We start from the raw sequence: 71,257 nt of genomic DNA on the forward strand, positions 1-71,257 counted from the left end.
CCAAAGACGACACTACAGTTAGATAAACATATTTGGACAATAGGAAACAAAACAATTGGGAAGAAGAGCTGTGCTCTAGTCTGGAGACAGTAAGTTGGTCACAACACACAGACAAAGACAGGAACAGGGGGAGAGACCTTGATTACTACACTGACCCTGTCTCGTCTATCCCCCCGTAGCCACAGCTGACATAGAAGAAGTTACTCTGACCCTGACACTTAGACTGGAAGAATACAAGAGTTAAACATTCTTACATACATATATATAAGACTATGAAAATTCCACGACACCGAGAACATTCAAACTCCACACACAGAAAGGTTCCTTTAAGGCTGGGGATTCAAACCAGGAACCTTCTCACAATGAGGCAACAACGCTAACCTATGGAGGAAAGAAGCAGTGACTTTATGGATGGACACCCCTGGCTTAGGGCTTCAAATACTAGCAAACAAGGAAAAACAAAACAAGCTATTCAAAGTTAAACCTCAAACTCTTCACCTGTGGAGTATCAGGTTGTGATAAAATGTTGTCAGTTTAATTTATGAAGTAAAACCACATTTTTGGACAGGTTCTACTAACTGTTAAACACTTGAAGATGGTCACATCTTCTAAAATGATCTATATATTACCACTCTAAGGTATTGATTATGACATAAGATGCACCCACTCATGCTCTCTTTATGTTAGACTTTAAAAATACAACTTAAAGAGCCTTTTGAGCATTAACAGTAAGTTTGATCAACCCTCCCTGACCCAGTAATCTGAGAAAGAGGACAACAAACCTGACTGTGGATGTTCTTCAGACCACCAGAGGGCACTGACTGTCTCTTCTGTTATTGTCTGTGGGCCTTCAGACTGCTGCACAGCAGGAGGCTCAGTGTGACTCAGAACATGCACCAGATGGTTCAGAGGTTTTATACAGCAGGAGTTTTGCTTAGTAACACATGTATAACACATTGTATAACATCAGAGACGGTCATATATGTATGTTTACGTTCATTTATCAGGCCTTCCTATGGGAATGGGATTTGGTTACAGATTTAGAGCCACTCAGTTCATGTTGAGCTGACTTTGTGTTTGCATCCTTGAATGAGATGCAGGTTTGATGTTTGGGGGGTAAGGGGGGGCATACATTTTTCTAGTCATATATTGTTTTTAAGTTATATTTTTGGGGCTTGAGGAGGAAACTTGAAGAAAGCAGGGGGTTTACACGTGGGAAAGAGGACGCAGACTGGACTGGAACCAGGGTCATCCACTATATGGGTGCACAACTTAACCATTAGGCCAAGCCTGTGCCCCACCATGTATTTTTGACCCCTGGTTGCTAGCTTTTCCACCTGTACTTGCATTCCTTTTTTTTTTCATTCAACAGAGAGAAAAGAGAAAGAGCTCAAATGTGAAAGAGGTGAACCAGGGACCACTCAACCACCCCCAAGCCCTGAAAAGCCCCAGAAACCCCCAGATCGAAGCAGGCCCCCCACCCCACCCTTTTCCTTTTCATTTTTAAATGTGTGTATTTCATATGCATACAGATCAACTGTCTCATGGGAGAACTGGTAGTGCGTGGACAGAATTAGCAAAAGACAGCTAAGGAAATGTCAGACGAAGCAGTTAAAACTAGTCAGTGGATCTGGTTGAGGAGGAATAACATCAGTTGAAGGCCGAAACAGAAATAGGAAAATACTCAGTAGGGGGGAGGTAGAGCACACTGCCTAACCAGGCAGGTATGAGTTCTAGCCTAGACCAGCTCCTCATCTTGGCTCTGTCTCCCCTGTCTTCTAACAACTGGCTACAGACGCCTCTTGTTGTGTGTTAGGTGGTGGGTGCTGCTCGGGGCCAGGTGGTGGAGTAGGTAGTATCAGTGGGTTGGGTTTTAGGGGTGTTCTGCTGGTGGATATGATGGACAGTGGGAGCTGGCATGGAGGGGGGTCGCTCTGGGACGTCAGAGTTAGTGAAGTGAGGAGCCCACTTGATAACCCTAGTGCTATGCTGGTTTTGCTCCCCATCTGACTTTCTATCTCAGGCTTTAGGGAACATCAGGAGCCATGGAGTAGGCAACTAGACATATCAGTAGAGGGCATAGTGGGGTGGGATTCTGCACTGAGCACTCTTCCCTTCTTTCTTTGTGTTTATATCACATATTTATTTGAATTTGCTCGTAAACACAACAACATTAAGCGAGGTCGAGCTTGCAGAAATAACTTATTGTCTGGTCCATTGTGTGAAGGAGTCGTGTGCACACATGATACACATTAGAAACCAGAATCAGGGTCTTATACATACATGTCTTGGTGTTTTTGGTGCGAATAAACGTAAAAAGGGAATAAGAAAAGGAAACAAATTACCAACAGGACTCCTACAGCTGAGAAACTTCAACAGAGTCAAATAAAAACTGAAGTTCTAAAAGTGGAATTTCTTAAATTGCCTTGTCTTATATTACACACTCATTTTAATCCTATGTGCAACAGATATTAACTTGTGAACATAAGTTAAAAGGTTGTGCACATTGTAGCTGTTTGTGGGCACAAGTTGCTACAGCTACAGAGTTCAATCACAACACTGGGGCCTGACTGTTGTATAGAACCCGGGTCACAGGGGCCTGACTGTTGTATAGAACCCGGGTCACAGGGGCATTGTTCAATGGGAGTGCATAAAACTGGAGATTGAATACAGCAGAGCTCATTTCAACTGAAATACACCAGAGAGAGAGAGAGAGAGAGAGATAGAGAGAGCGATAGAGAGAGAGAAATATACACAACTACGAGAGATAAAACCTGAATAGAGAGATCAGAGATCAGAGATAGAAGAAGAGACAGAAAACCAAAGTTACACCTGCTCATCTAAAACATGTCTGAACAGACACAGGTGAGTACTCGCTGCAGTCACTTCAGCTTGAAACTGTTTTTGAGTTCAAAGTTTAAAGAAAGAGATGTAGAGGTTTTAAGAGAAGGATGTCAATATGAAGCAGCAGGAGGGAGGAGGTTTAAGAGCAGGCTGGAGTCCAGACCTGATAAGTCTAGCTGAAGTGGTTTTGATCAGGACCTGGTTTCATCAACCCTGTCCTTCACAGCTCAATCAGAAGCTGTGAATCAGATTTGAACTTCAGAGTGGGTGTATTTATGTTTATTATTTACATGTTTGTTAATGAACTGTTGAGCCAGAGAGTAGACGAATAAGGACATGGAAGAATATTTGAATATCTAATGTTTGACTAATGAATCAAATCCCTCTCTGTTGTAACTGTATCACAATGAGTAGTTATTTAAACTCCATAAGAAGACTTTGAAAGTATTTCTCCTCCTCAGTAACTTAAACAATGTTTGTGGTTCCCCTGCAGATTTCTGATTTCAGTGAAAGGGATGAAAAACCAGAGAGCATGAAGGAAACCTTCATCCCTCCTGAGTTATCCACAAACCTAGCTGAGATAATTGAAGACCTGATGAACTGTGAGGATCTGTTCCAGGACAAAGACCTCACCTCCCGTCCCAGTTCTACTCTCAAAGACAAGAAGAGCTTATACTCTCTGTCTCAGAGTTCCCTGGACAAGGACCGCATGTCCATAGCCACCTCTGTGTGGTCATCTCCTGCCTCAGACATCTCTGAGAGGATCTCACATGACGTCCAATCAGAGGAGAGCAGGAGAGCGTCCTCCACCGGCATCAAGAAGGTGACTATAAGAGGCCGTCAGGACTGTGTCCCCTCAGCCTGCAGCACAGAGGGTTTAAACATCACTTTTTAAATATACTGTGATATATATGAGAGAAGTCAAATGTTTGGTTTTAAGGGTTAACACATGCATACCCACTGAAACAAGGAAATAAACATCTGAGATCAATTATAATTTACAATATTTCAGTTAATGTTAGAGCAAAGAATCAGAGCAGCCCTCCCCAAACTTAAAACACCTTACAAATCCATAACAGTAATACAAAATAAAATCCTGCATCTGCATCACTACTGAAGTGTTTCAGACCTGCAGGTGGAGAAAGTTTGAGAGCAAGTTGTAGAGAAGAGCTTTCATTACATTGTATCCTCTCTCTGATTCTCATAAATATAAGATCTCTAAGATGTTTGAGGTGTTTGACTGCATGTTACAAACTCCACAGGTTTTTCTTTAGTGTGTGATGATTGCAAAGATTTGAACCTTGCTCTAAATATTAAATGCAAATGTTTGTCTTTGTCCACCAGATGTCTGATTCCAGTCAAACTGAAGAAGAGGCAGACGATCTGATGAAGTGTGACGACCTCTTGGAAGATGAAGCCGCGGACTTGCGTCTTGATTTGTCTTCCATAAATGAGGAGCGCTCTCACACTCTGTCTTGGGGTTCCCTCAGCTGGGACAGCAGGACCATGGTGAGAGGTTTATATTCAAGATCCTCGGATGATGAACATCAATCACACCAGGAGGAAGCAGAGGCAGGAGAGGTCAAACAAACAGATCAAAGTGACCCTGCTCCTGCCAGCTCCAAGACCACCATCTCCACCAGGGGGAAGTTCTTCAGATGGATGAAGAAGAATAAAATCCACCCCGATGAAGTTGATGTCAGCACTGGACAGAACATAAAGAGCCCACACTGTCCACCAGAGACTTGCTCCTCTATTGAAGAGGTGCCAAGAAAAGTCAGCTATGAGACAAAAACAAAGAAGGGCAATCGTTTCACACGATTCTTCAGAAGCATCTTCTCAAAGGTAAGGATGCATTTATTAGCAGATTGTCTGGGGATCAATGAGGGCGATGGGCTGAAATGAGCCAGATGATATGAAGTGTGTTTTTTGATACAACTGTTCTAAATGTTTTTTATGTCTTCCCCATAAAGAACGAGAAGAAGCTGAAGCAGGATAAGATGGAGAATGGGCAGAAAAAGAAAGCCATCAAAGTTCCTGTTGAGGAACAAGCAGTACATCAAGAGGAGACAGAGGATGAGGTCCAATCTCCAAACTTTGGCAGATCAAGTCCCTTTTCACTTCAGGAGGATAAAATCCCCTCACCTCAGAGCCAAACAACGGCTGGATCTGTGGTCCAGATGGAGGTGAGAATTTTTTCTCCAAGACCCTCATATGATGAAGATTCATCACCCCAGGAGGAAGCAGAGGCAGGAGAGGTCAAACAACCAGAACAAAGTGACTCTGTGACCCCTGCCAGCTCCAAGACCACTATCTCCACCAGGGGGAGGCTCTTCAGATTGAAGACGGACAAAATCCACCCCGTTGAGGCTGATGTGGGCACTGGACAGAACATAAAGAACTCAGACTGTCCTCCAGAGACTTGCTCCTCTATTGAAGAGGATAGGAGAAGTCAGTGCTGAGACAAAGATGAAGACGGGCAATGGATTCATAGGATTCTTCAGACGCATCTTCTCAAAGGTAAAGATGCATTTATTAGCAGATTGTCTGGGGATCAATGAGGGCGATGGGCTGAAATGAGCCAGATGATATGAAGTGTGTTTTTTGATACAACTGTTCTAAACGTTTTTTATGTCTTCCCCATAAAGAAAAAGAAGAAGCTGAAGCAGGAGGAGAATGAGCAGAAAAAGACGCATGCAGAACAACATGTCATGCTGTCTTCATTCAGCTGGTGTGGAGCAGTGAGCTGAATCACATGAACCCACCCATAACCCCCCTCTTCCATTTCACTCCCTCCTCTCAACTCTCCTTTTTCCGGTCACCCCAACCCTCCATTCCTCTCAGACTGTCTCTTTCTGCATATATCAATAAAAATATTGATATCCAAGCTCTGAAGATTGCAGTTTTACACTTTCATGTACCAGGTTGTTACTAAAACAGTACAACACAATATCTGAGGTAAAACAGCCCACAGTGGGGTGTGTCGTTTCTTCTGAGCAAATCTCATGATTCCTGTCCAAGTTAGAGATGTTGTGGTGTCAGGAAAACATAAAGGCAAAGAGTTTATTATCACCAGAGGTCAAGAGGTCAAAGAAATGACAGTTTTCACCATCATTTCATCTTTATTCATGTGTTTCAAGTTTATTTCTCGGCTGCATTCTTTAGCTTTGCAGAGAAGGTGTTCTTTTTTTTAACACATCAATTTTATCTTGTTTTTTTCCTTTTACATAACAAAAGAAAGAAAACACAAACATCAACATCATTTATTTATTCATTTATGGTTTATTTGTTAGGGACAGATACATAGACAAACTGTGAACAGCCATCCCATGCAAGTATCATAATATTTGTAGCAAATGCTAATTTACAACACCGTCCCTAGAAGGGTTTAAGATAAGATAAGCTACTCCTTTATTCGTCCCCCAACAGGGAAAGTCATGGAGTTACAGCAGCAAACAAGAAGGTGTACAGTACAAGAATTTCAACAAGAATATATACAGAAAAGAAATGTCCATCAGAGACGACAGCTTGGCCACATTGGATTTTTAAGGGAGTAAAATATTAAAACAGTAATTTAAAATAAAAAAGAAAAGGTATTATAAGTACAGCATGATACAATAAAACACACATTTGGCAATGACAGAACATGCTGAAAAATTAGACATGAGTGCAGGTTTGTTGCTGAATGAACCAGGATTTGGTGACGGTCTTGAACCTGGTGAAGTTTGTAATGAGGTTTAAGTTATCAGGAAGAGAGTTCCAGGCTTTAACTCCTTTCACAGAGAGAGCTGTTTGAGAAAATGATGTTCTGCAGAATGAGACTTTACAGGCGCCACTTAAAGCTGCTCTGGTGGATCTGCTGCAGCCCTGTAGTCTCTTTATGTATTTGCAGAAAGGTTGAGGGGTAAGACCATTTAAACATTTGAACACAAACTTTGGATAATGCAAATCAATAAAATGACTAAAACATTGTATGTAATTAAAATGTGACTAGTGGTTGCTAGTCTTTGTAATCTTCACAGTTCTAGAGAACTTCCTCAGTCATAAGATGTGTGCAGCATGTGTGTAAACTTTAAGTTTGCCTCATTATCATAGAATACAATAAGATGGAGGTCAACAATGTTTTCAGCAGTAAGAAGGAGGGGAGCAGCCACCATTCACACCTTCTATTCTAAAAAATAGAGTTTCCATTTTCCCACCTTGTAATGTACAAATCTCTTCTTAATCTCAGCAGGAAAGTCATATTCAGACAATTCTGTCCCATGGGTGGATCTGCCTGGAACCATTTATGAGTGATTCCTTTTTTAGCAGCAACAACAAATATTTTCAAGAGATATTGAGTGTCTCCTGTTATGTCATCTGGTGGGTCACCCAAATAAAGAGAAACAAAAGTTAATAGAAATGACAATCCCAGAATCTGCTTCATGATACTCCAAAATATTTAACATTTAAAAATATGGTGGTGATCCACCCCATCACTCCCCAATTTCTCCTCCTGTAGGGCTCCTAGATACAGAATACCTTTCCAGTTTAGGAGTAATGAAATATCGGACAAGATTCTTCCAACCACATCACGCCAGTACATAGAACAAGAATGGAAAAGATGTTTTTGCACATTTTTTTTCTCATTGCTGTTCAGTTATTTTATCATTGGATTCTTTTTCCCATCTCTCTTTAATACAATGTGTGGTACTTCCTCTTCCCTCTCTAATCCCCTGGTGAGAAGGTGTTCTTTAAACATGTAAACAAGATAAGCTAAGATATTACTTTATTAGTCCCAAAACAGGGAAATTTAAAGTGTTACAGCAGCAGAGTAGACAGTGCAAAACAGTATAAAGTAAACAAGAGCATATATAGCAATTATTAAAAGTTATTAGCAATTCAAATTATAGAAGTAAAATAAGAATATCTCACAAACGTATATACACAACTAAATAATTAAATTTAAAAATATTTACAAAACCAGCGATGCAGTGAAAAATGTGCACAGACTTGTAAGGTTAAAAACAATATACAGAACTGAGAAGATGGGTTGAGAAAAAAGTACTGCACATGTAAGAAGAGAGGGATGAAGTAGTTATTGCACGTTAATAAATAGACAGGTGAAATTATTTATGGGTGGGCTCACTGGGCTGCTGGGCTCTCTGGGGAGATCATCTCCACAGGCTGCATGCTGCCTATCACAAATCGGACATGAAAAGTTGAGGAATAGTCTGGAATAGGTGAAGTTTGAACAAGATCACATTCAAAAAATGAGTCTGCATGCAATCAGAACTGTGGCTAGTTGACTAAAGTATAGAAAACAATAATATAATGATCTGAAAAATGGACCAACACTTAGAATTTTATTTTAACAGACAGTACAGCTCAACATAATGTACCTATTGACCATATATCTGCATAATATGTGCAGATGTTTTATTGTAACAGTTAATCAGTGTTTTATTAATTTAGCTACTGTATATAATGTGAAACTGTTGAAAGGACAATAAACCATAACAACTGACTGAAAAAAATGTAAAGCATACATATATAGCATATATTATTCAAGTTGTTAGATCAATGTCCTTCATGAACCAAATTGGACTGTGGGCACTAAAAAGGTGCATGTTTACACTTCAACTCTGGGGACCTGATTTGGGAGATTTCATTATAGGTTGAAATGATCAAAAACTCTGAAAATAGCAGATCTACATACTCAAAACACATCACATTGCAACATGTGAGTTGTAAGCTTGTAGATGTGCAACTTGGTGTGAAAGTATGAGACATCCTGGGCCTCTGTAGCCTCTCATAGGCCATTGAGCCAGGTATTCTTGACAGACAAGCCACTGGGCCAATCAATCATCAGGTCATCTCTCCGTTGCGTTTAGTCTGCAGCTGAGCACTGTGTTTATTTTGTTTGGCCTGCAACCTGCGTCTTGCCTTGGTAACTACAGTAACTCTCCTGGACAGGACACAGGCCCAGCACATTTCCCCGGGCCGTCCTGGGAGAGTTACCGTAGTCGTACGTGCTTGCTCTACGACTGCCCAATCATCTTCATCCTCCTGAACAATACAGTCAGTGCCCAGTTTAGGAAACAGTTGATAATTTACCCTCCATTGTGTGCAGTGAGGATCCTCGCTCAGCTGCTGCACTGTGAAACACCACCGGTCAGGTGTCTCCTTCAACCAAAGAATAGGTGTATAAATCACATTGGCTCACACCTTTTCTTTCTCTCAAAGACACACACTTGTGGTGCTGCTTTCGTTCAGCACCACTCTCTTTAACCTATGCATGGGGCTGCTTTCTGCAGCATCATGCTCCTGGAACTGAGAGTGAGGCATATTGTTGCCTCTCTCCCTGACCTGCAGGTCAGGATTGCCACTCTCGTTCTCCTGATTGTTGAGGTCAGTGTGTTTCGAATGGACACAACCTAATATTTGGTCAGAAATCATAAACATATATTTGTAAACTCAAAAATTTGACATACTGTGTGTACAAAAGTGTTTTCTTATATCTACAAAGAGCCCTGGTGGTGATATAGGGCTGTTTCTTTTTCCGCTGGCCTACTGACATGGCATGCATCAGTCTACCAGTGTGTGTGTGAGACCTGTGTGAAGCCATTGCAATTTAATTACCTGCAATTATCTTATTTATGATTTATTCAATCATTCATTTCCCCTGTCCTGCATGTGAAGGGCAGTTTAAAAAAATGACCAGAACATGGAGGAAGGATGAGGACAGATAAGATACCATTAGGGAGTCCTACAAGCTAGACTCCTAGAACAACCCTAACACACTCATAAATGATGTTCTAACTGTATCATCTTGGTTTCCTGTACTGGAATATCACTAACAGAAGGCACAGGTATGGCCTTTTTAAGTTACAGGGACCTACATTAATGTATCGTGGAGCTGGAGGAAGTTGTGGCTTGTTTAACTGCATATCAGTTGTTTTGCATTTCCATGTGAAACAGTATCAGATCCAGAGGTTTGAACCCCACATTTAAAATAGCAAGCTGTACTTGTAACATATACAGCATCAAGCAAATTGTGATTATACAATCATTTTTAATTGGTTAATCTGAGGACAAGAGAAATCCTCTCTGTCCCCAAAGGTCAACATGAAATCATGAGCAGCACCAAAGGCATAACATGAATCTGTAAATATTGTGGTTGCTTTGTCCTTGGTTTGAGTACAGGCCAGATAAGATCATACAACTCTGCTGCTTGAGCTGAGGTGCCAGTAGGCAGAGCTCAGGTCTCAATCAATTCTCAGTCATCACTCTCCAAGGCAAGGTGCAGCATAAATAAACAAATACTTAATATAAACAAATTTAAAAAACGGCCGTCCATCAGCCGGCCCAAAGATTGATCGGCCCACCGGGAAAACTCCTGGAACACCCGATGGCCAGTCCGCCCCTGTTGGGACACATATACACACTAAGATAGCAGAAAGACACTCGCAACCTTTTGGAACCCTGAGAGCTCTCTTCTCTGTCTCAGTGGAGGGGAATGCAGGACTGCAAGTTCCTGTGAGTCCACCTCTCGAATCATAGGGACTAAATAAGCTAAATAGCACACCCCTCAGCCTAGTGTATGGCATGCACCTATAAGCTTTATTACCACTAATTAGATGTGCTCTTTCTGGGAGAGGCTGTTGTCTAAGGCTAACATTTACCACTGAATTACAAGAACCCTCACCCATATTTAGCTCGTTACAGTAACCCACTCCCCTAAAGCATAGAGAAACATTCTGCAACTCATGAGTATAAACAGGTGGAATATAGTCAGAACAGTCTTGTGGAGGCGTTTTCTAATCAGAAATCATAACAGAACAATTGTACATGGAAGCTTTAACCATCTTAAATGGCAGTGTATCATACTACACAGAAACAGAAACTTGAGCCAAACTGGATTGGACCCTACAAGGTTGTTTCATCAGAGAACGAGGGACTCATCTATACTCTTTTAGACTTGAGACGCCCTCAAGCTGGATTCAAAGTTGTTCACTATGACCGATTAAAAGCTTGTAGATCTGCCTGGGACACAACTTCAGCACCAGTGAATTGAACAGTTCCCCCCTTGACTGTGGACACATACCCCAGGTATACATCTTTGTCTGGTTTATTTATTTATGTATTATTTAAAATGACCATGCATATTAATTAACATTTCTGTAATATGCCAGAGTTAGCCAAAAGGCTAGTTTACATCCGTAGTCCCTTGCCAGATGTTAAAAAGGCTCCCTGAAAAAATCATGGTTAAACAAAGATAAAATTGAGTAAAATAAAATCAAAGTAAGAAGGTAGAGGAGAAACCAAAAGAAAAACAAACAAACAAAAAAGAGAAGAAAAGAAAAGTACAAATAGCACCATACGATTAAAAATGACTAAAAGCTACATAAGGACATGATATGACAGTTCTTGAGAAAGAGTCCATGGACATAAAATACATGGAGCAAGACAATCGAATAGACAACACAAGCAAGCAACAGTATGTTAAGGAAAAAAAAAAACACAGGACAGATTCACAGATGGCCGACACAAGGTGGCAGCAGGAGGGGGAGATGTGTTTAGTGCTGACAGATTTGGTTGCTTATGAGCCGCTGCTTCAAATGAAAACTAAATGACCGGTATGTGTTGAGCTCTCTGATAGAGGTTGGTATGTTGTTCCATTCTCGTGATACTCTGTACCCCTGTGTACCGCCTGTTCACCCTAGGCGGTTTGATTCTTCTGTACTGCCTTGTGGGACACATGTTGGTGACCTACCACTCGCACTGGACGGATTGTTAGAAGACCACAGCATTTTTTGCTGTGAGTTATGGGCCATGGACTACTGATTGAAACAAGGACAAAAAAAGAAAAGAATAGAAAATAAAAAGTATATATATAGTGCCCAGTTTAGGAAACAGTCATTAATTTACCCTCCATTGTGCGCAGTGAGGATCCTCACTCAGCTGCTGCACTGTGAAACACCACCGGTCAGGTGTCTCCTTCAACCGAAGAATAGGTGTATAACTCACAATCATGTAGTCAAAGGAGGCTGGCCTCACAAACGTTTGTTTCAGATCCAGAACTCCTCATGTTTGCCTCCCCTTGGCATCGTATTTACGGTATGCCAGCCGACAATCATTCAGTCCACACCTGTGGGAAGGACACCGGACAGACACTGGGTTCACCTCTCTTTTGGCTCTGTAGAGAGGTGGAACAGAAACAGGTGGAACAGAAACAGAGTCACTAGTCACCTCCTTGTTATTCTTGTTGGGCTTTCTCCCTTTACCTTTCACATAGTCATGTTTTTTCACTTTTTTTCTTCTCATATCCAAACTGTGTGTTAGAAAGGTGTGTCTTACGTTACTTGTGGATTTAGGAATAGCCACTGCAGCTTCCTTCTCACTGTGGCTCACACCTTTTCTTTCTCTTAAAGACACACACTTGTGGGGCTGCTCTCCTTCAGCACCACTCTCTTTAAATTGTGCATGGGGCTGCTTTCTGTCAGCATCATGCTCCTGGAACTGAGTGTGGGGCACATCGGTGCCTCTCTCCCTGAACTGCAGGTCAGGATTGCCACTCTTGTTCTGTTGAACCCTCGGTCAGGATTCACCACCACGAGGAGGAGGAGGAATGTCAGCCCTCCTCAGAGGATCGAGCCCCCTCTCCTGAAAGTGCCAGCCAGCACCGGGACCCACTCTGCCCTACCCTCGATCTTCAGAGCAGTTCGGATGAGCAGTAACACCTGGAATGGACCTTTCCACCTGGAAGGAAAATCAGAACAGAGACCTTGTCCAAGGACTTGATTAGTACATAATCTCCACACAGAGAAGGATGAAAAGGGTTCAGGAAGCTGGTCAGATACCTGCAAATGAAACTTTAGTTGTTCAGTTACATGACGAACAAAATCAGACCCAAACACATCAGTCCATAACAGTGTTACTTTATGGGGTGTCAAAGGTTGACTTGTCCCTGTGGACATTGGTCCTCCCATCAAAATATTTTATGGACTTGAGGTCAGTGTGTTTCGAATGGACACAACCTAATATTTGGTCAGAAATCATAAACATATATTAGTAAACTCCAAAATTTTACAGAAGGCAAAATAAGAGTGATATACAGTCTAGAAGTTTGAAACAACACACTTTGATTAAAGAGGGAGGGATTAACCCTTTCAACTCCAATAATAGGTTTTATATGGATCAGAATTTCTTAATCATATATTATTATATGCAATATTATCATAACCTTTTTCGGTGTAGCATTAGCTTGAATTTCACAACATGAAGCGAACCAGATTTCATAAATCATAGATTTTTTACATTTGTTTTTACATTTTTTGTTTTGTTTTAGGGACTTTAAAACGCTTAGATAGGTGTCCAAACTGCTGAAACAAAAGAATTAATATGTAAAATCAGAGGCTCTGATAATTGTAAGATAAATATTTCATACCCAAGGTTGTTATGGTTTAAGTCTGAGCAGCTGATAAAGCCTGTCTCACAGAAAGCATTGTTTAACCAGTTCACTCACATGTTTGGGTTCAAACCAGCTGTAACAGCCAGAGTGATATTTAGAGGAGCCTCAGTGTCCCTAAAACTTTTTATTTATTTATTTTCAGACAGTTTGACTGCTAAAGCACACCCTTACAGACACACATACTGATTGCTCACATGTCAGCTGATAAATGCATCAGCAAGTTATTTACACTCCTCTGTTTGATTAATGCAACTATGCAACAGCAACACAGTACAGGCCTCATACAGACATCAATGAAACACACTAAAGATGATGATTCAGCAACTTTTGCACGTGTGCCATCTCAAATGTGTCAACATTAACTTGGGAAGGTCCAGTAATAAACACAACTTTTAACAAACTGCAAACATTGAACTGCTTGAAAGGCTCTCTCACAGTAATTCTTAAATAAAGCTCACTACAATGAATCAAAGCAAGTAATTCACACATAAATCTTTTCCCATCAAATTCCACAGCAACATTGTCTTCAGTGGAAACTGGCTCTGATATAGGAGTGCCTGAAACACCTACAGTGTGGATTATTTAGGATGTTCTTCTTATACATGGCCTCCCTTTGCTCAGTTTAGAGTGGCCCCTCCTAAAGAGGAGGGGGGGAAATATGGCACATTTTTTAAATGTATCAGCAAGTTATTTATGTATCGCTATGTTTGAAGATAAACTGACTAAGAAAGTCTTACTTTAGTCAAATGACTACAATTACGTGTGCATGTTCTTACATACTTCTCAGCTTTGTGATTCAGCCACTCATTCATAGGTATGGTCATGGGCCACTGCCCGTCTGGTGAATGTGGAAACTTGAAAATGCTCTCACACATTGGCCATTCAGCAGCATATGTGAGGCTCAAAAGCATCTCTACATCAGGCATTAAGCAGTGGTAATAGTGGCAGGTGCGTTTTAACCAAACTAAGAAGGCTTCAGGACTAGAGATTGGATTAGGGGCACCCTGTTTTATGTCTCTGACCTCAGATGGAGTCCAGGCCCTGAAAACTGCTACTCGTCCTATAGCGTTTATAGGAGTATCAAATCTAGATGTTTTGTATCTATCTGGTGGATTAGCTATGTTTCTAAGTCCATCTGTCTGATTGTGTCTCTCCTCAGGGAGCAGACTGTAGTCTGCTGCATTTTCATGTGTCTCTTGAGTACCAGTGATATGTGAGGCTTCAGTGAGTGCATACCTCTCTACTCTTACTTTATAACTTTTCATGATTATGACTGCTGCATGCAAAAGTATGGAATCAGCACTGTGTATAGATATCAACTCAGATTTGTCATGAAGGAAAGTCTTCAACTCATCCAACAACCCTTCACAACGCCTCTCTTCACCATTCTCTCCACACCTCTTACAGGCCACGTCAGACCACACTTTCACACAGATCTACACACATGTACTTGTAATCCCACTCTGGATCACCTCTCAGTGGTTTAATATTAGCAGTAGCTAACTCAATCTTCTTTGACTCAAATGACCTGAGATGTGGCCATCTTTGTTTTATCCATTTACCTAGGAGTGGTGAGAAAGTGACCACTCACTGCTCTTCTCACAATGCCCTCAGGCGTGTCTGTGAGGAATGATTGATCCTACTATGTTGTCGAGTCAATTGTATGTGAATTCAATGTAGTATTTGAGGTGGTTTTAACAGAAAGTCATGCACATTTATCAATAGCATGTGTGTGTTTATTCTTATCTTTATCATGTTGAGGTCTATTAGCTGTTGTGGACTGATGATTAGACATCTTGCAATAAACAATGAGCATATAACACAATAGCAACACAAACCAGGAAAAACACACAGCAAACACAAAACATTTAATAAACACTTCAACTGCATTCAGAGTCTCTTCTGAATTCAAGGCAATTTGAACCATTTCATTTGAGTTCAGATGCTGTTCATTTATGTGGCCGGTTATGTTTGATCCACTTTCTCTCTCTCTCTTAGTGTACGTATGTAACTTAATGTACTGTTCTTAGTAAGTAGTGTTTGGACTTATTTTTTATTTAGATAGGAGGGATTATACCAAAAATCGACCCCCTTTGGTGCTCTGAAGTTTGTGTCATTGCAAAGTCTTATTGTCCCCCCGGACACAGAATCACAACTGGTCTTGTCTTAACGAGATTAACCCTTTAATCATTCGATTCACCTCAGAACTTTTCCCAAGGGTTAAGATTCACAGATTGAATATTTTCTGTGTCGAGTCGCAGCCCGAAGCTGGCTCAGACCTCTTGACTACCCCCACAGGGTGCCCAATGCCCAACATCTAAACAAATTGTAGATCCCATTTTAACTTTATTCCATAACACCTTAACTTATAAATGTCAACATACAGCAATTACCAATTCACTACTGTCACTACGTGTCAAGTTTAGAATTCTAAAACCCTATTACAGTTTCTTTGAGATCTTGTCAGACTCAGACATGGTAATAGAAAATAAAAGTTTGCACAGGGGGAGAGACCTTGATTACTACACTGACACTGTCTCGTCTATCCCCTCCGTAGCCACAGCTGACATAGAAGAAGTTACTCTGACCCTGACACTTAGACTGGAAGAATACAAGAGTTAAACATTCTTACATACATATATGTAAGACTATGAAAATTCCACTACACCGAAAACATTCAAACTCCACGCAAAGAAAGGTTCCTTTAAGGCCGGGGATTCAAACCAGGAACCTTCTCACAATGAGGCAACAGCACTAACCTATGGAGGAAAGAAGCAGTGACTTTATGGATGGACACCCCTGGCTTAGGGCTTCAAATACTAGCAAACAAGGAAAAACAAAACAAGCTATTCAAAGTTAAACCTCAAACTCTTCACCTGTGGAGTATCAAGTTGTGATAAAATGTTGTCAGTTTAATTTATGAAGTAAAACCACATTTTTGGACAGGTTCTACTAACTGTTAAACACTTGAAAATGGTCACATCTTCTAAAATGATCTATATATTACCACTCTAAGGTATTGATTATGACATAAGATGCACCCACTCATGCTCTCCTTATGTTAGACTTTAAAAATACAACTTAAAGAGCCATTTGAGCATTAACAGTAAGTTTGATCAACCCTCCTCTACCCAGTAATCTGAGAAAGAGGACAACAAACCTGACTGTGGATGTTCTTCAAACCACCAGAGGGCACTGACTGTCTCTTCTGTTATTGTCTGTGGGCCTTCAGACTGCTGCACAGCAGGAGGCTCAGTGTGACTCAGAACATGCACCAGATGGTTCAGAGGTTTTATACAACGTGGATTTTGCTTAGTAACACATGTATAACACATTGTATAACATCAGAGACGGTCATATATGTATGTTTACGTTCATTTATCAGGCCTTCCTGTGGGAATGGGATTTGGTTACAGATTTAGATCCACTCAGTTCATGTTGAGGTGACTTTGTGTTTGCATCCTTGAATGAGATGCAGGTTTGATGTTTGGGGGGTAAGGGGGGGCATACACTTTTCTAGTCATATATTGTTTTTAAGTTATATTTTTGGGGCTTGAGGAGGAAACTTGAAGAAAGCAGGGGGTTTACACGTGGGAAAGAGGACGCAGACTGGACTGGAACCAGGGCCGTCCACTATATGGGTGCACAACTTAACCATTAGGCCAAGCCTGCGCCACACCATGTATTTCTGACCCCTGGTTGCTAGCTTTTCCACCTGTACTTGCATTCCTTTTTTTTTTCATTCAACAAAGAGAAAAGAGAAAGAGCTCAAATGTGAAAGAGGTGAACCAGGGACCACTCAACCACCCCCAGGCCCTGAAAAGCCCCAGAAACCCCCAGATCGAAGCAGGCCCCCCACCCCACCCTTTTCCTTTTCATTTTTAATTGTGTGTATTTCATATACATACAGATCAACTGTCTCATTACTGGGAGAACTGGGAGTGCGTGGACAGAATTAGCAAAAGACAGCTAAGGAAATGTCAGACGAAGCAGTTAAAACTAGTCAGTGGATCTGGTTGAGGAGGAATAACATCAGTTGAAGGCCAAAACAGAAATAGGAAAATACTCAGTAGGGGGGAGGTAGAGCACACTGCCTAACCAGGCAGGTATGAGTTCTAGCCTAGACCAGCTCCTCATCTTGGCTCTGTCCCCCCTGTCTTCTAACAGCTGGCTGCAGACGCCTCTTGTTGTGTGTTAGGTGGTGGGGGATGCTCGGGGCCAGGTGGTGGAGTAGGTAGTATCAGTGGGTTGGGTTTTAGGGGTGTTCTGCTTGTGGATATGATGGACAGTGGGAGCTGGCATGGAGGGGGGTCACTCTGGGAGATCAGAGTTAGTGAAGTGAGGAGCTCACTTGATAACCCCAGTGATATGCTAGTTTTGCTCCCCATCTGACTTTCTATCTCAGGCTTTAGAGGACATCAGGAGCCATGGAGTAGGCTACTAGACATATCAGTAGAGGGCATAGTGGGGTGGGATTCTGCACTGAGCACTCTTCCCTTCTTTCTTAGTGTTTAACTCACATTGTGTTTATATCACATATTTCTTTGAATTTGCTCGTCAGCACAACAACATTAAGCGAGGTTGAGCTTGCAGAAATAACTTATTGTCTGGTCCATTGTGTGAAGGAGTTGTGTGCACACATGATACACATTAGAAACCAGAATCAGGGTCTTATACATACATGTCTTGGTGTTTTTGGTGTGAATAAACATAAACAGGGAATAAGAAAAGGAAACAAATAACCAACAGGACTCCTACAGCTGAGAAACTTCAACAGACTCAAATAAAAACTGAAGTTCTAAAAGTGGAATTTCTTAAATTGCCTTGTCTTATATTACATACTCATTTTAATCCTATGTGCAAAAGATATTAACTTGTGAAAATAAGTTAAAAGGTTTTGCACATTGTAGCTGTGTGTGGGCACAAGTTGCTACAGCTACAGAGTTCAATCACAACACTGGGGCCTGACTGTTGTATAGAACCCGGGTCACAGGGGCCTGACTGTTGTATAGAACCCGGTGTCACAGGGGCATTGTTCATTGGGAGTGCATAAAACTGGAGATTGAATACAGCAGAGCTCATTTCAACTGAAATACCCCAGAGAGAGAGAGCGATAGAGAGATAGAGAGAGAGAGCGATAGAGAGAGAGAAATACACACAACTACGAGAGATAAAACCTGAAGCTAGAGAGATCAGAGATCAGAGATCGAAGAAGAGACAGAAAACGAAAGTTACACCTGCTCATCTAAAACATGTCTGAACAGACACAGGTGAGTACTCGCTGCAGTCACTTCAGCTTGAAACTGTTTTTGAGTTCAAAGTTTAAAGAAAGAGATGTAGAGGTTTTAAGAGAAGGATGTCAATATGAAGCAGCAGGAGGGAGGAGGTTTAAGAGCAGGCTGGAGTCCAGACCTGATAAGTCTAGGTGAAGTGGTTTTGATCAGGACCTGGTTTCATCAGCCCTGTCCTTCACAGCTCAATCAGAAGCTGTGAATCAGATTTGAACTTCAGAGTGGGTGTATTTATGTTTATTATTTACATGTTTGTTAATGAACTGTTGAGTCAGAGAGAAGACGAATAAGGACATGGAAGAATATTTGAATATCTAATGTTTGACTAATGAATCAAATCCCTCTCTGTTGTAACTGTTGCACAATGAGTAGTTATTTAAACTCCATAAGAAGACTTTGAAAGTATTTCTCCTCCTCAGTAACTTAAACAATGTTTGTGGTTCCCCTGCAGATTTCTGACTTCAGTGAAAGGGATAAAAAACCAGAGAGCATGAAGGAAACCTTCATCCCTCCTGAGTTATCCACAAACCTAGCTGAGATAATTGAAGAGCTGATGAACTGTGAGGATCTGTTCCAGGACAAAGACCTCACCTCCCGTCCCAGTTCTACTCTCAAAGACAAGAAGAGCTTATACTCTCTGTCTCAGAGTTCCCTGGACAAGGACCACATTTCCATAGCCACCTCTGTGTGGTCATCTCCTGCCTCAGACATCTCTGAGAGGATCTCACATGACATCCAATCAGAGGAGAGCAGGAGAGCGTCCTCCAGCGGCATCAAGAAGGTGACTATAAGAGGCCGTCAGGACTGTGTCCCCTCAGCCTGCAGCACAGAGGGTTTAAACATCACTTTTTAAATATACTGTGTGATATATATGAGAGAAGTCAAATGTTTGGTTTTAAGGGTTAACACATGCATACCCACTGAAACAAGGAAATAAACATCTGAGATCAATTATAATTTACAATATTTCAGTTAATGTTAGAGCAAAGAATCAGAGCAGCCCTCCCCAAACTCAAAACACCTTACAAATCCATAACAGTAATACAAAATAAAATCCTGCATCTGCATCACTACTGAAGTGTTTCAGACCTGCAGGTGGAGAAAGTTTGAGAGCAAGTTGTAGAGAAGAGCTTTCATTACATTGTATCCTCTCTCTGATTCTCATAAATATAAGATCTCTAAGATGTTTGAGGTGTTTGACTGCATGTTACAAACTCCACAGGTTTTTCTTTAGTGTGTGATGATTGCAAAGATTTGAACCTTGCTCTAAATATTAAATGAAAATGTTTGTCTTTGTCAACCAGATGTCTGATTCCAGTCAAATTGAAGAAGAGGCAGACGATCTGATGAAGTGTGATGACCTCATGGAAGATGAAGCCGCGGACTTGCGTCTTGATTTGTCTTCCATAAATGAGGAGCGCTCTCACACTCTATCTTGGGGTTCCCTCAGCTGGGACAGCAGGACCATGGTGAGAGGTTTATATTCAAGACCCTCGGATGATGAACATCCATCAAAACAGGAGGAAGCAGAGGCAGGAGAGGTCAAACAAACAGATCAAAGTGACCCTGCTCCAGCCAGCTCCAAGACCACCATCTCCACCAGGGGGAAGTTCTTCAGATGGATGAAGAAGAATAAAATCCACCCCGATGAAGTTGATGTCAGCACTGGACAGAACATAAAGAGCCCACACTGTCCACCAGAGACTTGCTCCTCTATTGAAGAGGTGCCAAGAAAAGTCAGCTATGAGACAAAAACAAAGAAGGGCAATCGTTTCACACGATTCATCAGAAGCATCTTCTCAAAGGTAAGGATACATTCATTAGCAAATTGTCTGGGGATCAATGAGGGCAATGGGCTGAAATGAGCCAGATGATATGAAGTGTGTTTTGATACAACTGTTCTAAATTTTTTTTATGTCTTCCCCATAAAGAACGAGAAGAAGTTGAAGCAGGATAAGATGGAGAATGGGCAGAAAAAGGCAGCCATCAAAGTTCCTGTTGAGGAACAGGAAGTCGATACAGAGGAGACAGAAGATGAGGTCCAATCTCCAAACATTGGCAGATCGAGTCCCTCTTCACTTCAGGAGGATAAAATCCCTTCACCTCAGAGCCAAACAACGGCTGGATCTGTGATCCAAGTGGAGGGTATAAGTTCTTCTCCAAGACCGTCATATGATGAAGATTCATCACCCCAGGAGGAAGCAGAGGCAGGAGAGGTCAAACAACCAGAACAAAGTGACTCAGTGACCCCTGCCAGCTCCAAGACCACCATCTCCACCAGGGGGAGGCTCTTCAGATTGAAGACGAACAAAATCCACCCCGTTGAGGCTGATGTGGGCACTGGACAGAACATAAAGAACTCAGACTGTCCACCAGAGACTTGCTCCTCTATCGAAGAGGACCATGTAGATGTCAGTGCTGAGACAAAGATGAAGAAGGGCAATGGATTCACAAGATTCTTCAGACGCATCTTCTCAAAGGTAAAGATGCATTTATTAGCAGATAGTCTGGGGATCAATGAGGGCGATGGGCTGAAATGAGCCAGATGATATGAAGTGTGTTTTTTGATACAACTGTTCTAAACGTTTTTTATGTCTTCCCCATAAAGAAAAAGAAGAAGCTGAAGCAAGATAAGATGGAGAATGGGCAGAAAAAGACGCATGCAGAGCAACATGTCACGCTGTCTTCATTCAGCTGGTGTGGAGCAGTGAGCTGAATCCCATGAACCCACCCATAACCCCCCTCTTCCATTTCACTCCCTCCTCCGCAACTCTCCTTTTTCCAGTCACCCCGACCCTCCATTCCTCTCAGACTGTCTCTTTCTGCATATATCAATAAAAATATTGATATCCAAGCTCTGAAGGTTGCAGTTTTACACTTTCATGTACCAGGTTGTTACTAAAACAGTACAACACAATGTCTGAGGTAAAACAGCCCACAGTGGGGTGTGTCCTTTCTTCTGAGCAAATCTCATGATTCCTGTCCAAGTTAGAGATGTTGTGGTGTCAGGAAAACATAAAGACAAAGAGTTTATTATCACCAGAGGTGAAGAGGTCAAAGAGATGACAGTTTTCACCATCATTTCATCTTTATTCATGTGTTTCAACTTTATTTCTCGGCTGCATTCTTTAGCTTTGCAGAGAAGGTGTTCTTTTTTTTAACACATCAATTTTATCTTGTTTTTTTTTACCTTTTACATAACAAAAGAAAGAAAACACAAACATCAACATCATTTCTTTATTCATTTATGGTTTATTTGTTAGGGACAGATACATAGACAAACTGTGAACAGCCATCCCATGCATGTATCATAATATTTGTAGCAAATGCTAATTTACAACACCGTCCCTAGAAGGGTTTAAGATAAGATAAGATACTCCTTTATTCCTTCCACAACGGGGAAATTCATGGATTTACAGCAGCAAACAAGAAGGTGTACAGTACAAGAATTTCAACAAGAATATATACAGAAAAGAAATGTCCATCAGAGACGACAGCTTGGCCACATTGGATTTTTAAGGAAGTAAAATATTAAAACAGTAATTTAAAATAAAAAAGAAAAGGTATTATAAGTACAGCATGATACAATAAAACACACATTTGGCAATGACAGAACATGCTGAAAAATTAGACATGAGTGCAGGTTTGTTGCTGAATGAACCAGGATTTGGTGGCAGTCTTGAACGTGGTGAAGTTTGTAATGAGGTTTAAGTTATCAGGAAGAGAGTTCCAGGCTTTAACTCCTTTCACAGAGAGAGCTGTTTGAGAAAATGATGTTCTGCAGAATGAGACTTTACAGGCGCCACTTAAAGCTGCTCTGGTGGATCTGCTGCAGCCCTGTAGTCTCTTTATGTATTTGCAGAAAGGTTGAGGGGTAAGACCATTTAAACATTTGAACACAAACTTTGGATAATGCAAATCAATAAAATGACTAAAACGTTGTATGTAATTAAAATGTGACTAGTGGTTGCTAGTCTTTGTAATCTTCACAGTTCTAGAGAACTTCCTCAGTCATAAGATGTGTGCAGCATGTGTGTAAACTTTAAGTTTGCCTCATTATCATAGAATACAATAAGATGGAGGTCAACAATGTTTTCAGCAGTAAGAAGGAGGGGAGCAGCCACCATTCACACCTTCTATTCCAAAAAATAGAGTTTCCATTTTCCCACCTTGTAATGTACAAATCTCTTCTTAATCTCAGCAGGAAAGTCATCTTCAGACAATTCTGTCCCATGGGTGGATCTGCCTGGAACCATTTATGAGTGATTCCTTTTTTAGCAGCAACAACAAATATTTTCAAGAGATATTGAGTGTCTCCTGTTATGTCATCTGGTGGGTCACCCAAATAAAGAGAAACATAAGTTAATAGAAATGACAATCCCAGAATCTGCTTCATGATACTCCAAAATATTTAACATTTAAAAATATGGTGGTGATCCGCCCCATCACTCCCCAATTTATCCTCCTGTAGGGCTCCTAGATACAGAGTACCTTTCCAGTTTAGGAGTAATGAAATGTCGTACAAGATTCTTCCAACCACATCACGCCAGTACATAGAACAAGAAGTGGAAAAGGTGTTTTTGCATATGTTTTCCCATTGCTGTTCAGTTATTTTATCATTGGATTCTTTTTCCCATCTCTCTTTAATACTGTGTGTGGTACTTCCTCTTCCCTCTCTAATCCCATGGTGAGAAGGTGTTCTTTAAACATGTAAACAAGATAAGATAAGATATTACAAGATATTACAAATATTTACAAAACCAGCGATGCAGTGAAAATTGTGCACAGACTTGTAAGGTTAAAAACAATATACAGAACTGAGAATATGGGTAGAGAAAAAAGAACTGCACATGTAAGAAGAGAGGGATGAAGTAGTTATTGCACGTTAATAAATAGACAGGTGAAATTATTTATGGTTGGGCTCACTGGGCAGCTGCGCTGTCTGGGGAGATCATCTCCACAGGCTGCATGCTGCCTATCACAAATCGGACATGAAAAGTAGAGGAATAGTCTGGAATAGGTGAAGTTTGAACAAGATTACATGCAAAACATGAGTCTGCATGCAATCAGAACTGTGGCTAGTTGACTAAAGTATAGAAAACAATAATATAATGATCTGAAAAATGGACCAACACTTAGAATTTTATTTTAACAGACAGTACAGCTCAACATAATGTACCTATTGACCATATATCTGCATAATATGTGCAGATGTTTTATTGTAACAGTTAATCAGTGTTTTATTAATTTAGCTACTGTATATAATGTGAAACTGTTGAAAGGACAATAAACCATAACAACTGACTGAAAAAAATGTAAAGCATACATATATAGCATATATTATTCAAGTTGTTAGATCAATGTCCTTCATGAATCAAATTGGACTATGGGCACTAAAAAGGTGCATGTTGACACTTAAACTCTGGGGACCTGATTTGGGAGATTTCATTATAGGTTGAAATGATCAAAAACTCTGAAAATAGCAGATCTACATACTCAAAACACATCACATTGCAACATGTGAGTTGTAAGCTTGTAGATGTGCAACTTTGTGTGAAAGTATATGAGATGAAAGTATAAAACAGGGCTTAAGTGGTTAATAAAATAGTATATGAATATGGTTATTGTTTTCAGATCCTTTAGATAACTAGATTTAGTTGTAACACCACAGTGTGCTATTTCTTATGTTAAGTAAAGTTCATAGACAGTTCTAACCGTTCTGAAGCATCTATTTGAGTTAATGTTTATTCACACCATGCTGGAAGGCACACCAGCTTACTTACCACAGTATCACCACCTCCTTCACATGTGAGGAGGAGAGTCTATTTTATCTGTGGGGGGCTAAAGCAGCCGTGTTGGTGCTGCTGGTCCCCACCAGGCCGGCTGCAGCAAACATTTCTGTCATTTGTTAAACTTTTGACAGCCTGTGCCTCTAGAGATTTTCTTTTCTTTTCTCTGAGCCTCTCAGCGTTGCCTTTTCGTTTTTTACTCATAGTCTCCATTTTTTTCTCTATCTCGCTCTGTCTCTCTATCGCCTGCTCATCAAGATGATTAGACGAGGAGGGCTAGGGGTGTGTGGACTCCTGGGCCTCGGTAGCCTCTCATAGGGCCATTGGGCCAGGTATTCTTCACAGACAGGGGAATGCAGGACTGCAAGTTCCTGTGAGTCCACCTCTCGAATCATAGGGACTAAATAAGCTAAATAGCACACTCCCCTCAGCCTAGTGTATGGCATGCACCTATAAGCTTTATTACCACAAATTAAATATACTCTTTCTGGGAGAGGCTGTTGTCTAAGGCTAACATTTACCACTGAATTACAAGAACCCTCACCCAAATTTAGCTCGTTACAGTAACCCACTCCCCTAAAGCATAGAGAAACATTCTGCAACTCGTAAGTATAAACGGGTGGAATATAGTCAGAACTGTCTCGTGGAGGCGTTTTCTCATCAGAAATCATAACAGAACAATTGTACATGGAAACTTTAACCATCTTAAATGACAGTGTATCATACTACACAGAGACAGAAACTTGAGACAAACTGGATTGGACCCTACAAGGTTGTTTCATCAGAGAACGAGGGACTCTTTTAGACTTGAGACGCCCTCAAGCTGGATTCAAAGTCGTTCACTATGACCGATTAAAAGCTTGTAGATCTGCCTGGGACACAACTTCAGCACCAGTTAATTGGACAGTTCCCCCCTTGACTGTGGACACATACCCCAGGTATACATCTTTGTCTGGTTTATTTATTTATGTATTATTTAAAATGACCATGCATATTAATTAACATTTCTGTAAATATGCCAGAGTTAGCCAAAAGGCTAGTTTACATCCGTAGTCCCTTGCCAGATGTTAAAAAGGCTCCCTAAAAAAATCATGGTTAAACGAAGATAAAATTAAGTAAAATAAAATCAAAGTAAGAAGGTAGAGGAGAAACCAAAACACAAACAAACAAACAAAAAAGAGAAGAAAAGAAAAGTACAAATAGCACCATACGATTAAAAATGACTAAAAGCTACATAAGGACATGATATGACAGTTTTTGAGAAAGTGTCCATGGACATGCAGCAATAAGGAAATGTTAAAGAAGACACGTGCAGACACAACAGGACAACATTTAACATTGCTGTACATATTTGCATCTGGCAGTGACTACCAATCATTAAACTAGCTGCATGCAGATCAAATGAGGCAACATATAGACTGAGCGACAGGTGAGCACAACGAATAGACAACACAAGCAAGCAACAGTATGTTAAGGAAAAAAAAAAAAAAACAGGACAAATTCACAGATGGCCAACACAAGGTGGCAGCAGGAGGGGGAGACAGATTTGGTTGCTTAGGAGCCGCTGCTTCAAATGAAAACTAAATGACCGGTATGTGTTGAGCTCTCTGATAGAGGTTGGTATGTTGTTCCATTCTCGTGATGCTCTGATGGAGAAGGCTGATTGACTAAAAGCACTTTTTCTAAGTGGAATAACACAGTCCCTTCTTGTGACTCCTGTCGTAGTGTGATGCGGATTAGTTTGGATGCTAACAAAATCGCTAAGTGGTGGGGGAGCTATGCCATGTGTGATTTTGTAAAGGAGATGGGCATTTATGTGCATTACCATGTTTTCCCAACTTAGGAGGTTGTATTTCTTTAAAATAGCGCAGTGGTGGAATGTCCTTGGTCGTTTGTCTAGAACCTTAAGTGTCTGTTTATACAGGGTCTTTAATGGTTTCACCGTGGCATGACTAGCTTGAGACCAGCTTGTTAAGCAGTAGGTCATGTGAGTGAAAATCATTGAATGCATGTACATCTTGGGTGCTTCAGTGGACATTGAGTTTCTGATGAATCTGAAGTTGGCAAGATTAAATTTGACCTGTTTACAGAATTTTTTTATATGCGCTCTGAAATTAAGGTTGGAGTCAAGAGTAAGGCCAAGGTATTTAAATTATTTTACAATTTGTAACTTTTCACCTGACACAAGAATATCGGGGTCTACTGAGTCACACGTTTTTGTAAAGAACATACCGACTGTTTTGGTTCACTCCCCTTGCACTCTAATACGGACTCTGGACAGTCATCTGCCCCTGCCTGCCCCTCTGTTCCAGTGCTTCGAAGGCCTTCTGGTCAGGTCTCCCCTGTTCACCAAAGGTGGTTTGATCCTCCTGTACTGCCTTGTGGGACACATGTTGGTGACCTACCACTCGCACTGGAAGGATTGTTAGGAGACCACAGCATTTTTTGCTGTGAGTTATGGGCCATGGACTACTGATTGAAACAAGGACAAAAAAAAGAAAAGAAAAGAAAAGAAAAATATATATATATGTATATATATATATATATAAAAAAAAAAAGAGTAAACGAATGAAAACTTTGATTTGATTTGATTTGGTTTTTGCAATTTTTCTCTACCATTGACTAAACAATGATACAGGTGTATTTTTTTTTTGAGGTATACCGTTACTTTGAACTTACAAGTTTGTGCTAAATCTTCATGTGAGTGATATACAAACAAGAGAGAAAAGAAAAAGGTACAAGTTTTGTGTTTGAAGAATTCATGCCATGTTTTGGTCTCTATGCATATTTGAATTAACGCATGTGCATTGCCTGGTTGTTCTTGACTGTTATTCTGTTTACAAGTCTGAATGGGTTTTACTGTTGGTTGAGATTTTATTTTTCATAACTTGTGAAATGAGGACATTTCATCTGAAGAGAGGAAAGTATGTAAGATGAGATTTTATTTTGGTCTAAGTATTTAGATCATTGAGTCTTTAATGAAGTTTGATAAACTTCTGTTTCATATATTGCACTGCCTGTTTAAGGTTGCTCAGGGTGATATTGTTTGAGTTTAAGTAAATGTGTCACGAATTCGATGTGCTGTTGTCCAATGTTGTTGAAAGGTCATTAAAGGCATCACGACGCAGAGCAGATGTTGTCCCGTGCTCTTTCTTCCCCACAGCCATGAAATATAATTAATTAAGTTTTAAGTTAACGCTGTTGCAGTTTAACAGGTCTGAAGAGATTAAACAAGGTACGGCGTTACACTTGGTACAGTTAGTCTGAACCAAAGTTAAATGCAGTTTATATTGAAGAGCTAACATTACGAAGGGTTGTACTGAATTTATGCACAACAAGTTTACATAATTTAGTTTAGTTTATTTATTATTCATTGTGTTGTGCACCATAACTGAAAGAGTTCCTTCCAACTGGCTTTACAGCCTCATAGTAGATTGTCGTGCGTGCTTGCTCTATGACTGCCCAATCATCTTCACCCTCCTGAACAATACAGTCAGTGCCCAGTTTAGGAAACAGTCTATAATTTACCCTCCATTGTGCGCAGTGAGGATCCTCGCTCAGCTGCTGCACTGTGAAACACCACCGGTCAGGTGTCTCCTTCAACAGAAGAATAGTATAACTCACAATCATGTAGTCAAAGGAGGCTGGCCTCACAAACGTTTGTTTCAGATGCAGAACTTCCTATGTTTGCCTCCCCTTTGCGTCGTATTTACGGTATGCCAGCCGACAATCATTCAGTCCACACCTGTGGGAAGGACACCGGACAAACACTGGGTTCACCTCTCTTTTGGCTCTGTAGAGAGGTGGAACAGAAACAGGTGGAACCCAAACAGGTGGAACAGAAACAGAGTCACTAGTCACCTCCTTGTTATTCTTGTTGGGCTTTCTCCCTTTACCTTTCACATAGTCATGTTTTTTCACTTTTTTTCTTCTCATATCCAAACTGTGTGTTAGAAAGGTGTGTCTTACGTTACTTGTGGATTTAGGAATAGCCACTACAGCTTCCTTCTCACTGTGGCTCACACCTTTTCTTTCTCTCAAAGACACACACTTGTGGTGCTGCTTTCCTTCAGCACCACTCTCTTTAACCTGTGCATGGGGCTGCTTTCTGTCAGCATCATGCTCCTGGAACTAAGTGTGGGACACATGGGTGCCTCTCTCCCTGACCTCCAGGTCAGGATTGCCACTCTCGTTCTGTTGAACCCTCGGTCAGGATTCACCACCATGAGGAGGAGGAGGAATGTCAGCCCTCCCCAGAGGATCGAGCCCCCTCTCCTGAAGGTGCCAGCCAGCACCAGGATGTGTGCATCCACTCTGCCCTGCCCTCGACCTTTAGAGCAGTTCGGGTGACCAGTAACACCTGGAATGGACCTTTCCACCTAGAAGGAAAATCAGAACAGAGACCTTGTCCAAGGACTTGATTAGTACATAATCTCCACACAGAGAAGGATGAAAAGGGTTCTGGAAGCTGGTCAGATACCTGCAAATGAAACTTTAGTTGTTCAGTTACATGATGAACAAAATCAGACCCAAAAACATCAGTCCATAACAGTGTTACTTTATGGGGTGTCAAAGGTTGACTTGTCCCTGTGGCCATTGGTCCTCCCATCAAAATATTTTAAGGACTTAGCGTGATTGTTGAGGTCAGTGTGTTTCGAATGGACACAAACTAATATTTGGTCAGAAATCATAAACATATATTTCTAGACTCCAAACGTTTACAGAAGGCAAAATAAGAGTGATATACAGTCTAGAAGTTTGAACCAACACAAATTGAATAGAGGGAGGGATTAACCCTTTCAACTCCAATAATAGGTTTTATGTGGATCAGAATTTCTTAATCATATATTATTATATGCAATATTATCATAACCTTTTTTTGGTTTAGCATTAGCTTGAATTTCACAATATGAGGGGAACCAGATGTCACAAATCATAGATTTTTTACATTTGTTTTTACATTTTTTGTTTTGTTATAGGGACTTCAAAACGCTTAGATAGGTGTCCAAACTATTGGAGAGGGTGGCTGCTGAAACAAAAGAATTCATATGTAAAATCAGAGGCTCTGATAATTGTAAAATAAATATTTCATCCCCAAGGTTGTTATGGTTTAAGTCTGAGCAGCTGATAAAGCCTGTCTCACAGAAAGCATTGTTGAACCAGTTCACTCACATGTTTGGGTTCAAACCAGCTGTAACAGCCAGAGTGATATTTAGAGGAGCCTCAGTGTCCCTAAAACTTTTTATTTTTTTATTTTCAGACAGTTTGACTGCTAAAGCACACCCTTACAGACACACATACTGATTGCTCACATGTCAGCTGATAAATGCATCAGCAAGTTATTTACACTCCTCTGTTTGATTAATGGCAACTATGCAACAGCAATACAGTACAGGCCTCATACAGACATCAATGAAACACACTAAAGATGATGATTCAGCAACTTTTGCACGTGTGCCATCTCAAATGTGTCAACATTAACTTGGGAAGGTCCAGTAATAAACACAACTTTTAACAAACTGCAAAAATTGAACTGCTTGAAAGGCTCTCTCACAGTAATTCTTAAATAAAGCTCACTACAATGAATCGAAGCAAGTAATTCACACAAAAATCTTTTCCCATCAAATTCCACAGCAACATTGTCTTCAGTGGAAACTGGCTCTGATATAGGAGAGCCTGAAACACCTACAGTGTGGATGATTTAGGATGCCGGGTGTTGGGGTACACTCTTGTAAATTTAAATCTTAACATCATCATCTTTAATTGACATAATTAATCTTTCAAAAGGACAAGTATAAAATCTTATTGTTAATATTTGCATTGACTGTGGATTTGATTCTTCTTCTACATGGCCTCCCTTTGCTCAGTTTAGAGAGGCCCCTCCTAAAGAGGAGGGGGGGAAATATGCCACATTTTTTATATGTATCAGCAAGTTATTTATGTATCGCTATGTTTGAAGATAAACTGACTAAGAAAGTATTACTTTAGGAAAATGACTACAGTTACGTGTGCATGTTCTTACATACTTCTCAGCTTTGTGATTCAGCCACTCATTCATAGGTATGGTCATGGGCCACTGCCCGTCTGGTGAATGTGGAAACTTGAAAATGCTCTCACACATTGGCCATTCAGCAGCATATGTGAGGCTCAAAAGCATCTCTACATCAGGTATTAAGCAGTGGTAATAGTGGCAGGTGCGTTTTAACCAAACTAAGAAGGCTTCAGGACTAGAGATTGGATTAGGGGCACACTGTTTTATGTCTCTGACCTCAGATGGAGTCCAGGCCCTGAAAACTGCTACCCGTCCTATAGAGTTCTTAGGAGTGTCAAATCTAGATGTTTTGTATCTATCTGGTGGATTAGCTATGTTTCTAAGTCCATCTGTCTGATTGTGTCTCTCCTCAGGGAGCAGACTGTAGTCTGCTGCATTTTCATGTGTCTCTTGAGTACCAGTGATATGTGAGGCCTCAGCGAGTGCATACCTCTCTACTCTTACTTTATAACTTTTCATGATTATGGCTACTGCATGTGAAAGTATGTAATCAGCACTGTGTATAGATATCAACTCAGATTTGTCATTAAGGAAAGTCTTCAACTCATCCAACAACCATTCACAACGCCTCTCTTCACCATTCTCTCCACACCTCTTACAGGCCACGTCAGACCACACTTTCACACAGATCTACACGCATGTACTTGTGATCCCACTCTGGATCACCTCTCAGTGGTTTAATATTAGCAGTACCTAACTCAATCTTCTTTGACTCAAATGATGATTTTCTTGTCATATATTGTTTTTAAGTTATATTTTTGGGGCTTGAGGAGGAAACTTGAAGAAAGCAGGGGGTTTACACGTGGGAAAGAGGACACAGACTGGACTGGAACCAGGGCCGTACACTATATGGTTGCACAACTTAACCATTAGGCCAAGCCTGCGCCCCACCATGTATTTTTGACCCCTGGTTGCTAGCTTTTCCACCTGTACTTGCATTCCATATTTTTTCATTCAACAGAGAGAAAAGAGAAAGAGCTCAAATGTGAAAGAGGTGAAGCAGGGACCACTCAGCCACCCCCAGGCCCTGAAAAGCCCCAGAAACCCCCAGATCGAAACAGGCCCCCCACCCCACCCTTTTCCTTTTGATTTTTAATTGTGTGTATTTCATATATATACAGGTCAACTGTCTCATTAATGGGAGAACAGACGCCTCTTGTTGTGTGTTAGGTGGTGGGGGCTGCTCGGGGCCAGGTGGTGGAGTAGGTAGTATCAGTGGGTTGGGTTTTAGGGGTGTTCTGCTGGTGGATATGATGGACAGTGGGAGCTGGCATGGAGGGGGGTCGCTCTGGGAGATCAGAGTTAGTGAAGTGAGGAGCTCACTTGATAACCCTAGTGCTATGCTGGTTTTGCTCCCCATCTGACTTTCTATCTCAGGCTTTAGGGGACATCAGGAGCCATGGAGTAGGCTACTAGACATATCAGTAGAGGGCATAGTGGGGTGGGATTCTGCACTGAGCACTCTTCCCTTCTTTCTTTGTGTTTAACTCACATTGTGTTTATATCACATATTTCTTTGAATTTGCTCTTTAACACAACAACATTAAGCGAGGTCGAGCTTGCAGAAATAACCTATTGTCTGGTCCATCGTGTGAAGGAGTCGTATGCACACATGATACACATTAGAAACCAGAATCAGGGTCTTATACATACATGTCTTGGTGTTTTTGGTGCGAATAAACGTAAACAGGGAATAAGAAAAGGAAACAGATTACCAACAGGACTCCTACAGCTGACAAACCTCAACAGTCAAATAAAAACTGAAGTTCTAAAAGTGGAATTTCTTAAATTGCCTTGTCTTATATTACACACTCATTTTAATCCTATGTGCAAAAGATATTAACTTGTGAACATAAGTTAAAAGTTTGTGCACATTGTAGCTGTTTGTGGGCACAAGTTGCTACAGCTACAGAGTTCAATCACAACACTGGGACCTGACTGTTGTATAGAACCCGGGTCACAGGGGCCTGACTGTTGTATAGAACCCGGGTCACAGGGGCATTGTTCATTGGGAGTGCATAAAACTGGAGATTGAATACAGCAGAGCTCATTTCAACTGAAATACACCAGAGAGAGAGAGAGAGAGAGAGAGAGAGAGAGAGAGCGATAGAGAGAGAGAAATATACACAACTACGAGAGATAAAACCTGAAGATAGAGAGATCAGAGATCAGAGATTGAAGAAGAGACAGAAAACGAAAGTTATACCTGCTCATCTAAAACATGTCTGAACAGACACAGGTGAGTACTCGTTGCAGTCACTTCAGCTTGAAACTGTTTTTGAGTTCAAAGTTTAAAGAAAGAGATGTAGAGGTTTTAAGAGAAGGATGTCAATATGAAGCAGCAGGAGGGAGGAGGTTTAAGAGCAGGCTGGAGTCCAGACCTGATAAGTCTAGGTGAAGTGGTTTTTGATCGGGACCTGGTTTCATCAACCCTGTCCTTCACAGCTCAATCAGAAGCTGTGAATCCGATTTGAACTTCAGAGTCGGTGTATTTATGTTTATTATTTACATGTTTGTTAATGAACTGTTGAGTCAGAGAGAAGACGAATAAGGACATGGAAGAATATTTGAATATCTAATGTTTGACTAATGAATCAAATCCCTCTCTGTTGTAACTGTTGCACAATGAGTAGTTATTTAAACTCCATAAGAAGACTTTGAAAGTATTTCTCCTCCTCAGTAACTTAAACAATGTTTGTGGTTCCCCTGCAGATTTCTGATTTCAGTGAAAGGGATGAAAAACCAGAGAGCATGAAGGAAACCTTCATCCCTCCTGAGTTATCCACAAGCCTAGCTGAGATAATTGAAGACCTGATGAACTGTGAGGATCTGTTCCAGGACAAAGACCTCACCTCCCATCCCAGTTCTACTCTCAAAGACAAGAAGAGCTTATACCCTCTGTCTCAGAGTTCCCTGGACAAGGACCGCGTGTCCATAGCCACCTCTGTGTGGTCATCTCCTGCCTCAGACATCTCTGAGAGGATCTCACATGACGTCCAATCAGAGGAGAGCAGGAGAGCGTCCTCCACCGTCATCAAGAAGGTGACTATAAGAGGCCGTCAGGACTGTGTCCCCTCAGCCTGCAGCACAGAGGGTTTAAACATCACTTTTTAAATATACTGTGTGATATATATGAGAGAAGTCAAATGTTTGGTTTTAAGGGTTAACACATGCATACCCACTGAAACAAGGAAATAAACATCTGAGATCAATTATAATTTACAATATTTCAGTTCATGTTAGAGCAAAGAATCAGAGCAGCCCTCCCCAAACTTAAAACACCTTACAAATCCATAACAGTAATACTAAATAAAATCTTGCATCTGCATCACGACTGAAGTGTTTCAGACCTGCAGGTGGAGAAAGTTTGAGAGCAAGTTGTAGAGAAGAGCTTTCATTACATTGTATCCTCTCTCTGATTCTCATAAATATAAGATCTCTAAGATGTGTGAGGTGTTTGACTGCATGTTACAAACTCCACAGGTTTTTCTTTAGTGTGTGATGATTGCAAAGATTTGAACCTTGCTCTAAATATTAAATGCAAATGTTTGTCTTTGTCCACCAGATGTCTGATTCCAGTCAAACTGAAGAAGAGGCAGACGATCTGATGAAGTGTGATGACCTCTTGGAAGATGAAGCCGCGGACTTGCGTCTTGATTTGTCTTCCATAAATGAGGAGCGCTCTCACACTCTGTCTTGGGGTTCCCTCAGCTGGGACAGCAGGACCATGGTGAGAGGTTTATATTCAAGACCCTCGGATGATGAACATCCATCACAACAGGAGGAAGCAGAGGCAGGAGAGGTCAAACAAACAGAACAAAGTGACCCTGCTCCTGCCAGCTCCAAGACCACCATCTCCACCAGGGGGAAGTTCTTCAGATGGATGAAGAAGAATAAAATCCACCCCGATGAAGTTGATGTCAGCACTGGACAGAACATAAAGAGCCCACACTGTCCACCAGAGACTTGCTCCTCTATTGAAGAGGTGCCAAGAAAAGTCAGCAATGAGACAAAAACAAAGAAGGGCAATCGTTTCACACGATTCTTCAGAAGCATCTTCTCAAAGGTAAAGATGCATTTATTAGCAGATTGTCTGGGGATCAATGAGGGCGATGGGCTGAAATGAGCCAGATGATATGAAGTGTGTTTTTTGATACAACTGTTCTAAATGTTTTTTATGTCTTCCCCATAAAGAACGAGAAGAAGCTGAAGCAGGATAAGATGGAGAATGGGCAGAAAAAGAAAGCCATCAAAGTTCCTGTTGAGGAACAAGAAGTACATCAAGAGGAGACAGAGGATGAGGTCCAATCTCTAAACTTTGGCAGATCAAGTCCCTTTTCACTTCAGGAGGATAAAATCCCCTCACCTCAGAGCCAAACAACGGCTGGATCTGTGGTCCAGATGGAGGTGAGAATTTTTTCTCCAAGACCCTCATATGATGAAGATTCATCACCCCAGGAGGAAGCAGAGGCAGGAGAGGTCAAACAACCAGAACAAAGTGACTCTGTGACCCCTGCCAGCTCCAAGACCACTATCTCCACCAGGGGGAGGCTCTTCAGATTGAAGACGGACAAAATCCACCCCGTTGAGGCTGATGTGAGCACTGGACAGAACATGAAGATCTCAGACTGTCCTCCAGAGACTTGCTCCTCTATTGAAGAGGACATAGGAGAAGTCAGTGCTGAGACAAAGATGAAGAAGGGCAATGGATTCATAGGATTCTTCAGACGCATCTTCTCAAAGGTAAAGATGCATTTATTAGCAGATTGTCTGGGGATCAATGAGGGCGATGGGCTGAAATGAGCCAGATGATATGAAGTGTGTTTTTTGATACAACTGTTCTAAATGTTTTTTATGTCTTCCCCATAAAGAAAAAGAAGAAGCTGAAGCAGGAGGAGAATGAGCAGAAAAAGACGCATGCAGAACAACATGTCACGCTGTCTTCATTCAGCTGGTGTGGAGCAGTGAGCTGAATCCCATGAACCCACCCATAACCCCCCCTCTTCCATTTCACTCCCTCCTCCACAACTCTCTCCCCCGACCCTCCATTCCTCTCAGACTGTCTCTTTCTGCATATATCAATAAAAATATTGATATCCAAGCTCTGAAGGTTGCAGTTTTACACTTTCATGTACCAGGTTGTTACTAAAACAGTACAACACAATGTCTGAGGTAAAACAGCCCACAGTGGGGTGTGTCCTTTCTTCTGAGCAAATTCCATGATTCCTGTCCAAGTTAGAGATGTTGTGGTGTCAGGAAAACATAAAGGCAAAGAGTTTATTATCACCAGAGGTCAAGAGGTCAAAGAAATAACAGATTTCACCATCATTTCATCTTTATTCATGTGTTTCAAGTTTATTTCTCGGCTGCATTCTTTAGCTTTACAGAGAAGGTGTTCTTTTTTTTAACACATCAATTTTATCTTGGTTTTTTTTTCCTTTTACATAACAAAAGAAAGAATACACAAACATCAACATCATTTCTTTATTCATTTATGGTTTATTTGTTAGGAACAGATACATAGACAAACTGTGAACAGCCATCCCATGCAAGTATCATAGTATTTGTAGCAAATGCTAATTTACAACACCGTCCCTAGAAGGGTTTAAGATAAGCTACTCCTTTATTCGTCCCCCAACAGGGAAAATCATGGAGTTACAGCAGCAAACAAGAAGGTGTACAGTACAAGAATTTCAACAAGAATATATACAGAAAAGAAATGTCCATCAGAGACGACAGCTTGGCCACATTGGATTTTTAAGGGAGTAAAATATCAAAACAGTAATTTAAAATAAAAAAGAAAAGGTATTATAAGTACAGCATGATACAATAAAACACACATTTGGCAATGACAGAACATGCTGAAAAATTAGACATGAGTGCAGGTTTGTTGCTGAATGAACCAGGATTTGGTGACGGTCTTTAACCTGGTGAAGTTTGTAATGAGGTTAAAGTTATCAGGAAGAGAGTTCCAGGCTTTAACTCCTTTCACAGAGAGAGCTGTTTGAGAAAATGATGTTCTGCAGAATGAGACTTTACAGGCGCCACTTAAAGCTGCTCTGGTGGATCTGCTGCAGCCCTGTAGTCTCTTTATGTATTTGCAGAAAGGTTGAGGGGTAAGACCATTTAAACATTTGAACACAAACTTTGGATAATGCAAATCAATAAAATGACTAAAACGTTGTATGTAATTAAAATGTGACTAGTGGTTGCTAGTCTTTGTAATCTTCACAGTTCTAGAGAACTTCCTCAGTCATAAGATGTGTGCAGCATGTGTGTAAACTTTAAGTTTGCCTCATTATCATAGAATACAATAAGATGGAGGTCAACAATGTTTTCAGCAGTAAGAAGGAGGGGAGCAGCCACCATTCACACCTTCTATTCCAAAAAATAGAGTTTCCATTTTCCCACCTTGTAATGTACAAATCTCTTCTTAATCTCAGCAGGAAAGTCATATTCAGACAATTCTGTCCCATGGGTGGATCTGCCTGGAACCATTTATGAGTGATTCCCTTTTTAGCAGCAACAACAAATATTTTCAAGAGATATTGAGTGTCTCCTGTTATGTCATCTGGTGGGTCACCCAAATAAAAAGAAACAAAAGTTAATAGAAATGACAATCCCAGAATCTGCTTCATGATACTCCAAAATATTTAACATTTAAAAATATGGTGGTGATCCGTCCCATCACTCCCCAATTTCTCCTCCTGTAGGGCTCCTAGATACAGAATACCTTTCCAGTTTAGGAGTAATGAAATATCGGACAAGATTCTTCCAACCACATCACGCCAGTACATAGAACAAGAATGGAAAAGATGTTTTTGCACGTTTTTTTTCTCATTGCTGTTCAGTTATTTTATCATTGGATTCTTTTTCCCATCTCTCTTTAATACAATGTGTGGTACTTCCTCTTCCCTCTCTAATCCCCTGGTGAGAAGGTGTTCTTTAAACATGTAAACAAGATAAGCTAAGATATTACTTTATTAGTCCCAAAACGGGGAAATTTAAAGTGTTACAGCAGCAGAGTAGACAGTGCAAAACAGTATAAAGTAAACAAGAGCATATATAGCAATTATTAAAAGTTATTAGCAATTCAAATTAAAGAAGTAAAATAAGAATATCTCACAAACGTATATACACAACTAAATAATTAAATTTAAAAATATTTACAAAACCAGCGATGCAGTGAAAAATGTGCACAGACTTGTAAGGTTAAAAACAATATACAGAACTGAGAAGATGGGTAGAGAAAAAAGTACTGCACATGTAAGAAGAGAGGGATGAAGTAGTTATTGCACGTTAATAAATAGACAGGTGAAATTATTTATGGGTGGGCTCACTGGGCTGCTGGGCTCTCTGGGGAGATCATCTCCACAGGCTGCATGCTGCCTATCACAAATCTGACATGAAAAGTAGAGGAATAGTCTGGAATAAGTTTGAACAAGATTACATGCAAAAAATGAGTCTGCATGCAATCAGAACTGTGGCTAGTTGACTAAAGTATAGAAAACAATAATATAATGATCTGAAAAATGGACAAACACTTAGAAGTTTATTAACAGTGCAGCTCAACATAATGTACCTATTGACCATATATCTGCATAATATGTGCAGATGTTTTATTGTAACAGTTAATCAGTGTTTTATTAATTTAGCTACTGTATATAATGTGAAACTGTTGAAAGGACAATAAACCATAACAACTGACTGAAAAAAATGTAAAGCATACATATATAGCATATATTATTCAAGTTGTTAGATCAATGTCCTTCATGAACCAAATTGGACTGTGGGCACTAAAAAGGTGCATGTTGACACTTGAACTCTGGTGACCTGATTTGGGAGATTTCATTATAGGTTGAAATGATCAAAAACTCTGAAAATAGCAGATCTACATACTCAAAACACATCACATTGCAACATGTGAGTTGTAAGCTTGTAGATGTGCAACTTTGTGTGAAAGTATATGAGATGAAAGTATAAAACAGGGCTTAAGTGATTATTAAAATAGTATATGAATATGGTTATTGTTTTCCAATCCTTTAGATAACTAGATTTAGTTGTAACACCCCACAGTGATCTATTTCTTATGTCAAGTAAAGTTCATAGACAGTTATAACCAGGGTCTGAAATTAACTTTTTTCACTTCCTGCCACTGTGGCAGGCTAGTAATTTTTTCTACCTGCCACTTTTAAAATATATGCGCCAATTAAAAGAAAAACATATTTAGACATCATTTAGTTGCTTATGTGTCTTGGATGATTCATGGTCTTTTACGGTCTCCAGCTTCATATTTTATATCCCACAAACAAAAGAAACTTCTCGTCTGTCCATCGGTAATGTTAACTCCTTACAGACTGAGCAGCATTAGTCCAGTCAGTGGTTCCCAAACTTTTTCTGCGGGGCCCCCTATATGGATGAAAATATTTTGCTACTACGTTAACAGTGGCGGTTCTAGACCAATTTCACTGGGGGGGCCTGGCTCCTGGGCCTTGGTAGCCTCTCATAGGGCCATGGGGCCAGGTATTCTTCACAGACAAGCCAGACAAGGGGAATGCAGGACTGCAAGTTCCTGTGAGTCCACCTCTCGAATCATAGGGACTATATAAGCTAAATAGCACACTCCCCTCAGCCTAGTGTATGGCATGCACCTATAAGCTCTATTACCACAAATTAGATATACTCTTTTTGGGAGAGGCTGTTGTCTAAGGCTAACATTTACCACTGAATTACAGGAACCCTCACCCAAATTTAGCTCGTTAGAGTAACCCACTCCCCTAAAGCATAGAGAAACACTCTCTGCAACTCATAAGTATGAACGGGTGGAATATAGTCAGAACTGTCTCATAGAGGCGTTTTCTCATCAGAAATCATAACTGAACAATTGCCCTCAAGCTGGATTCAAAGTCGTTCACTATGACCGATTAAAAGCTTGTAGATCTGCTTGGGACACAACTTCAGCACCAGTGAATTGGACAGTTCCCCCCTTGACTGTGGACATATACCCCAGGTATACATCTTTGTCTGGTTTATTTATTTATTATTTAAAATGACCATGCATATTAATTAACATTTCTGTAAATATGCCAGAGTTAGCCAAAAGGCTAGTTTACATCTGTAGTCCCTTGCCAGATGTTAAAAAGGCTCCCTAAAAAAATCATGGTTAAACAAAGATAAAATTGAGTAAAATAAAATCAAAGAAAGAAGGTAGAGGAGAAACCAAAACACAAACAAACAAACAAACAAGAGAAGAAAAGAAAAGTACAAATAGCACCATACGAATAAAAATGACTAAAAGCTACATAAGGACATGATATGTCAGTTTTTGAGAAAGTGTCCATGGACATAAAATACATGGAGCAAGACAATCAGGAAGCAGCAATAAGGAAATGTTAAAGAAGACATGTGCAGACACAACAGGACCAAATTTAACAGTGCTGTACATATTTGCATCTGGCAGTGACTACCAATCATTAAACTGCTGCATGCAGATCAAATGAGGCAACATATAGACTGAGCGACAGGTGAGCATAGCGAATAGACAACACAAGCAAGCAACAGTATGTTAAGGACAAAAAAAAAACCACAGGACAAATTCACAGATGGCCGACACAAGGTGGCAGCAGGAGGGGGAGACAGATTTGGTTGCTTATGAGCCGCTGCTTCAAATGAAAACTAAATGACCGGTATGTGTTGAGCTCTCTGATAGAGGTTGGTATGTTGTTCCATTCTCGTGATGCTCTGATGGAGAAGGCTGATTGACTAAAAGCACTTTTTCTAAGTGGAATAACACAGTCCCTTCTTGTGACTCCTTTCGTAGTGTGATGCGGATTAGTTTGGATGCTAACAAAATCGCTAAGTGGTGGGGGAGCCATGCCATGTGTGATTTTGTAAAGGAGATGGGCATTTATGTGCATTACCATGTTTTCCCAACTTAGGAGGTTCTATTTCTTTAAAATTGCGCAGTGGTGGAATGTCCTTGGTCGTTTGTCTAGAACCTGAAGTGTCTGTTTATACAGGGTCTTTAATGGTTTCACCGTGGCATGACTAGCTTGAGACCAGCTTGTTAAGCAGTAGGTCATGTGAGCGAAAATCATTGAATGCATGTACATCTTGGCTGCTTCAGTGGACATTGAGTTTCTGATGAATCTGAAGTTGACAAGATTAAATTTGACCTGTTTACAGAATTTTTTTACATGCGCTCTGAAATTAAGGTTGGAGTCAAGAGTAAGGCCAAGGTATTTAAATTATTTTACAATTTGTAACTTTTCACCAGACACAAGAATATCGGGGTCGACTGAGTCACACGTTTTTGTAAAGAACATACCGACTGTTTTGGTTCACTCCCCTTGCACTCTAATACTGACTCTGGACAGTCATCTGCCCCTGCCTGCCCCTCTGTTCCACTGCTTCGAAGGCCTTCTGGTCGGGTCTCCCCTGTTCACCCAAGGTGGTTTGATCCTCCTGTACTGCCTTGTGGGACACATGTTGGTGACCTACCACTCGCACTGGACAGATTGTTAGGAGACCACAGCATTTTTTGCTGTGAGTTATGGGCCATGGACTACTGATTGAAACAAGGACAAAAAAAAGAAAAGAAGAAAAAAAATATATATATATATATATAAAGAGTAAACAAATGAAAACTTTGATTTGATTTGATTTGTTTTTTGCAATTTTTCTCTACCGTTGACTAAACAATGATACAGGTGTATTTTTTTTGGAGGTATACCTTTACTTTGAACTTACAAGTTTGTGCTAAATCTTCATGTGAGTGATATACAAACTAGAGAGAAAAGAAAAAGGTACAAGTTTTGTGTTTGAAGAATTCATGCCATGTTTTGGTCTCTATGCATATTTGAATTAACACATGTGCATTGCCTGGTTGTTCTTGACTGTTATTCAAGAGAGTGGTGCTTTCCTTCAGCACCACTCTCTTTAACCTGTGCATGGGGCTGCTTTCTGTCAGCATCATGCTCCTGGAACTGAGTGTGAGGCACATCGGTGCCTCTCTCCCTGACCTCCAGGTCAGGATTGCCACTCTCGTTCTGTTGAACCCTCGGTCAGGGTTCACCACCACGAGGGGGAGGAGGAATGTCAGCCCTCCTCAGAGGATTGAGCCCCCTCTCCTGAAGGTGCCAGCCAGCACCAGGATGTGTGCACCCATTTTGCCCTGCCCTCGACCTTTAGAGCAGTTCGGGTGACCAGTAACACCTGGAATGGACCTTTCCAACTGGAAGGAAAATCAGAACAGAGACCTTGTCCAAGGACTTGATTAGTACATAATCTCCACACAGAGAAGGATGAAAAGGGTTCGGGAAGCTGGTCAGATACCTGCAAATGAAACTTTTGTTGTTCAGTTACATGACGAACAAAATCAGACCCAAAAACATCAGTCCATAACAGTGTTACTTTATGGGGTGTCAAAGGTTGACTTGTCCCTGTGGACATTGGTCCTCCCATCAAAATATTTTAAGGACTTAGCCTGATTGTTGAGGTCAGTGTGTTTCGAATGGACACAAACTAATATTTGGTCAGAAATCATAAACATATATTTGTAAACTCCAAAAGTTTACAGAAGGCAAAATAAGAGTGATATACAGTCTTGAAGTTTGCACCAACAAACTTTGATTAAAGAGGGAGGGATTAACCCTTTCAACTCCAATAATAGGTTTTATATGGATCAGAATTTCTTAATCATATATTATTATATGCAATATTATCATAACCTTTTTCGGTGTAGCATTAGCTTGAATTTCACAATATGAAGCGAACCAGATGTCACAAATCATAGATTTTTTACATTTGTTTTTACATTTTTTGTTTTGTTATAGGGACTTCAAAACGCTTAGATAGGTGTCCAAACTGCTGAAACAAAATAATTAATATGTAAAATCAGAGGCTCTGATAATTGTAAAATAAATATTTCATCCCCAAGGTTGTTATGGTTTAAGTCTGAGCAGCTGATAAAGCCTGTCTCACAGAAAGCATTGTTGAACCAGTTCACTCACATGTTTGGGTTCAAACCAGCTGTAACAGCCAGAGTGATATTTAGAGGAGCCTCAGTGTCCCTAAAACTTTTTATTTTTTTATTTTCAGACAGTTTGACTGCTAAAGCACACCCTTACAGACACACATACTGATTGCTCACATGTCAGCTGATAAATGCAACAGAAAGTTATTTACACTCCTCTGTTTGATTAATGGCAACTATGCAACAGCAATACAGTACAGGCCTCATACAGACATCAATGAAACACACTAAAGATGATGATTCAGCAACTTTTGCACGTGTGCCATCTCAAATGTGTCAACATTAACTTGGGAAGGTCCAGTAATAAACACAACTTTTAACAAACTGCAAACATTGAACTGCTTGAAAGGCTCTCTCACAGTAATTCTTAAATAAAGCTCACTACAATGAATCGAAGCAAGTAATTCACACATAAATCTTTTCCCATCAAATTCCACAGCAACATTGTCTTCAGTGGAAACTGGCTCTGATATAGGAGAGCCTGAAACACCTACAGTGTGGATCATTTAGGATGCCGGGTGTTGGGGTATACTCTTGTAAATTTAAATCTTAACATCATCATCTTTAATTGACATAATTAATCTTTCAAAAGGACAAGTATAAAATCTTATTGTTAATATTTGCTTATTGACTGTGGATTTGATTCTTCTTCTACATGGCCTCCCTTTGCTCAGTTTAGAGTGGCCCCTCCTAAAGAGGAGGGGGAGAAATATGGCACATTTTTTATATGTATCAGCAAGTTATTTATGTATCGCTATGTTTGAAGATAAACTGACTAAGAAAGTCTTACATTAGTAAAATTACTACAATTACGTGTGCATGTTCTTACATACTTCTCAGCTTTGTGATTCAGCCACTCATTCATAGGTATGGTCATGGGCCACTGCCCGTCTGGTGAATGTGGAAACTTGAAAATGCTCTCACACATTGGCCATTCAGCAGCATATGTGAGGCTCAAAAGCATCTCTACATCAGGTATTAAGCAGTGGTAATAGTGGCAGGTGCGTTTCAACCAAACTAAGAAGGCTTCAGGACTAGAGACTGGATTAGGGGCACACTGTTTTATGTCTCTGACCTCAGATGGAGTCCAGGCCCTGAAAACTGCTACTCGTCCTATAGAGTTCTTAGGAGTATCAAATCTAGATGTTTTGTATCTATCTGGTGGATTAGCTATGTTTCTAAGTCCATCTGTCTGATTGTGTCTCTCCTCAGGGAGCAGACTGTAGTCTGCTGCATTTTCATGTGTCTCTTGAGTACCAGTGATATGTGAGGCTTCAGCGAGTGCATACCTCTCTTCTCTTACTTTATAACTTTTCATGATTATGACTGCTGCATGCAAAAGTATGTAATCAGCGCTGTGTATAGATATCAACTCAGATTTGTCATTAAGGAAAGTCTTCAACTCATCCAACAACCATTCACAACGCCTCTCTTCACCATTCTCTCCACACCTCTTACAGGCCACGTCAGACCACACTTTCACACAGATCTACACACATGTACTTGTAATCCCACTCTGGATCACCTCTCAGTGGTTTAATATTAGCAGTAGCTAACTCAATCTTCTTTGACTCAAATGACCCGAGATGTGGCCATCTTTGTTTTATCCATTTACCTATGAGTGGTGAGAAAGTGACCACTCACTGCTCTTCTCACAATGTCCTCAGGCGTGTCTGTGAGGAATGATTGATCCTACTATGTTGTTGAGTCAATTGTATGTGAATTCAATGTAGTATTTGAGGTGGTTTTAACAGAAAGTCATGCACATTTATCATTAGCATGTGTGTGTTTATTCTTAACTTTATCATGTTGAGGTCTATTAGCTGTTGTGGACTGATGATTACACATCTTGCAATAAACAATGAACATATAACACAATAGCAACACAAACCAGGAAAAACACACAGCAAACACAAAACATTTAATAAACACTTCAACTGCATTCAGAGTCTCTTCTGAATTCAAGGCAATTTGAACCATTTCATTTGAGTTCAGATGCTGTTCATTTATGTGGCCGGTTATGTTTGATCCACTTTCTCTCTCTCTCTTAGTGTACGTATGTAACTTAATGTACTGTACTTAGTAAGTAGTGTTGGGACTTATTATTTATTTTGGACAGGTTCTACTAACTGTTAAACACTTGAAAATGGTCACACCTTCTAAAATGATCTATATATTACCACTCTAAGGTATTGATTATGACATAAGATGCACCCACTCATGCTCTCCTTATGTTAGACTTTAAAAATACAACTTAAAGAGCCTTTTGAGCATTAACAGTAAGTTTGATCAACCCTCCTCTACCCAGTAATCTGAGAAAGAGGACAACAAACCTGACTGTGGATGTTCTTCAGACCACCAGAGGGCACTGACTGTCTCTTCTGTTATTGTCTGTGGGCCTTCAGACTGCTGCACAGCAGGAGGCTCAGTGTGACTCAGAACATGCACCAGATGTTTCAGAGGTTTTACACAGCGTGGGTTTTGCTTAGTAACACATGTATAACACATTGTATAACACCAGAGACGGTCATATATGTATGTTTACGTTCATTTATCAGGTCTTCCTGTGGGAATGGGATTTGGTTACAGATTTAGAGCCACTCAGTTCATGTTGAGGTGACTTTGTGTTTGCATCCTTGAATGAGATGCAGGTTTGATGTTTGGGGGGTAAGGGGGGGCATACATTTTTCTAGTCATATATTGTTTTTAAGTTATATTTTTGGGGCTAGAGGAGGAAACTTGAAGAAAGCAGGGGGTTTACACGTGGGAAAGAGGACGCAGACTGGACTGGAACCAGGGCCGTCTACTATATGGGTGCACAACTTAACCATTAGGCCAAGCCTGCGCCCTACCATGTATTTTTGACCCCTGGTTACTAGCTTTTCCACCTGTACTTGCATTCCTTTTTCTTTTCATTCAACAGAGAGAAAAGAGAGAGAGCTCAAATGTGAAAGAGGTGAAGCAGGGACCACTCAGCCACCCCCAGGCCCTGAAAAGCCCCAGAAACCACCAGATCGAAGCAGATCCCCCACCCCACCCTTTTCCTTTTTATTTTTAAATGTGTGTATTTCATATATATACAGATCAACTGTCTTATTACTGTGAGAACTGGGAGTGGGTGGACAGAATTAGCAAAACACGGCTAAGGAAATGTCAGACGAAGCAGTTAAAACTAGTCAGTGGATCTGGTTGAGGAGGAATAACATCAGTTGAAGGCCAAAACAGAAATAGGAAAATACTCAGTAGGGGGGAGGTAGAACACACTGCCTAACAAGGCAGGTATGAGTTCTAGACCAGCTCCCCATCTTGGCTCTGTCTCCCCTGTCTTCTAACACCTGGCTGCAGACGCCTCTTGTTGTGTGTTAAGTGGTGGGGGCTGCTCGGGGCCAGGTGGTGGAGTAGGTAGTATCAGTGGGTTGGGTTTTAGGGGTGTTCTGCTGGTGGATATGATGGACAGTGGGAGCTGGCATGGAGGGGGGTCGCTCTGGGACGTCAGAGTTAGTAAAGTGAGGAGCCCACTTGATAACCCTAGTGATATGCTGGTTTTGCTCCCCATCTGACTTTCTATCTCAGGCTTTAGGGAACATCAGGAGCCATGGAGTAGGCAACTAGACATATCAGTAGAGGGCATAGTGGGGTGGGATTCTGCACTGAGCACTCTTCCCTTCTTTCTTTGTATTTAACTCACATTGTGTTTATATCACATATTTCTGTGAATTTGCTCGTCAACACAACAACATTAAGCAAGGTCGAGCTTGCAGAAATAACTTATTGTCTGGTCCATCGTGTGAAGGAGTCGTGTGCACACATGATACACATTAGAAACAAGAATCAGGGTCTTATACATACATGTCTTGGTGTTTTTGGTGTGAATAAACGTAAACAGGGAATAAGAAAAGGAAACAAATAACCAACAGGACTCCTACAGCTGAGAAACTTCAACAGAGTCAAATAAAAACTGAAGTTCTAAAAGTGGAATTTCTTAAATTGCCTTGTCTTATATTACAAACTCATTTTAATCCTATGTGCAAAAGATATTAACTTGTGAACATAAGTTAAAAGGTTGTGCACATTGTAGCTGTTTGTGGGCACAAGTTGCTACAGCTACAGAGTTCAATCACAACACTGGGGCCTGACTGTTGTATAGAACCCGGGTCACAGGGGCCTGACTGTTGTATAGAACCCGGGTCACAGGGGCATTGTTCATTGGGAGTGCATAAAACTGGAGATTGAATACAGCAGAGCTCATTTCAACTGAAATACACCAGAGAGAGAGAGAGAGAGATAGAGAGAGAGCGATAGAGAGAGAGAAATATACACAACTACGAGAGATAAAACCTGAAGCTAGAGAGATCAGAGATCAGAGATTGAAGAAGAGACAGAAAACCAAAGTTACACCTGCTCATCTAAAACATGTCTGAACAGACACAGGTGAGTACTCGCTGCAGTCACTTCAGCTTGAAACTGTTTTTGAGTTCAAAGTTTAAAGAAAGAGATGTAGAGGTTTTAAGAGAAGGATGTCAATATGAAGCAGCAGGAGGGAGGAGGTTTAAGAGCAGGCTGGAGTCCAGACCTGATAAGTCTAGGTGAAGTGGTTTTTGATCAGGACCTGGTTTCATCAACCCTGTCCTTCACAGCTCAATCAGAAGCTGTGAATCAGATTTGAACTTCAGAGTCGGTGTATTTATGTTTATTATTTACATGTTTGTTAATGAACTGTTGAGTCAGAGAGAAGACGAATAAGGACATGGAAGAATATTTGAATATCTAATGTTTGACTAATGAATCAAATCCCTCTCTGTTGTAACTGTTGCACAATGAGTAGTTATTTAAACTCCATAAGAAGACTTTGAAAGTATTTCTCCTCCTCAGTAACTTAAACAATGTTTGTGGTTCCCCTGCAGATTTCTGATTTCAGTGAAAGGGATGAAAAACCAGAGAGCATGAAGGAAACCTTCATCCCTCCTGAGTTATCCACAAGCCTAGCTGAGATAATTGAAGACCTGATGAACTGTGAGGATCTGTTCCAGGACAAAGACCTCACCTCCCGTCCCAGTTCTACTCTCAAAGACAAGAAGAGCTTATACCCTCTGTCTCAGAGTTCCCTGGACAAGGACCGCGTGTCCATAGCCACCTCTGTGTGGTCATCTCCTGCCTCAGACATCTCTGAGAGGATCTCACATGACGTCCAATCAGAGGAGAGCAGGAGAGCGTCCTCCACCGGCATCAAGAAGGTGACTATAAGAAGCCGTCAGGACTGTGTCCCCTCAGCCTGCAGCACAGAGGGTTTAAACATCACTTTTTAAATATACTGTGTGATATATATGAGAGAAGTCAAATGTTTGGTTTTAAGGGTTAACACATGCATACCCACTGAAACAAGTAAATAAACATCTGAGATCAATTATAATTTACAATATTTCAGTTAATGTTAGAGCAAAGAATCAGAGCAGCCCTCCCCAAACTTAAAACACCTTACAAATCCATAACAGTTATACAAAATAAAATCCTGCATCTGCATCACTACTGAAGTGTTTCAGACCTGCAGGTGGAGAAAGTTTGAGAGCAAGTTGTAGAGAAGAGCTTTCATTACATTGTATCCTCTCTCTGATTCTCATAAATATAAGATCTCTAAGATGTTTGAGGTGTTTGACTGCATGTTACAAACTCCACAGGTTTTTCTTTAGTGTGTGATGATTGCAAAGATTTGAACCTTGCTCTAAATATTAAATGCAAATGTTTGTCTTTGTCCACCAGATGTCTGATTCCAGTCAAACTGAAGAAGAGGCAGACGATCTGATGAAGTGTGATGACCTCTTGGAAGATGAAGCCGCGGACTTGCGTCTTGATTTGTCTTCCATAAATGAGGAGCGCTCTCACACTCTATCTTGGGGTTCCCTCAGCTGGGACAGCAGGACCATGGTGAGAGGTTTATATTCAAGACCCTCGGATGATGAACATCCATCACACCAGGAGGAAGCAGAGGCAGGAGAGGTCAAACAAACAGATCAAAGTGACCCTGCTCCTGCCAGCTCCAAGACCACCATCTCCACCAGGGGGAAGTTCTTCAGATGGATGAAGAAGAATAAAATCCACCCCGATGAAGTTGATGTCAGCACTGGACAGACCTCTATTGAAGAGGTGCCAAGAAAAGTCAGTGCTGAGACAAAGACAAAGAAGGGCAATGGTTTCATAGGATTCTTCAGAAGCATCTTCTCAAAGGTAAAGATGCATTTATTAGCAGATTGTCTGGGGATCAATGAGGGCAATGGGCTGAAATGAGCCAGATGATATGAAGTGTGTGTTTTTATACAACTGTTCTAAATGTTTTTTATGTCTTCCCCATAAAGAACGAGAAGAAGCTGAAGCAGGATAATATGGAGAATGGGCAGAAAAAGGCAGCCATCAAAGTTCCTGTTGAGGAACAAGAAGTCCATCAAGAGGAGACAGAAGATAAAGTCCAATCTCCAAACGTTGGCAGATCGAGTCCCTCTTCACTTCAGGAGGATAAAATCCCCTCACCTCAGAGCCAAACAACGGCTGGATCTGTGATCCAAGTGGAGGTGATAAGTTCTTCTCCAAGACCCTCATATGACAAAGATTCATCACACCAGGAAGAAGCAGAGGCAGGAGAGGTCAAACAACCAGAACAAAGTGACTCAGTGACCCCTGCCAGCTCCAATACCACTATCTCCACCAGGGGGAGGCTCTTCAGATTGAAGACGGACAAAATCCACCCTGTTGAGGCTGATGTGAGCACTGGACAGAACATAAAGATCTCAGACTGTCCTCCAGAGACTTGCTCCTCTATTGAAGAGGACATAGGAGAAGTCAGTGCTGAGACAAAGATGAAGAAGGGCAATGGATTCACAAGATTCTTCAGACGCATCTTCTCAAAGGTAAAGATGCATTTATTAGCAGATTGTCTGGGGATCAATGAGGGCAATGGGCTGAAATGAGCCAGATGATATGAAGTGTGTTTTTTGATACAACTGTTCTAAATGTTTTTTATGTCTTCCCCATAAAGAATAAGAAGAAGCTGAAGCAAGATGAGATGGAGAATGAGCAGAAAAAGACGCATGCAGAACAACATGTCACGCTGTCTTCATTCAGCTGGTGTGGAGCAGTGAGCTGAATCCCAAGAACCCACCCATAACCCCCCCTCTTCCATTTCACTCCCTCCTCCGCAACTCTCTCCTTTTTCCGTTCACCCCGACCCTCCATTCCTCTCAGACTGTCTCTTTCTGCATATATCAATAAAAATATTGATATCCAAGCTCTGAAGGTTGCAGTTTTACACTTTCATGTACCAGGTTGTTACTAAAACAGTACAACACAATGTCTGAGGTAAAACAGCCCACAGTGGGTTGTGTCGTTTCTTCTGAGCAAATCTCATGATTCCTGCCCAAGTTAGAGATGTTGTGGTGTCAGGAAAACATAAAGACAAAGAGTTTATTATCACCAGAGGTCAAGAGGTCAAAGAGATGATAGTTTTCACCATCATTTCATCTTTATTCATGTGTTTCAAGTTTATTTCTCGGCTGCATTCTTTAGCTTTGCAGAGAAGGTGTTCTTTTTTTTAACACATCAATTTTATCTTGTTTTTTTCCTTTTACATAACAAAAGAAAGAAAACACAAACATCAACATCATTTATTTATTCATTTATGGTTTATTTGTTAGGGACAGATACATAGACAAACTGTGAACAGCCATCCCATGCAAGTATCATAATATTTGTAGCAAATGCTAATTTACAACACCGTCCCTAGAAGGGTTTAAGATAAGATAAGCTACTCCTTTATTCGTCCCCCAACAGGGAAAGTCATGGAGTTACAGCAGCAAACAAGAAGGTGTACAGTACAAGAATTTCAACAAGAATATATACAGAAAAGAAATGTCCATCAGAGACGACAGCTTGGCCACATTGGATTTTTAAGAGAGTAAAATATTAAAACAGTAATTTAAAATAAAAAAGAAAAGGTATTATAAGTACAGCATGATACAATAAAACACACATTTGGCAATGACAGAACATGCTGAAAAATTAGACATGAGTGCAGGTTTGTTGCTGAATGAACCAGGATTTGGTGACGGTCTTGAACCTGGTGAAGTTTGTAATGAGGTTTAAGTTATCAGGAAGAGAGTTCCAGGCTTTAACTCCTTTCACAGAGAGAGCTGTTTGAGAAAATGATGTTCTGCAGAATGAGACTTTACAGGCGCCACTTAAAGCTGCTCTGGTGGATCTGCTGCAGCCCTGTAGTCTCTTTATGTATTTGCAGAAAGGTTGAGGGGTAAGACCATTTAAACATTTGAACACAAACTTTGGATAATGCAAATCAATAAAATGACTAAAACGTTGTATGTAATTAAAATGTGACTAGTGGTTGCTAGTCTTTGTAATCTTCACAGTTCTAGAGAACTTCCTCAGTCATAAGATGTGTGCAGCATGTGTGTAAACTTTAAGTTTGCCTCATTATCATAGAATACAATAAGATGGAGGTCAACAATGTTTTCAGCAGTAAGAAGGAGGGGAGCAGCCACCATTCACACCTTCTATTCCAAAAAATAGAGTTTCCATTTTCCCACCTTGTAATGTACAAATCTCTTCTTAATCTCAGCAGGAAAGTCATATTCAGACAATTCTGTCCCATGGGTGGATCTGCCTGGAACCATTTATGAGTGATTCCTCTTTTAGCAACAACAACAAATATTTTCAAGAGATATTCAGTGTCTCCTGTTATGTCATCTGGTGGGTCACCCAAATAAAGAGAAACAAAGTTAATAGAAATGACAATCACAGAATCTGCTTCATGATACTCCAAAATATTTAACATTTAAAAATATGGTGGTGATCCGCCCCATCACTCCCCAATTTCTCCTCCTGTAGGGCTCCTAGATACAGAGTACCTTTCCAGTTTAGGGGTAATGAAATATCATACAAGATTCTTCCAACCACATCACGCCAGTACATAGAACAAGAAGTGGAAAAGGTGTTTTTGCATATGTTTTCCCATTGCTGTTCAGTTATTTTATCATTGGATTCTTTTTCCCATCTCTCTTTAATACAGTGTGTGGTACTTCCTCTTCCCTCTCTAATCCCCTGGTGAGAAGGTGTTCTTTAAACATGTAAACAAGATAAGATAAGACATTACAAGATATTACAAATATTTACAAAACCAGCGATGCAGTGAAAATTGTGCACAGACTTGTAAGGTTAAAAACAATATACAGAACTGAGAATATGGGTAGAGAAAAAAGAACTGCACATGTAAGAAGAGAGGGATGAAGTAGTTATTGCACGTTAATAAATAGACAGGTGAAATTATTTATGGGTGGGCTCACTGGGCAGCTGCGCTGTCTGGGGAGATCATCTCCACAGGCTGTATGCTGCCTATCACAAATCGGACATGAAAAGTAAAGGAATAGTCTGGAATAGGTGAAGTTTGAACAAGATTACATGCAAAACATGAGTCTGCATGCAATCAGAACTGTGGCTAGTTGACTAAAGTATAGAAAACAATAATATAATGATCTGAAAAATGGACAAACACTTAGAATTTTATTTTAACAGACAGTACAGCTCAACATAATGTACCTTTTGACCATATATCTGCATAATATGTACAGATGTTTTATTGTAACAGTTAATCAGTGTTTTATTAATTTAGCTACTGTATATAATGTGAAACTGTTGAAAGGACAATAAACCATAACAACTGACTGAAAAAAATGTAAAGCATACATATATAGCATATATTATTCAAGTTGTTAGATCAATGTCCTTCATGAACCAAATTGGACTATGGGCACTAAAAAAGTGCATGTTGACACTTAAACTCTGGGGACCTGATTTGGGAGATTTCATTATAGGTTGAAATGATCAAAAACTCTGAAAATAGCAGATCTACATACTCAAAACACATCACATTGCAACATGTGAGTTGTAAGCTTGTAGATGTGCAACTTTGTGTGAAAGTATATGAGATGAAAGTATAAAACAGGGCTTAAGTGGTTAATAAAATAGTGTATGAATATGGTTATTGTTTTCAGATCCTTTAGATAACTAGATTTAGTTGTAACACACCACAGTGATCTATTTCTTATGTCAAGTAAAGTTCATAGACAGTTCTAACCATTCTGAAGCATCTATTTGAGTTAATGTTTATTCACACCATGCTGGAAGGCACACCAGCTTACTTACCACAGTATCACCACCTCCTTCACATGTGAGGAGGAGAGTCTATTTTATCTTTGGGGGGGCTAAAGCAGCCGTGTTGGTGCTGCTGGTCCCCACCAGGCCGGCTGCAGCAAACATTTCTGTCATTTGTTAAACTTTTGACAGCCTGTGCCTCTAGAGATTTTCTTTTCTTTTCTATGAGCCTCTCAGCGTCGCCTTTTCGTTTTTTACTCATAGTCTCCATTTTTTTTCTCTATCTCGTTCTGTCTCTCTATCGCCTGCTCATCAAGATGATTAGATGAGGGGGGCTAGGGGTGCGTGGGTGGGACTCCTGGGCCTCTGTAGCCTCTCATAGGGCCATTGGGCCAGGTATTCTTCACAGACAAGCCACTGGGCCAATCAATCATCAGGTCATCTCTCCGTTGCGTTTAGTCTGCAGCTGAGCACTGTGTTTATTTTGTATTGTTTGCAGCCTGCGTCTTGCCTTGGTAACTACAGTAACTCTCCTGGACAGGACACAGGCCCAGCACATTTCCCCGGGCCGGCCTGGGAGAGTTACCGTAGTCGTACGTGATTGCTCTACGACTGCCCAATCATCTTCATCCTTCTGAACAATACAGTCAGTGCCCAGTTTAGGAAACAGTCTATAATTTACCCTCCATTGAGCACAGTAAGGATCCTTGCTCAGCTGCTGCACTGTGAAACACCACCAGTCAGGTGTCTCCTTCAACCGAAGAATAGGTGTATAACTCACAATGGCTCACACCTTTTTTTTCTCTCAAAGACACACACTTGTTGGGCTGCTTTCCTTCAGCACCACTCTCTTTAACCTGTGCATGGGGCTGCTTTCTGTCAGCATCATGCTCCTGGAACTGAGAGTGAGGCACATTGTTACCTCTCTCCCTGAGCTGCAGGTCAGGATTGCCACTCTCGTTCTCCTTGATTGTTGAGGTCAGTGTGTTTCGAATGGACACAACCTAATATTTGGTCAGACATCATAAACATAAATTTGTAAACTCCAAAATTTGACATACTGTGTGTACAAAAGTGTTTTCTTATATCTACAAAGAGCCCTGATGGTGATGATAAATGATCTTGTTTGATAGGGCTGTTTTTTCTTCTGCTGGCCTACTGACATGGCGTGCATCAGTCTACCAGTGTGTGTGTAAGACTTGTGTGAAGACACTGCAATTTAATTACCTGCAATTATCTTATTTATGATTTATTCAATCATTCATTTCCCCTGTCCTGCATGTGAAGGGCAGTGTACAAAAATGACCAGAACCAAGAGGAGGGATGAGGACAGATAAGATACCATTAGGGAGTCCTACAAGCTAGACTCCTAGGACAACCCTAACACCCTCATAAATGATGTTCTAACTGTATCATCTTGGTTTCCTGTACTGGAATATCACTAACAGAAGGCACAAGTATGGCCTTTTTAAGTTACAGGGACCTACATTAATGTATCATGGAGCTGGAGGAAGTTGTGGCTTGTTTAACTTCATATCAGTTGTTTTGCATTTCCATGTGAAACAGTATCAGATCCAGAGGTGTGAACCTCACATTTAAAATAGCAAGCTTTGCTTGTAACATATACAGCATCAAGCAAATTGTGATTATACAATCATTTTTAATTTGTTAATCTGAGGACAAGAGAAATCCTCTCTGTCCCCAAATTTCAACATGAAATCATGAGCAGCACCAAAGACATAACATGAATCTGTAAATATTGTGGTTGCTTTGTCCTTGGTTTGAGTACAGGCCTGATAAGATCATACAACTCTGCTGCTTGAGCTGAGGTGCCAGTAGGCAGAGCTCAGGTCTCAATCACTTCTCAGTCATCACTCTCCAAGGCAAGGTGCAGCATAAATAAACAAATACTTAAAAGAAACAAATTTAAAAAACGGCCGGGCCATCGGCCGGCCCAAAGATTGATTGGCCCACCGGGAAAACTCCTGGTACTCCCGATGGCCAGTCCGCCCCTGTTGGGACACATATACACCCTAAGATGGCAGAAAGACACTCGCAACCTTTTGGAACCCTGAGAGCTCTCTTCTCTGTCTCAGTGGAGGGGAATGCAGGACTGCAAGTTCCTGTGAGTCCACCTCTCGAATCATAGGGACTAAAGCTAAATAGCACACTCCCCTCAGCCTAGTGTATGGCATGCACCTATAAGCTTTATTACCACAAATTAGATATACTCTTTCTGGGAGAGGCTGTTGTCTAAGGCTAACATTTACCACTGAATTACAAGAACCCTCACCCAAATTTAGCCCGTTACAGTAACCCACTCCCCTAAAGCATAGAGAAACATTCTGCAACTCATAAGTATAAACAACAGAAACAGGTGGAACAGAAACAGAGTCACTAGTTGCTTCCTTGTTATTCTTGTTGGGCTTTCTCCCTTTACCTTTCACATAGTCATGTTTTTTCACTTTTTTTCTTCTCATATCCAAACTGTGTGTTAGAAAGGTGTGTCTTACGTTACTTGTGGATTTAGGAATAGCCACTGCAGCTTCCTTCTCACTGTGGCTGACACCTTTTCTTTATCTTAAAGACACACACTTGTGGGGCTGCTTTCCTTCAGCACCACTCTCTTTAACCTGTGCATGGGGCTGCTTTCTGTCAGTATCATGCTCCTGCATGGAACTGAGTGTGGGCTACATCGGTGCCTCTATCCCTGACCTCCAGGTCAGCATTGCCACTCTCGTTCTGTTGAACCCTCAGTCAGGATTCACCACCACGAGGAGGAGGAGGAATGTCAGCCCTCCCCAGAGGATCCAGCCCCCTCTCCTGAAGGTGCCAGCCAGCACCGGGACCCACTCTGCCCTCCCCTCGACCTTTAGAGCAGTTCGGGTGACCAGTAACACCTGGAATGGACCTTTCCACCTGGAAGGAAAATCAGAACAGAGACCTTGTCCAAGGACTTGATTAGTACATAATCTCCACACAGAGAAGGATGAAAAGGGTTCGGGAAGCTGGTCAGATACCTGCAAATGAAACTTTAGTTGTTCAGTTACATGACGAACAAAATCAGACCCAAAAACACCAGTCCATAACAGTGTTACTTTATGGGGTGTCAAAGGTTGACTTGTCCCTGTGGACACTGGTCCTCCCATCAAAATATTTTAAGGACTTAGCCTGATTGTTGAGGTCAGTGTGTTTTGAATAGACACAATCTAATATTTGGTCAGAAATCATAAACATATATTTGTAAACTCCAAAATTTGACATACTGTGTGTACAAAAGTGTTTTCTTATATCTACAAAGAGCCCTGATGGTGATGATAAATGATCTTGTTTGATAGGGCTGTTTTTTCTTCCGCTGGCCTACTGACATGGCGTGCATCAGTCTACCAGTGTGTGTGTGAGACCTGTGTGAAGCCATTGCATTTTAATTACCTGCAATTATCTTATTTATGATTCATTCAATCATTCATTTCCCCTGTCCTGCATGTGAAGGGTAGTGTACAAAAATGACCAGAACCAAGAGGAGGGATGAGGACAGATAAGCTACCATTAGGGAGTCCTACAAGCTAGACTCCTAGGACAACCCTAACACACTCACAAATGATGCTCTAACTGTATCATCTTGGTTTCCTGTACTGGAATATCACTAACAGAAGGCACAGGTATGGCCTTTTTAAGTTACAGGGACCTACATTAATGTATCGTGGAGCTGGAGGAAGTTGTGGCTTATTTTACTGCAAATCAGTTGTTTTGCATTTCCATGTGAAACAGTATCAGATCCAGAGGTTTGAACCCCACATTTAAAATAGCAAGCTGTGCTTGTAACATATAGAGCATCAAGCAAATTATGATTATACTATCATTTTTAATTTGTTAATCTGAGGACAAGAGAAATCATCTCTGTCCCCAAAGTTCAACATGAAATCATGAGCAGCACCAAAGGCATAACATGAATCTGTAAATATTGTGGTTGCTTTGTCCTTGGTTTGAGTACAGGCCTGATAAGATCATACAACTCTGCTGCTTGAGCTGAGGTGCCAGTAGGCAGAGCTCAGGTCTCAATCAGTTCTCAGTCAATCACTGTAGCATAGCCAGTCAGATGTATTTTCTCAGATGGTCATGAGGATGAGCCATCAGTATAAAAATGAAAATACTGAAAATACTGCATGCAAAAGTATGGAATCAGCGCTGTGTATAGATATCAACTCAGATTTGTCATTAAGGAAAGTCTTCAACTCATCCAACAACCATTCACAACGCCTCTCTTCACCATTCTCTCCACACCTCTTACAGGCCACGTCAGACCACACTTTCACACACATCTACACACATGTACTTGTAATCCCACTCTGGATCACCTCTTAGTGGTTTAATATTAGCAGTAGCTAACTCAATCTTCTTTGACTCAAATGACCTGAGATGTGGCCATCTTTGTTTTATCCATTTACCTAGGAGTGGTGAGAAAGTGACCACTCACTGCTCTTCTATCAATGCCCGCAGGCGTGTCTGTGAGGAATGATGGATCCTACTATGTGGTGGGTGCTGCTCGGGGCCAGGTGGTGGAGTAGGTACTATCAGTGGGTTGGGTTTTAGCATAGACTGTATAAAATATGGACGTAGTATCCGTGACGTCACCCATCTGTTCCTGAGAGCTGTTTTGAAGCAAATCGACGGCGGCAGCCATATTGGTAATGCGGAACTCAACTGGGCAGAGTGTGACGTAGTGTGAGTCTCTTAGCCAATGGCTGTGTGTTCCCGACCGGGAGTCACGTCAGTCATGTCCTTATTTGGGCAAAACTCATAATCTTAATATCTTCTGAACCGTCACGTTAGAAAAAAATTCACCCCCCGTCCAGTGTGTGCCATTAGAGAGATTAGCTTCATAGGGCCATTTTTGAACCAGTCTGTAAACATGTTTATTAATTCTGCAAAGATCGTCTTTTTCCCATTCATATCTATGTGGTTTCCGGTGTTTCTGCAGCCAGCCTCAATCGGATTTTCGATGTAATGCAGTTTATATCACTTCCGCATTGGCTTCATCGTTTGAGACCGGAGTTTGCCGCTTGGGTTTTAGGGGTGTTCTGCTGGTGGATATGATGGACAGTGGGAGCTGGCATGGAGGGGGGTCACTCTGGGAGTTCAGAGTTAGTGAAGTGAGGAGCTCACTTGGTAACCCCAGTGATATGCTGGTTTTGCTCCCCATCTGACTTTCTATCTCAGGCTTTAGGGAACATCAGGAGCCATGGAGTAGGCAACTAGACATATCAGTAGAGGGCATAGTGGGGTGGGATTCTGCACTGAGCACTCTTCCCTTCTTTCTTAGTGTTTAACTCACATTGTGTTTATATCACATCATATTTCTTTGAATTTGCTTGTAAACACAACAACATTAAGCGAGGTCGAGCTTGCAGAAATAACCTATTGTCTGGTCCATTGTTTGAAGGAGTCATGTGCACACATGATGCACATTAGAAACCAGAATCAGGGTCTTTTACATACATGTCTTGGTGTTTTTGGTGCAAATAAACGTAAACAGGGAATAAGAAAAGGAAACAAATTACCAACAGGACTCCTACAGCTGAGAAACTTCAACAGACTCAAATAAAAACTGAAGTTCTAAAAGTGGAATTTCTTGTATTGCCTTGTCTTATATTACATACTCATTTTAATCCTATGTGCAAAAGATATTAACTTGTGAATATAAGTTAAAAAGTTGTGCACATTGTAGCTGTTTGTGGGCACAAGTTGCTACAGCTACAGAGTTCAATCACAACACTGGGGCCTGACTGTTGTATAGAACCCAGGTCACAGGGGCCTGACTGTTGTATAGAACCCGGGTCACAGGGGCATTGTTCATTGGGAGTGCATAAAACTGGAGATTGAATACAGCAGAGCTCATTTCAACTGAAATACCCCAGAGAGAGAGAGAGAGCGAGAGAGAGATAGAGCGATAGAGAGAGAGAAATATACACAACTACGAGAGATAAAACCTGAAGCTAGAGAGATCAGAGATCAGAGATTGAAGAAGAGACAGAAAACCAAAGTTACACCTGCTCATCTAAAACATGTCTGAACAGACACAGGTGAGTACTCACTGCAGTCACTTCAGCTTGAAACTGTTTTTGAGTTCAAAGTTTAAAGAAAGAGATGTAGAAGTTTTAAGAGAAGGATGTCAATATGAAGCAGCAGGAGGGGAGAGGTTTAAGAGCAGGCTGGAGTCCAGACCTGATAAGTCTAGCTGAAGTGGTTTTTGATCAGGACCTGGTTTCATCAACCCTGTCCTTCACAGCTCAATCAGAAGCTGTGAATCAGATTTGAACTTCAGAGTGGGTGTATTTATGTTTATTATTGAACTGTTGAGTCAGAGACAAGACGAATAAGGACATGGAAGAATATTTGAATATCTAATGTTTGACTAATGAATCAAATCCCTCTCTGTTGTAACTGTTGCACAATGAGTAGTTATTTAAACTCCATAAGAAGACTTTGAAAGTATTTCTCCTCCTCAGTAACTTAAACAATGTTTGTGGTTCCCCTGCAGATTTCTGATTTCAGTGAAAGGGATGAAAAACCAGAGAGCATGAAGGGAACCTTCATCCCTCCTGAGTTATCCACAAACCTAGCTGAGATAATTGAAGACCTGATGAACTGTGAGGATCTGTTCCAGGACAAAGACCTCACCTCCCGTCCCAGTTCTACTCTCAAAGACAAGAAGAGCTTATACTCTCTGTCTCAGAGTTTCCTGGATGAGGACCGCGTGTCCATAGCCACCTCTGTGTGGTCATCTCCTGCCTCAGACATCTCTGAGAGGATCTCACATGACGTCCAATCAGAGGAGAGCAGGAGAGCGTCCTCCACCGGCATCAAGAAGGTGACTATAAGAGGCCGTCAGGACCGTGTCCCCTCAGCCTGCAGCACAGAGGGTTTAAACATCACTTTTTAAATATACTGTGTGATATATATGAGAGAAGTCAAATGTTTGGTTTTAAGGGTTAACACATGCATACCCACTGAAACAAAGAAATAAACATCTGAGATCAATTATAATTTACAATATTTCAGTTCATGTTAGAGCAAAGAATCAGAGCAGCCCTCCCCAAACTTAAAACACCTTACAAATCCATAACAGTAATACAAAATAAAATCCTGCATCTGCATCACTACTGAAGTGTTTCAGACCTGCAGGTGGAGAAAGTTTGAGAGCAAGTTGTAGAGAAGAGCTTTCATTACATTGTATCCTCTCTCTGATTCTCATAAATATAAGATCTCTAAGATGTTTGAGGTGTTTGACTGCATGTTACAAACTCCACAGGTTTTTCTTTAGTGTGTGATGATTGCAAAGATTTGAACCTTGCTCTAAATATTAAATGAAAATGTTTGTCTTTGTCCACCAGATGTCTGATTCCAGACAAACTGAAGAAGAGGCAGACGATCTGATGAAGTGTGACGACCTCTTGGAAGATGAAGCCGCGGACTTGCGTCTTGATTTGTCTTCCATAAATGAGGAGCGCTCTCACACTCTGTCTTGGGGTTCCCTCAGCTGGGACAGCAGGACCATGGTGAGAGGTTTATATTCAAGACCCTCGGATGATGAATATCCATCACAACAGGAGGAAGCAGAGGCAGGAGAGGTCAAACAAACAGAACAAAGTGACCCTGCTCCTGCCAGCTCCAAGACCACCATCTCCACCAGGGGGAAGTTCTTCAGATGGATGAAGAAGAATAAAATCCACCCCGATGAAGTTGATGTCAGCACTGGACAGAACATAAAGAGCCCACACTGTCCACCAGAGACTTGCTCCTCTATTGAAGAGGTGCCAAGAAAAGTCAGCAATGAGACAAAAACAAAGAAGGGCAATCGTTTCACACGATTCTTCAGAAGCATCTTCTCAAAGGTAAGGATGCATTTATTAGCAGATTGTCTGGGGATCAATGAGGGCAATGGGCTGAAATGAGCCAGATGATATGAAGTGTGTTTTTTGATACAACTGTTCTAAATGTTTTTTATGTCTTCCCCATAAAGAACGAGAAGAAGCTGAAGCAGGATAAGATGGAGAAAGGGCAGAAAAAGAAAGCCATCAAAGTTCCTGTTGAGGAACAAGAAGTACATCAAGAGGAGACAGAGGATGAGGTCCAATCTCCAAACTTTGGCAGATCAAGTCCCTTTTCACTTCAGGAGGATAAAATCCCCTCACCTCAGAGCCAAACAACGGCTGGATCTGTGGTCCAGATGGAGGTGAGAATTTTTTCTCCAAGACCCTCATATGATGAAGATTCATCACCCCAGGAGGAAGCAGAGGCAGGAGAGGTCAAACAACCAGAACAAAGTGACTCTGTGACCCCTGCCAGCTCCAAGACCACTATCTCCACCAGGGGGAGGCTCTTCAGATTGAAGACGGACAAAATCCACCCTCCAGAGACTTGCTCCTCTATTGAAGAGGACATAGGAGAAGTCAGTGTTGAGACAAAGATGAAGAAGGGCAATGGATTCACAAGATTCTTCAGACGCATCTTCTCAAAGGTAAAGATGCATTTATTAGCAGATTGTCTGGGGATCAATGAGGGCGATGGGCTGAAATGAGCCAGATGATATGAAGTGTGTTTTTTGATACGACTGTTCTAAATGTTTTTTATGTCTTCCCCATAAAGAAAAAGAAGAAGCTGAAGCAAGATGAGATGGAGAATGGGCAGAAAAAGACGCATGCAGAACAACATGTCACGCTGTCTTCATTCAGCTGGTGTGGAGCAGTGAGCTGAATCCCATGAACCCACCCATAACCCCCCCTCTTCCATTTCACTCCCTCCTCCGCAACTCTCTCCTTTTTCCAGTCACCCCGACCCTCCATTCCTCTCAGACTGTCTCTTTCTGCATATATCAATAAACATATTGATATCCAAGCTCTGAAGGTTGCAGTTTTACACTTTCATGTACCAGGTTGTTACTAAAACAGTACAACACAATGTCTGAGGTAAAACAGCCCACAGTGGGGTGTGTCGTTTCTTCTGAGCAAATCTCATGATTCCTGTCCAAGTTAGAGATGTTGTGGTGTCAGGAAAACATAAAGGCAAAGAGTTTATTATCACCAGAGGTCAAGAGGTCAAAGAAATAACAGTTTTCACCATCATTTCATCTTTATTCATGTGTTTCAAGTTTATTTCTCGGCTGCATTCTTTAGCTTTGCAGAGAAGGTGTTCTTTTTTTTAACACATCAATTTTATCTTGTTTTTTTCCTTTTACATAACAAAAGAAAGAAAACACAAACATCAACATCATTTATTTATTCATTTATGGTTTATTTGTTAGGGACAGATACATAGACAAACTGTGAACAGCCATCCCATGCAAGTATCATAATATTTGTAGCAAATGCTAATTTACAACACCGTCCCTAGAAGGGTTTAAGATAAGATAAGCTACTCCTTTATTCGTCCCCCAACAGGGAAATTCATGGAGTTACAGCAGCAAACAAGAAGGTGTACAGTACAAGAATTTCAACAACAATATATACAGAAAAGAAATGTCCATCAGAGACGACAGCTTGGCCACATTGGATTTTTAAGAGAGTAAAATATTAAAACAGTAATTTAAAATAAAAAAGAAAAGGTATTATAAGTACAGCATGATACAATAAAACACACATTTGGCAATGACAGAACATGCTGAAAAATTAGACATGAGTGCAGGTTTGTTGCTGAATGAACCAAGATTTGGTGACGGTCTTGAACCTGGTGATGTTTGTAATGAGGTTTAAGTTATCAGGAAGAGAGTTCCAGGCTTTAACACCTTTCACAGAGAGAGCTGTTTGAGAAAATGATGTTCTGCAGAATGAGACTTTACAGGCGCCACTTAAAGCTGCTCTGGTGGATCTGCTGCAGCCCTGTAGTCTCTTTATGTATTTGCAGAAAGGTTGAGGAGTAAGACCATTTAAACATTTGAACACAGACTTTGGATAATGCAAATCAATAAAATGACTAAAACGTTGCATGTAATTAAAATGTGACTAGTGGTTGCTAGTCTTTGTAATCTTCACAGTTCTAGAGAACTTCCTCAGTCATAAGATGTGTGCAGCATGTGTGTAAACTTTAAGTTTGCCTCATTATCATAGAATACAATAAGATGGAGGTCAACAATGTTTTCAGCAGTAAGAAGGAGGGGAGCAGCACCATTCACACCTTCTATTCTAAAAAATAGAGTTTCCATTTTCCCACCTTGTAATGTACAAATCTCTTCTTAATCTCAGCAGGAAAGTCATATTCAGACAATTCTGTCCCATGGGTGGATCTGCCTGGAACCATTTATGAGTGATTCCTTTTTTAGCAGCAACAACAAATATTGTCAAGAGATATTGAGTGTCTCCTGTTATGTCATCTGGTGGGTCACCCAAATGAAGAGAAACAAAAGTTAATAGAAATGACAATCACAGAATCTGCTTCATGATACTCCAAAATATTTAACATTTAAAAATATGGTGGTGATCCGCCCCATCACTCCCCAATTTCTCCTCCTGTAGGGCTCCTAGATACAGAATACCTTTCCAGTTTAGGAGTAATGAAATATCGGACAAGATTCTTCCAACCACATCACGCCAGTACATAGAACAAGAAGTGGAAAAGGTGTTTTTGCATATGTTTTCCCATTGCTGTTCAGTTATTTTATCATTGGATTCCTTTTCCCATCTCTCTTTAATACTGTGTGTGGTACTTCCTCTTCCCTCTCTAATCCCCTGGTGAGAAGGTGTTCTTTAAACATGTAAACAAGATGAGATAAGATATTACTTTATTAGTCCCAAAACGGGGAAATTTAAAGTGTTACAGCAGCAGAGTAGACAGTGCAAAGCAATATAAAGTAAACAAGAGCATATATAGCAATTATTAAAAGTTATTAGCAATTAAAATTAAAGAAGTAAAATAAGCATATCTTACAAACATATATACACAACTAAATAATTAAATTTACAAATATTTACAAAACCAGTGATGCAGTGAAAAATGTGCACAGACTTGTAAGGTGAAAAACAATATACAGAACTGAGAAGATGGGTAGAGAAAAAAGTACTGCACATGTAAGAAGAGAGGGATGAAGTAGTTATTGCTGGTTAATAAATAGACAGGTGAAATAATTCATGGGTGGGCTCACTGGGCTGCTGGGCTCTCTGGGGAGATCATCTCCACAGGCTGCATGCTGCCTATCACAAATCTGACATGAAAAGTAGAGGAATAGTCTGGAATAGGTGAAGTTTGAACAAGATCACATGCAAAAAATGAGTCTGCATGCAATCAGAACTGTGGCTAGTTGACTAAAGTATAGAAAACAATAATATAATGATCTGAAAAATGGACCAACACTTAGAATTTTATTTTAACAGACAGTACAGCTCAACATAATGTACCTATTGACCATATATCTGCATAATATGTGCAGATGTTTTATTGTAACAGTTAATCAGTGTTTTATTAATTTAGCTACTGTATATAATGTGAAACTGTTGAAAGGACAATAAACCATAACAACTGACTGAAAAAATGTAAAGCATACATATATAGCATATATTATTCAAGTTGTTAGATCAATGTCCTTCATGAACTAAATTGGACTGTGGGCACTAAAAAGGTGCATGTTGACACTTAAACTCTGGTGACCTGATTTGGGAGATTTCATTATAGGTTGAAATGATCAAAAACTCTGAAAATAGCAGATCTACATACTCAAAACACATCACATTGCAACATGTGAGTTGTAAGCTTGTAGATGTGCAACTTTGTGTGAAAGTATATGAGACCTCCTGGGCCTCTGTAGCCTCTCATAGGCCATTGAGCCAGGTATTCTTCACAGACAAGCCAATGGGCCAATCAATCATCAGGTCATCTCTCCGTTGCGTTTAGTCTGCAGCTGAGCACTGTGTTTATTTTGTTTTGTCTGCAACCTGCGTCTTGCCTTGGTAACTACAGTAACTCTCCTGGACAGGATACAGGCCCAGCACATTTCCCCGGGCCGGCCTGGGAGAGTTACCGTAGTCGTACGTGCTTGCTCTACGACTGCCCAATCATCTTCATCCTCCTGAACAATACAGTCAGTGCCCAGTTTAGGAAACAGTTGATAATTTACCCTCCATTGAGCACAGTGAGGATCCTCGCTCAGCTGCTGCACTGTGAAACACCACCGGTCAGGTGTCTCCTTCAACCGAAGAATAGGTGTATAACCCACAATGGCTCACACCTTTTCTTTCTCTCAAAGACACACACTTGTGGTGCTGCTTTCCTTCAGCACCACTCTCTTTAACCTGTGCATGGAGCTGCTTTCTGTCAACATCATGCTCCTGGAACTGAGAGTGAAGCACATTGTTGCCTCTCTCCCTGAGCTGCAGGTCAGGATTGCCACTCTCGTTCGCCTGATTGTTGAGGTCAGTGTGTTTCGAATGGACACAACCTAATATTTGGTCAGAAATCATAAACATATATTTGTAAACTCCAAAATTTTGACATACTGTGTGTAGAAAAGTGTTTTCTTATATCTACAAAGAGCCCTGATGGTGATGATAAATGATCTTGTTTGATAGGGCTGTTTTTTCTTCATCTGGCCTACTGACATGGTGTGCATCAGTCTACCAGTGTGTGTGTGAGACCTGTGTGAAGCCATTGCAATTGAATTACCTGCAATTATCTTATTTAAGATTCATTCATTCATTCATTTCCCCTGTCCTGCATGTGAAGGGTAGTGTACAGAAATAACCAGAACATGGAGGAGGGATGAGGACAGATAAGATACCATTAGGGAGTCCTACAAGCTAGACTCCTAGAACAACCCTAACACACTCATAAATGATGCTCTAACTGTATCATCTTGGTTTCCTGTACTGGAATATCACTAACAGAAGGCACAAGTATGGCCTTTTTAAGTTACAGGGACCTACATTAATGTATCGTGGAGCTGGAGGAAGTTGTGGCTTATTTTACTGCAAATCAGTTGTTTTGCATTTCCATGTGAAACAGTATCAGATCCAGAGGTTTGAACCCCACATTTAAAATAGCAAGCTGTACTTGTAACATATACAGCATCAAGCAAATTGTGATTATACAATCATTTTTAATTGGTTAATCTGAGGACAAGAGAAATCCTCTCTGTCCCCAAAGGTCAACATGAAATCATGAGCAGCACCAAAGGCATAACATGAATCTGTAAATATCGTGGTTGCTTTGTCCTTGGTTTGAGTACAGGCGTGATAAGATCATACAATTCTGCTGCTTGAGCTGAGGTGCCAGTAGGCAGAGCTCAGGTCTCAATCAATTCTCAGTCATCACTCTCCAAGGCAAGGTGCAGCATAAATAAACAAATACTTAATATAAACAAATTTAAAAAACGGCCGTCCATCAGCCGGCCCAAAGATTGATCGGCCCACCGGGAAAACTCCTGGAACACCCGATGGCCAGTCCGCCCCTGTTGGGACACATATACACACTAAGATGGCAGAAAGACACTCGCAACCTTTTGGAACCCTGAGAGCTCTCTTCTCTGTCTCAGTGGAGGGGAATGCAGGACTGCAAGTTCCTGTGAGTCCACCTCTCGAATCATAGGGACTAAATAAGCTAAATAGCACACCCCTCAGCCTAGTGTATGGCATGCACCTATAAGCTTTATTACCACTAATTAGATGTGCTCTTTCTGGGAGAGGCTGTTGTCTAAGGCTAACATTTACCACTGAATTAAAAGAACCCTCACCCATATTTAGCTCGTTACAGTAACCCACTCCCCTAAAGCATAGAGAAACATTCTGCAACTCATGAGTATAAACAGGTGGAATATAGTCAGAACAGTCTTGTGGAGGTGTTTTCTAATCAGAAATCAGAACTGAACAATTGTACATGGAAGCTTTAACCATCTTAAATGGCAGTGTATCATACTACACAGAGACAGAAACTTGAGCCAAACTGGATTGGACCCTACAAGGTTGTTTCATCAGAGAACGAGGGACTCATCTATACTCTTTTAGACTTGAGACGCCCTCAAGCTGGATTCAAAGTTTTTCACTATGACCGATTAAAAGCTTGTAGATCTGCCTGGGACACAACTTCAGCACCAGTGAATTGAACAGTTCCCCCCTTGACTGTGGACACATACCCCAGGTATACATCTTTGTCTGGTTTATTTATTTATGTATTATTTAAAATGACCATGCATATTAATTAACATTTCTGTAAATATGCCAGAGTTAGCCAAAAGGCTAGTTAACATCCGTAGTCCCTTGCCAGATGTTAAAAAGGCTCCCTGAAAAAATCATGGTTAAACAAAGATAAAATTGAGTAAAATCAAATCAAAGTAAGAAGGTAGAGGAGAAACCAAAACACAAACAAACAAACAAAAAAGAGAAGAAAAGAAAAGTACAAATAGCACCATACGATTAAAAATGACTAAAAGCTACATAAGGACATGATATGACAGTTTTTGAAAAAGTGTCCATGGACAAAATACATGGAGCAAGACAATCAGGGAGCAGCAATAAGGAAATGTTAAAGAAGACACGTGCAGACACAACAGGACAACATTTAACAGTGCTGTACATATTTGCATCTGGCAGTGACTACCAATCATTAAACTAGCTGCATGCAGATCAAATGAGGCAACATATAGACTGAGCGACAGGTGAGCATAGCGAATAGACAACACAAGCAAGCAACAGTATGTTAAGGAAAAAAAAAAAACACAGGACAAATTCACAGATGGCCGACACAAGGTGGCAGCAGGAGGGGGAGATGTGTTTAGTGCTGACAGATTTGGTTTCTTATGAGCCGCTGCTTCAAATGAAAACTAAATGACCGGTATGTGTTGAGCTCTCTGATAGAGGTTGGTATGTTGTTCCATTCTTGTGATGCTCTGATGGAGAAGGCTGATTGACTAAAAGCACTTTTACTAAGTGGAATAACACAGTCCCTTCCTGTGACTCCTTTCGTAGTGTGATGCGGATTAGTTTGGATGCTAAAAAAATCGCTAAGTGGTGGGGGAGCCATGCCATGTATGATTTTGTAAAGGAGATGGGCATTTATGTGCATTACCATGTTTTCCCAACTTAGGAGGTTGTATTTCTTTAAAACTGCGCAGTGGTGGAATGTCCTTGGTCGTTTGTCTAGAACCTTAAGTGTCTGTTTATACAGGGTCTATAATGGTTTCACCGTGGCATGACTAGCTTGAGACCAGCTTGTTAAGCTACTCTCTCTATATATATATATATATATATATATATATATATAAAGAGTAAACAAATGAAAACTTTGATTTGATTAGATTTGGTTTTTGCAATTTTTCTCTACCGTTGACTAAACAATGATACAGGTGTATTTTTTTTTAGGTATACCGTTACTTTGAACTTACAAGTTTGTGCTAAATCTTCATGTGAGTGATATACTAACAAGAGAGAAAAGAAAAAGGTACAAGTTTTGTGTTTGAAGAATTCATGCCATGTTTTAGTCTCTATGCATATTTGAATTAACTCATGTGCATTGCCTGGTTGTTCTTGACTGTTATTCTGTTTACAAGTCTTAATGGGTTTTACTGTTGGTTGAGATTTTATTTTTCATAACTTGTGAAATGAGGACATTTCATCTGATGAGAGGAAAGTATGTAAGATGAGATTTTATTTTGGTCTAAGTATTTAGATCAGTGAGTCTTTAATGAAGTTTGATAGACTTCTGTTTCATATATTGCACTGCCTGTTTAAGGTTGCTCAGGGTGATATTGTTTGAGTTTAAGTAAATGTGTCACGAGTTCGATGTGCTGTTGTCCGATGTTGTTGAAAGGTCATTAAAGGCATCACGACGCAGAGCAGAAGTTGTCCCGTGCTCTTTCTTCCCCACAGCCATGAAATATAATTAATTAAGTTTTAAGTTAACACTGTTGCAGTTTAACAGGTCTGAAGAGATTAAACAAGGTACGGCGTTACACTTGGTACAGTTAGTCTGAACCAATCTTAAATGCAGTTTATATTGAAGAGCTAACATTACGAAGGGTTGTACTGAATTTATGCACAACAAGTTTACATAGTTTAGTTTAGTTTAGTTTATTAATTATTCATTGTGTCGTGCACCATAACTGAAAGAGTTCCCTCCAACTGGCTTTACAGCCTCATAGTAGATTGTCGTACGTGCTTGCTCTACGACAGCCCAATCATCTTCATCCTCCTGAACAATACAGTCAGTGCCCAGTTTAGGAAACAGTCTATAATTTACCCTCGATTGTGCGCAGTGAGGATCCTCACTCAGCTGCTGCACTGTGAAACACCACCGGTCAGGTGTCTCTTTCAACAGAAGAATAGTATAACTCACAATCATGTAGTCAAAGGAGGCTGGCCTCACAAACGTTTGTTTCAGATGCAGAACTCCCCATGTTTGCCTCCCCTTTGCGTCGTATTCACGGTATGCCAGCCGGCAATCATTCAGTCCACACCTGTGGGAAGGACACCGGACAGACACTGGGTTCACCTCTCTTTTGGCTCTGTAGAGAGGTGGAACAGAAACAGGTGGAACAGAAACAGGTGGAACAGAAACAGGTGGAACAGAAACAGGTGGAACAGAAACAGAGTCACTAGTCACCTCCTTGTTATTCTTGTTGGGCTTTCTCCCTTTACCTCTCACATAGTCATGTTTTTTCACTTTTTTTCTTCTCATATCCAAACTGTGTGTTAGAAAGGTGTGTCTTACGTTACTTGTGGATTTAGGAATAGCCACTGCAGCTTCCTTCTCACTGTGGCTCACACCTTTTCTTTCTCTCAAAGACACACACTTGTGGGGCTGCTTTCCTTCAGCACCACTCTCTTTAACCTGTGCATGAGGCTGCTTTCTGTCAGCATCATGCTCCTGGAACTGAGTGTGGGGCACATCGGTGCCTCTCTCCCTGACCTCCAGGTCAGGATTGCCACTCTCGTTCTGTTGAACCCTCGCACAGGATTCACCACCACGAGGGGGAGGAGGAATGTCAGCCCTCCCCAGAGGATCGAGCCCCCTCTCCTGAAGGTGCCAGCCAGCACCGGGATGTGTGCATCCACTCTGCCCTGCCCTCGACCTTTAGAGCAGTTCGGGTGACCAGTAACACCTGGAATGGACCTTTCCAACTGGAAGAAAAATCAGAACAGAAACCTTGTCCAAGGACTTGATTAGTACATAATCTCCACACAGAGAAGGATGAAAAGGGTTCTGGAAGCTGGTCAGATACCTGCAAATGAAATTTTAGTTGTTCAGTTACATGACGAACAAAATCAGACCCAAAAACCTCAGTCCATAACATTGTTACTTTATATGGTGTCAAAGGTTGACTTGTCCCTGTGGACATTGGTCCTCACATCAAAATATTTTAAGGACTTAGCGTGATTGTTGAGGTCAGTGTGTTTCGAATGGACACAAACTAATATTTGGTCAGAAATCATAAACATATATTTGTAAACTCCAAAGTTTTACAGAAGGCAAAATAAGAGTGATATACAGTCTAGAAGTTTGAACCAACACACTTTGATTAAAGAAGGAGGGATTAACCCTTTCAACTCCAATAATAGTTTTTTTATGGATCAGAATTTCTTAACCAAATATTATTATATGCAATATTATCATAACCTTTTTTTGGTTTAGCATTAGCTTGAATTTCACAATATGAGGCCAACCAGATGTCACACATCATAGATTTTTTACATTTGTTTTTACATTTTTTGTTTTGTTATAGGGACTTCAAAACGCTTAGAAAGGTGTCCAAACTGCTGAAACAAAAGAATTCATATGTAAAATCAGAGGCTCTGTCAATTGTAAAGTAAATATTTCATCCCCAAGGTTGTTATGGTTTAAGTCTGAGCAGCTGATAAAGCCTGTCTCACAGAAAGCATTGTTTAACCAGTTCACTCACATGTTTGGGTTCAAACCAGCTGTAACAGCCAGAGTGATATTTAGAGGAGCCTCAGTGTTCCTAAAACTTTTTACTTATTTATTTTCAGACAGTTTGACTGCTAAAGCACACCCTTGCAGACACACATACTGATTGCTCACATGTCAGCTGATAAATGCAACAGAAAGTTATTTACACTCCTCTGTTTGATTAATGGCAACTATGCAACAGCAATACAGTAGAGGCCTCATACAGACATCAATGAAACACACTAAAGATGATGATTCAGCAACTTTTGCACGTGTGCCATCTCAAATGTGTCAACATTAACTTGGGAAGGTCCAGTAATAAACACAACTTTTAACAAACTGCAAACATTGAACTGCTTGAAAGGCTCTCTCACAGTAATTCTTAAATAAAGCTCACTACAATGAATCGAAGCAAGTAATTCACACAAAAATCTTTCCCCATCAAATTCCACAGCAACATTGTCTTCAGTGGAAACTGGCTCTGATATAGGCGTGCCTGAAACACCTACAGTGTGGATCATTTAGGATGCCGGTAGTCGGGGTACACTCTTGTAAATTTAAATCTTAACATCATCATCTTAATTGACATAATTTATCTTTCAAAAGGACAAGTATAAAATCTTATTGTTAATATTTGCTTATTGACTGTAGATTTGATTCTTCTTCTACATGGTCTCCCTTTGCTAATTTTAGAGAGGCCCCTCCTAAAGAGGAGGGGGGGAAATATGGCACATTTTTTATATGTATCAGCAAGTT

At 40.7% G+C, this 71,257-nt stretch overlaps 3 protein-coding genes across 4 annotated transcripts in view; all 3 read left to right on the forward strand.

Moving 5' to 3' along the window:
• The first annotated feature begins 2,730 nt into the window (after positions 1 to 2,730).
• On the forward strand, positions 2,731 to 35,534 carry LOC117824978. Of its 2 annotated transcripts, none has more exons than XM_034700512.1 (6): positions 2,731 to 2,865; positions 3,338 to 3,667; positions 4,189 to 4,689; positions 20,520 to 21,068; positions 34,624 to 35,172; positions 35,301 to 35,534. In XM_034700512.1, exons 1-6 carry the CDS (start codon positions 2,848 to 2,850, stop codon positions 35,400 to 35,402), a joined length of 2,049 nt encoding a protein of 682 aa, XP_034556403.1. In that variant the 5' UTR covers positions 2,731 to 2,847; the 3' UTR covers positions 35,403 to 35,534. The 2 variants fall into 2 exon arrangements, with proteins under 2 accessions (XP_034556403.1, XP_034556413.1); XM_034700522.1 differs by having other exon boundaries at positions 35,307 to 35,534.
• Positions 35,535 to 46,571: 11,037 nt separating this feature from the next.
• LOC117824997 lies at positions 46,572 to 49,675 on the forward strand. Its single transcript, XM_034700567.1, has 5 exons — positions 46,572 to 46,894; positions 47,368 to 47,697; positions 48,221 to 48,685; positions 48,814 to 49,362; positions 49,491 to 49,675. The coding sequence occupies exons 1-5, from the start codon at positions 46,877 to 46,879 to the stop codon at positions 49,596 to 49,598; spliced, it is 1,470 nt and encodes a 489-aa protein (XP_034556458.1). The 5' UTR covers positions 46,572 to 46,876; the 3' UTR covers positions 49,599 to 49,675.
• An 8,883-nt stretch (positions 49,676 to 58,558) lies between these two features.
• Positions 58,559 to 71,257, forward strand: part of LOC117824984 — a 19,039-nt gene continuing 6,340 nt past the window's right edge. The window contains exons 1-4 of the mRNA XM_034700538.1: positions 58,559 to 58,698; positions 59,157 to 59,486; positions 60,010 to 60,510; positions 60,639 to 61,019. Coding sequence (XP_034556429.1) covers positions 58,681 to 58,698; positions 59,157 to 59,486; positions 60,010 to 60,510; positions 60,639 to 61,019 — 1,230 coding nt within the window. The 5' untranslated portion in view covers positions 58,559 to 58,680. The remainder of the gene's footprint in view (positions 58,699 to 59,156; positions 59,487 to 60,009; positions 60,511 to 60,638; positions 61,020 to 71,257) is intronic.

Source organism: Notolabrus celidotus, chromosome 2 (assembly GCF_009762535.1).
Source record: "Notolabrus celidotus isolate fNotCel1 chromosome 2, fNotCel1.pri, whole genome shotgun sequence".
Taxonomy (NCBI): domain Eukaryota; kingdom Metazoa; phylum Chordata; class Actinopteri; order Labriformes; family Labridae; genus Notolabrus; species Notolabrus celidotus.

Excerpts from the sequence above, each read along its gene's own strand:
- LOC117824978 (XM_034700512.1), top strand. Across the intron at positions 3,668-4,188 it reads CCTCCACCGGCATCAAGAAG|ATGTCTGATTCCAGTCAAAC; the intron begins GTGACTATAAGA and ends TTTGTCCACCAG. Across the intron at positions 35,173-35,300 it reads TCAGACGCATCTTCTCAAAG|AAAAAGAAGAAGCTGAAGCA; the intron begins GTAAAGATGCAT and ends TTCCCCATAAAG.
- LOC117824997 (XM_034700567.1), top strand. Across the intron at positions 48,686-48,813 it reads TCAGAAGCATCTTCTCAAAG|AACGAGAAGAAGCTGAAGCA; the intron begins GTAAAGATGCAT and ends TTCCCCATAAAG. Across the intron at positions 49,363-49,490 it reads TCAGACGCATCTTCTCAAAG|AATAAGAAGAAGCTGAAGCA; the intron begins GTAAAGATGCAT and ends TTCCCCATAAAG.